This window comes from Cupressus sempervirens, chromosome 10 (genome assembly GCF_028749045.1).
Source record: "Cupressus sempervirens isolate cs-2001-9-10 chromosome 10, ASM2874904v1, whole genome shotgun sequence".
Lineage (NCBI taxonomy): Eukaryota > Viridiplantae > Streptophyta > Pinopsida > Cupressales > Cupressaceae > Cupressus > Cupressus sempervirens.
In genome coordinates this window covers 624,329,347-624,401,435 of record NC_143127.1, presented here as the reverse complement: position 1 = coordinate 624,401,435, position 72,089 = coordinate 624,329,347, and the positions used below count along the sequence as shown (strand labels likewise).

General features: G+C 33.0%; 2 pseudogenes; both read left to right on the top strand.

Annotated features, from left to right (window-relative positions):
* Positions 1–44,450: 44,450 nt before the first annotated feature.
* Positions 44,451–58,133, top strand: LOC149535392 (exportin-2 pseudogene; annotated as a pseudogene).
* Positions 58,134–67,948: 9,815 nt separating this feature from the next.
* LOC149535391 (calmodulin-binding receptor kinase CaMRLK-like) lies at positions 67,949–72,064 on the top strand (annotated as a pseudogene).
* Positions 72,065–72,089: the final 25 nt, after the last annotated feature.

The window sequence follows — 72,089 nt, the reverse complement described above, 5'->3', positions numbered from 1 at the left end:
GACATGATGATTCTTCATTTGAATCATGAAACAATGGGTGAAGATGGGCTCTTCAAAGAGGAGAATGCCATATCCATATACACATATACATTTGCAATTGTACAATGCCTCTTCAAGGCTATCAAATACATCCTCTTCATCACATCAATACACATATACTTCACATAAGACAAATGCCTTTTCAAGGCTATCAAATAGGGCATATGGCTTCCATGGAGCCCATACTCCATGAACACAAAACTCTCTCCAAGAGAAAAATCTCTCAACTTCAATGTTGAGCCCAACTAACCCGTTCAACTAGGGCTTCTCTTCCCTCCCAAGGATGAGTGAAGTGGTCACACCTATGAACAAATTCAACATTCAAAAACAAAACAAAGAGATCAAGGAAGAAAACCAAGACAATACATGAAATTCATTACACATTCACAACACAACACAAAGATTACAATAAAAATCCTTAACTCCATAACAACATTCTATATTTGCAAATTCATTATACAATACTAAAATAAAGTAGTCATTATTGAGCACCAACCTTGGTCCAAGCTAAGGAAATGATAGTTGATGTAGAGCTCCCTTAGCCTCCCTCCATAAAAACCCTAGCTATCTCTAAACTTAGAGAGTGGATGAACAACCAGCTAATTTGACCAAGACTCCATAAAAAGGACTTCTCACTAACTATTTTAGCAAATACACTAAACCTCTTCCTCTTACAAACTTGTCTCCCTCTAAATTTTCTATATTTGACTTAGTGGAAACATGGGAGAAAACACATGTGACAACTCAAATTCCGAATTGATGGAAGGATGCATGGGTAAAGGGCCCCCCTAGGTTGTCTAGTCACTATCATGGTCAAAATTAGGTCCCTAACATGTTATGCTATCATATGGTCAACTCATTTTCACATAAAAGATACTTTGGGACCACCTAATGACTCCTCAAAACCCTAGCCAAGTCCAAATTCGAATTTCCTTTGATTGTGACCCATCTTACCCCTTGTCAAGTGAGTTTTCTTACTCATTCATAAGGTGATTAGTTTTAGGGTAAAATGCCACCATGACCAAAACCCTAGATGACATTTCATTGCACACAAAATCCACTAGTGTCAAATGACACATAAAAGCACATTCCACATCAACATAAGATGTCCCTAATGCATCTTTATGATTAAACATTTCCACATACAAGAAAACTTACATTTACAAAGAAAAATACTTTCACAACAAGGCTTTTGAATATTCCAAAGATTCACTTTGGTTAAACTATCTTCACATTGGTTTAGAACTTGTTCCCTCCCAAAATTTCCATGGTTCCACTTCATGCACATTAAAATTGAGCATCAGTAGTCTAAGGAGGTCAAATAAATATATATCATAAATGCATATAATTTCAAATGTTATGTAAATCCTTATTAACATAATTGATTAAGTTTCCTTTCCTAATCATTTCAAATAAATCATTTAGAATGTTAAAATATCCAAACTCTACATATCAACATTAATATTTAATCAAAGTTTACTTCTTACCATAGCGATAGAATATTGAATATAAACTATTAGATTAGTCAACATGGAAATTAGTTCCAAATACATATTTTAGGTCAAACCATCAAAATGAAAACATCTCTACTATTATCCTTTGATTTTGTTAAATATCATTTGGTTGTTGTCAATATCCCATTATCATTATGAAGTAATTATAAAGTGTATCAATATGTCATGTAGACAAGATGATTGCATAGTCATGTCACGTGGTTTTAGGATCCAATCATAGAATGGATCGATTATATTTTATTGGTTAATAAAGTCTTCCCTTATAAATACCAAGACATCCATCTAATTGACTCATCACATTTCATCATATCAAGTTCTTCCATGTAGACTTTTATCCAAAATTTGATAATGTTTTTATCTTATGACTATTAATATTGTTCCCAAGAGTGGGTGTCGATTCATCTTTCCATACTAGTCATCTAATTTAATTATCCTAATAGACCATCAAATACCAAGAACCCATTGTCATAATTTTCTAATATATGGCACCTCAAGTCTTTATACCATAGGGTCTATTAGAAATACTTTAGAATAACTAAGAGTGGGGGGGGATGAATTAGTTATTCAAGGTCCAAATGTCTTATTCAAACTTTTCACTAAGTATAGTGAGCCCATTGAATCATTCATTCATCCAAGCTTTAACTTTTCTAACTAGCAAGTTACTGTAAATCAACATGCAAGCATAACACATAAGAAATCAACACATAACACAATGATTTACATGGAAATCCAATCTGGAAAAAAACTAGTAACATGGTACTCAATTCTCACTCTTTTGAAGTGATGCCCTATTAAAGGTCTACCCTATAAGAGGCTTACAACAAACTGTTAAATGTGACCTTGTTAGAGGATTTAACCACCCTATTAGAGGTGGTCCTAGTTAGAGGACTTTAGAACATTCACTTGGAATGCCACCCTATTAAAGGATTTACAAATGGTTGTTAGGCCAACCTAAGTCCATAGGATTTTCCCTCTATCTAACTAATATAATTACTAGAGAGTAACAATTAGGGATTTTGACCTCATTGCAGAATACAATGTAACTTATAGATCTTAGATCACTTCTCAGCTCATACCATTGCTTGGCCTTCAATCTCTGCAACTCTGACAGCTTGTTCTCCTTTCAAGCTTAGTCTCCTTAAGTCTCCATGCTCAATGTACTAGTGCAATCATCTCTTCATGACCACTTGTAGAAGAAGAGTCTCTATGCTCTTCCTTCTCCTAGATTTCTTCTCCTCGACACCCTACTAACCACTTTTTAGTTTGGCACTTTAGTAGCAACAATATTAGTAGCATTTGCTTCTTGGTCTATGACTCCTTAAATAGAAGTCTTGGAGTTCATTTTTCACTCAATTCTTCCATTCTTTAATTTCAATTCATATGGATTAGGTAGGATTCATTGCATCTAACCCATATTTTGTTTCTTCTAAAAACTTCTTGAATAATCCTCTTTAATTTACCTAAAAATGGTTTGCATAGAATTTTGTGCCACCAACTCATCATCCTTATCTTCCAACTTGTTTACGAAATTCAAGGTAACCACTTTGTCAACTCAAATTTGGTGAATCTTTGTTATGTAAAATAATGTAGTAGCTCGCCACTATTGAAATACTGGTGCTTGACACATATTGAGTTACTTGGCATCAACTATGTTTTTTCTGATCCTCGGCACCTGAAGATCACTTAGCATCAACTAAGATTTTCTAATGCTCGACACTTGAACTTCACTCAGCACTTGAAAATCACTCGAGACACACTAGAATTTTTTTTTACTCAGGTCCAACTGAGAATTTTCTTGGCTTCAACTAACTTTCTTGGCATCCACTAATGATCTTTCTTTAAGCTTTGTAGTCAACCTTCTTCCTTCAATGTTTCTAAGCGTGACCAACCTTTGTATCCTTAAGTATGTTATCAATACATTATCTAACCATTGTCTTAATTGATACTTGCACTTCACTAAAACATCATAACTCAACCTTTCCCTTAGGTGCTCTTGTTACATCTTGTTGATCAAATCCTCTTCATCAATCAACTAAGTGATAGTACTTGGATCTTATAAGAAAATGTCATTTCTACAAATATTATGTTTAACATCAATGAACAAACAATGATTGAAAGCATTCTTTTAACAAAAATCTTCCTTCTTTGCAACAATCTCCTTCTTTGATCTTCATCAATGAGCTTTTCAATTAGATTTCCAACAATCTCCCTCTTTGGCATTGATGGCAAACCAAACTGATCAACCATCAGACTAAACTATTTAACCAAATGCTAACTAGGTTAGAATAGTAAGTCAAATGTAAAAAAGTAATTGTATTACCATCAGTTTTCACATCTCCTTCTACTATCTTGATTGCTTCATTGATGCTTCTCTCTTTTAGCTGTTGTATCCTTGTTCTATATTTTTCTCCCTCTGTATTGCTCATATTTTGTAGTTCTAATCAACTTCTTCCTCTATCTCCATTTAATCAGTATTCATTCTTCATTGTTTTTTTCTCAAACCGCTGTTGATTATTTTCTCTCAACTTTTCCCTCTTTGACAACAATGCCAAAGATATATTAGCATCTTGATATGCAAGTGTAGCTTTTGCAAGTTCAATTAATTTCTCCCTCTATCACCTTGCTTTTGACTGATTTGGTACTTCAGCATTATTACTACTTTAAGCATGAATTCTAAAGTAAACATCCTCTGTATCAATATGTGAAATCTTTAACAATCAACTCATTTGATGTAAGGCATTCTTACTTTTACCTCAAGTAGCCTTGGCTATGGGTATCACCCCTAACTTACCTCTAAGATATTCAAAAGCATATTTAGGTAGTGCATTTGTGAAGATATCAGCAATCTATTCCTTTGAGCTAACATATTCCATCTTTATTTCTTTGTCTTCCACCAATTCTCTTACATAGTGATACTTGATTGCAATATGCTTGGTTTTAAGATGCATTACAAGGTTCTTTGATATGTTGATAGCACTTCTATTATCACAATAAAGTATCACAGGCTCAGTTACCTCTTCCTTCATACCTTGCAGCAAATGTTTGATCCATACAATATTGGTGCAATTTATAGCAGCTACAAGATATTCAGCTTCAGCAGTGGACTATGAGGTGCAGCTCTACTTTTGCCTAGTCCATGTAATCAGCGTTTTTCCTAAGAAAAGAGCTCCTCCACTGGTGCTTTTTTTATCATCAATATTACCTCCCCAATCTGCATTAGTGTCGGCTCCTAGTTCAAACTTTTCACTCCTCTTGTAGTACAAACCAAAGTCATCAGTTCCTTTTAGGTACCTCATTATTCTCTTTATTTCCATTAAGTGATTTTCTCTTGGATTTGTAGAAAATCTTGCCACTATTCCAATAGCTAATGCAATGTTTGGTCTACTATGTACAACATATTGCGGTTTTCCAATCATTGATCTATATAATGTATGATTTACTTTAGTTGATTCATCATTCTTAGATAGCTTATGTCATGTTGCCATTGGTGTGCTAATTGGTTTTGAGTCTTCTAACCCAAATGTCTTGAGTATCTCCTTAATGTATTTGGATTGGGTCACAAATATGCCATGTTTTAATTGATGCACTTGTAATCCAACAAAGAATTTGATTTATCCAAACATTGACATCTCAAATTCATGCTTCATTTGATCAAAAAAATCTTTGCAAAGAACATCTTTACCTCCAAATATTATATCATCAACAATGATTTCTAATATCAAAATGTCTTTACCTTTTTCAACTTTGATATACAAGTTGTTGTTGTCATCTATTCTCTCAAATCCTATCTTCACAAGATATATGTGCAATCTCTCATACTATGCTCTAGGTGCGTGCTTCAATCCATAAAGTGCTTTGTGTAGTTTGCAAACCATGTCCTTGTTCTTTTTATTAACAAATCCGTCTAGTTGTTCCATGTAGACTTCCTCTTCTAGTATACCATTCAAAAAAGTAGACTTCACATCCATTTGGTACACTTTGAAACATTTGTATGCAACATATGCAAGTAATGTTCTTACTCCTTCCATTCTTGCAATAGGGGCAAATGTTTTCCCATAATCTAGTCCTTCTTTTTGTGCATAGCGTTTGCAAACTAGTCTAGCTTTGTTTCTTGTTATCTCACCATTCTCATCAAGTTTGTTTCTAAACACCTATTTGGTACCAATCACATTCTTATTAGTTGGTCTAGAAACTAGAGTCCATGTTTTGTTCTTCTCAATCTAATCTACATCTTCTTCCATGGCCTTATACCAATCATCATCTTCTAGTCCATCTTTCACTATTTTCGATTCAACCTTGCTTAGCAAACATAATTCATTCCTCAATCTATTTATTGTCATTGGTCTGGCATCTTTGTCACCAATGATTTGATCTGCAGGGTGATGTCTTCTCACATACTTGGCTAAATTTGTTTCTATCCTTCTTTCCATGTTTGATCCTTTAGCTTTAGAGTCATTTTTTTCTTCTTCATCTAGTACTTCATCATTCCTCTCATGTATACTATTTTTAGAACTAGAATGAGCATTTTCTATTCTATAGCTCAGCTTCTAAATGCAGCTCGGCATTGTCTTTAATAGTCATTCTTTTATAGAAGTATACAAAGGAACTATAATCCTCTAATTTATTTGACTCATCAACCTAAACTTTTGCATTCTCATCAAAACTTACATTTGAACTCTCCATAATCTTGTTAGCGTTAATGTTCAAACATTTATATGCCTTACTTCTAGTGGAGTATCCAAAGAATATGCCTTCATCACTTTTTGCATCAAACTTTTCATTTCTATTATCTTTAAGAATATAGCATTTATGACCAAATACTTTGAAATTTTTAATGTTAGGTGAGTGACCATACCATAATTCAAAAGGTATTGCATTTGTACCTTTCTTGACTTGAACTCTATTCAGTGTGTAGACGGCAATACTTAAAACTACTCTCTAGTACTTTAGTGCAACATTTTTCTCCATCATCAAGGTTCTAGCACAATCAATCACTAACCTATTCCTTCTTTCAGCAATATGGTGGAGTTCTTGGTGTTGATGTTTTCCCTTTGATACATTTGTCATTGCAAAATATTTCAAACTCTTTTGATGTAAACTCACCTCCTCTATTTGACCTTAGGCATTTCAAGTTCTTCCATATTTCCTTCTCAACTCTGGCCAAATACCACTTAAACATTTGAAATGCATCATATTTTTTCTTTAAAATCATAGCAATCATCATCTTGGAATAATCATCTACAAATAGCATTATGTATCTATCTCCTCGGTAGCTTTGCACTTCTATTGGACCACATAAGTTTGTATGGACTAATTCTAGTACTTCTTTGGATGTGTATGTTTTGTTTTTGAAACTAGACTTAAGTCATTTTCCCTAGTTGACATTGTTTGCACATTGTGTTTTCAAGCTTCTTCAATTTGGGCAATCCTCTAACCTTTTTCTTCTTGCTGATGCTAATTAGATTATCAAAGTTAACATGACACAACCTTTTATGCCACAACCATACATCATCAAGTCTAACAACAAGACATGTTGCATCCTCCATATCTAGGTAAAATATATTACTCCTAGTTTGTTCACTTTTTCCTATCATATTTCCATCAGTGTCATAGATCTTGGTAGTTTTATTTCCAAACTCTACTTTGCAACCTACATTGCCAAACTATGATACACTCAACAAGTTGTAGGTCAATCCTTCAACATAGTATGTATTATCACATGATATTTTCTCTATGAGATTAATAGAACATTTTCCTTTGATTTGACATGGAACATCATTACCAAATCCAACACTATTTCTATCATATTGAGTAAAGGTAATGAACTTACTTTTATCTCCTATTATATGATGTGAGAATCCATTGTCTACGATCCACTTGTCATTCCTATTCACATAGGTAACCAATGTTGTTGCTTCATATTCATCTTTATTTGATTCATCCTTCATGGGCACATAGACTACTTCATCATCATTTTCATCAAAATATTCTTCAACAATGTAGCATCTCTTGTCTTTTTCTTTGTAATATTTGTTGTCATCTTCTCTCTTGTTTCTGTACTTGTTTCCTTCTTTTTAGTTTTTCTTTTGTGTACATCTTGTAGCAATATGACCTACTTCATTACAATTGAAACATATGATAGGGAGCTTAACTTTGAATTTACCTTTACCTCTATGGAATCTCCTTGCCAGTAGTGCTTCTAACTGTTCCACATCTTCCTTATCTGCACTGCTATCACTGGATGCATGTTTTCCTTTTCTTCTCTTCTTACTTGATCTTTCCTCTTCAGTGTCTTTTATTGTCATCTTGGCCATGAAATAAGATTCAAGGTTCTCAAATCTATAGTTATCAAAATTGGACAATTCAAATGCAACAAGTCTTCCCACTATTCCTTCAAAGGTTAATGTGTTTCCTTATACACACCTTAGCTCTTGAATGGCTGAGACTCTAATAGCATAGATAGGGAGTAGAGTTCTTAAGTATTTACTGATAAAGGTTTCTTCTTCCAATTGACCACCTAGACTTCTTATTACACTTACCACTTCTTTCATTCTTGTAACATTTTGAGCAACATTTTCACCTTCCTCCATTTTCATGTCATCAAACTTTCCTCTTAGGCTTTCTCTCTTTTTTCTCTAGACATTTTGATCTCCTCCATAGATATTATACAAGGCTTTCCACATCTTGAATTTAGTGTCACAATATTTGATATCATCATATTTTTCATAATTGAGTGTAGAGGCAATCTCCAACATTGCTTGGTTGTGCTCCTTTTGCTCAAATCATTTGCAACAAGAGGTCCTGCTAGATTTACATGTTCTATTCCAATTGAGGTTTTTGCATGGTCACCTATTGATCCAAGGTGTGATTTCATCAAACTTTGTCATGTAGCAAAGTTTTCTTTGTTGAGCTTAGGAACTTCTCTCTTGGACATCTTGATCTTCTAGCCTCTAGTACCTTGAAATTAAATTCGCAGATGGCTCTGATAACAATTTTTAGAAATACTTTAGAATAATTGAGAGGGGGGTGAATCAATTATTCAAGGTCCAAATGTCCTATTAAAACTTTTCACTAAGTATAGTGAGCTCATTGAATCATTCATTCATCCAAGCTTTAACTTTTCTAACTAGCAAGTTACTGTAAGCATAACACATAAGAAATCAACACATAATGCAATGATTTATGTGGAAACTCAATTTGGGAAAAACCACCAGTAACATGCTACTCAATTCTCACTCTTTTGAATTGATGCCCTATGAAAGGCCTGCCCTATTAGAGGCTTAAAACACATGGTTAAATGTGACCTTGTTAGAGGATTTAACCACCCTATTAGAAGTGGGCCTAGTTAGAGGAATTTAAAACATTCACTTGGAAAGCCACCATATTAAAGGATTTATAAATGGTTGTTAGGAAAACTTAAGTCCATAGGATTTTCCCTCTATCCTAACTGATACAATTGCTAGAGAGTAATAATTAGGTATTTTGACCTAATTGTAGAATACAACTTAGCTTGTAGATCTTAGATCACTTTGTAGCTCATACCATTGCCTAGCCTTCAATCTCTGCATTTCTGACAACTTGTTCTCCTTTCAAGCTTACTCTCCTTGAGTCTCCATGCTCAATGTACTAGTGCAATCATCTCTTCATGACCACTTGTAGAAGCAAAGCCTCTATGTTCTTCCTTCTCCTAGATGTCTTCTCCTTAACACCCTTCTAATCACTTTGTAGTTTGGTACTTTAGCAACAATAGTATCAATAGAATTTTCTTCTTGGTCTATGACTCCTTAAATAGAAGTCTTGGAGTTCTTTTCCTACTTGATTATTCCTTTCTTTAATTTCAATTCCTATGGATTAGGTAGGATTCATTGCATCTAACCCATATTTTGTTTCCTCTAGAAACTTCTTGAATAATCATCTTTAATTTGCCTAAAAATGGTTTGCATAGAATTCTATGCCACCAGTTCATCATCCTTATCTTCCAACTCATTCACAAAATTCAAGTTAACCACTTTTTTGGCTTAGATTTGGTGAATCTTCATTATTTAAAATAATGTAATAACTCAACACTATTGAAATATAGGTGCTCAGCACATACTGAGTTACTTGGCATCAACTGTGTTTTTCCTAATGTTCGGCACTTGAAGATCACTTAGCACCAACTAAGATTTTTTGATGCTTGGCACTTGAACTTCACTCGGCACCTAAAGATCACTTGGCACACACTAGAATTTTCTATTACTTGGCTCCAATTGAGAATTTTCTTAGCTTCAACTAACATGCTCGGCACCCACTAATGATCTTAGTTTAAGCTTTGTAGTCAACCTTGTTCCTTCAATATTTCTAAGTGTGACCAGCCTTCGTATCATTGAGTATGTTATCAATACATTATTTAACCATTATCTTAACTAATCATTGCACTTCATTACAACATCATAACTCAACCTTTCCCTTAGGTGCTCTTGTTACATCTTGTTGATCAAATCCTCTTCATCAATCAACTAAGTTATAGTACTTAGATTTTATAAGAAAATGTCATTCCTACAAATAGAAAGTTTGACATCAATGACAAAATAATGATTAAAAACATTCTTTTAACAATAGTCTTCCTTCTTTGCAACAATCTCCTTCTTTGATCTTCATTAATGAGCTTTTCAATCAAATTTCCAACAAGGTCTTACCTTATGAACCTAATGTAATTTGAACATGATACTTGGCATAAAAATGACTTCAATATACATTAGTCTCAATAAGCTTTTAGGTTCATTATAAATCAAGGCATACTTAGATTCCAAGACCTTCATACCATCGTTCTATCATAAGGTGTGTGATAATAGTCTATCATTCACAATTGACAACACATACCATCTTATCTCCTTTAGTCCCCCTAAGCCTAACCATATTCTTGTTATTAAGATAACTAAGATACTAGGGAAGTGGCCTTATATTTTCATTGGTCTCTATAACATCCGTTTGAACCTTATCAATTATATACACGAGTTGATCCAAAATTTAATGTTTCTCATTAACATCAAAAAATCTCCAAAATATCTTAATATTATGTAATATGTTATTTTTATTATATTCTCTTCTCAATTGTTCTTTCTTTGTCTTGCGATTCAACAAAGCTTGCATTTCTTTTATCTATTCTAGAGTCATATTTTCAGGTCATACATAGGTAGTTTGATGACCTCATATAAACTCATTGTCTCCTCTAGTTTAACATCTTTTTGTGGCACTATCTATGATTAAGGGGTGCTCTCACTAGGTAGTAATACCTGCAATTATCTTCCCTTTGCACTTGATCTAGGTGTCTTCTCTTATGGATTTGATATTACCTATTGTATAGGTGCTATAGTTAATGTCTCTATTGACATGTGACACTCAAAATTTGTATAAGAGCTTGAATATAATCTTGTTCTTTTGGTTTCTCTGCTAACTCTTTCTCCTCTTCTTGCTCTTTCTCATCCATTTTCTCATCTATAACATGTGTAAATTGTGGAAACATAGTTATTTCCTACCCTATTTCTTGGGACTCGTTACAGAAGTAATTGTAACTAATATAACTTGAATACCATCAATTGGTTCACTTTCAATCCTTGGATAATCTTGTATTTATAACAACACTATATTGTAGCATGGTAGAGAGGGATTTGAGGCATTTGATGTAGCATTTTTCAAATCTTCCTCAGTTAATACATGTTGATTCAATGTTGATGAATAAGGAACATCGTCAATGGTGACATCTTTTTGTACACTCCCTTGTACTGATTTCCTTATTTCTTTTGCTAGTTTTGCAAGTTCTTCTTCATTTTCCTCTTCTATTTCTACTACATCTCTACCTTCTTCCTCTTCTTGTTTTTTAGATGATGGAATAAGCAATCCAAAGGTTTCCTTTTGTAATACCCCAAAATTGGCATATTGGCATTTTGAACCAATTTTAGTGCATTGATCTCACAAAATCAACTTCTTGATCAATTAAGTCCTATTATACTAGACATTTCTAATTCTAATTTTCTTTAATTGACCTAAGTGTCAAATGCCAAAAACCCCTAGTCTATATTAATCACATACTTTATTTAATTCCTAAAGATTGACTTAAATTGGCTAAATTAACCTTCTAGTTAAATTAATTTAATTATAAGTCCTAGCACTTTAATTAAATTGAAATCCACCTCCTTTAGCTAATACACATGAAAATAGAATTAAATATATTGATTTTATTAAATATCCTTATTATAATTGTTGAAATTTTTTATTTGATTCGAATATTAATTAGAATTATAGATTATGGGGTAATTTGAATAAATCAATATTCCTTCCTGGGTATGTGCAGGATCATGGTGTGCCAAAAAGTGGCGATCTGAAAAAATCTATAGTTATGAAATATCTCAAACCATTTCAAAATCTATTCCAACTCTTTTTCCACCCACCTTGATACTAAATGAAAAAAATTAATATCTTTATAAGGTCTACTATATTTTTTGATATCAAACTTATATGGTCAACTTTAAAAACATCCTAAAAATGCATTTTTGACCTATTTTTATGTGATTTTAACTTCAAACATGTAGCTGATGACTTTTTTTTCACCAAAATTTTATGAAATGAAAAGGGTTTCTTAAAAATGTTCTTAGCCTTCCATAAATGTAAGGTTTGTCAAATTATGAGTTTAGTATGTAATTATTACTTATTTTCTAATGGAGTTATGTATAAAGTGTTGACTGACACACTTCTTGAAAAAAAATTATAACTTTGAAATGGTACAACATTTTTTAAATCCAAAAGATGCATCACATTCTATGTTTCTTCTACTACAAGGAAAAAAAATGAAAAATTGAATTTTACAGAGTTTTGAATTAGTTAAGGTGGTCAGACACAAGAGTTTTCTTATTTAAAAAATATTAAACTCAAAAATTAATTATTAATTATTTATTTAGAATAAAAATACTCGAAAATATGTATCACATCCAGGCATGAGTCTACTACTTATATCTAGAATATTATTAAAAAATATTATCATTTGATTTTGATTAGGTGGTCAGACATACGTCTACTTCTTATTTTTTGTTCTGAAGTTTTTGTAATATTGCATTCAAATTCAAAATTTTGACCAATCAATTTTTATTTTTTTGAGATAAGTCCTAGTAGTTTAGAAACTAGATTCAATTTTCTAGAGATTCTTTTCTCTTAACTTTTTGGTATAAAGTTAATAACAAGTAGAAAACTACACATCAAGTTGACATAACCTTAATTTTCTAATATTTTATTGCCACTTAAGGGCATAGTTTGGTTGACCATGATCTTGCACATACCCTCCTAATTCATCTCATTCAACCTCTTAAAAAATGGAAGACTCAATCTCACCTCTAATCTGAACCATTCATGTGTTTTAATCTTGAACATTGATTGGGTCCAAGATTCTATAAAAGAGTCCCTCGACCTCTCTTTTGAAAAAATAAGATGTAATTAAAGAGCATCAAATCATTGTTGGATTGAGTACTCAAGCACTTTGCATTCACAACTCCATTTCTTTCATATGTTTTTCATATACATTATAATGCATCCATTTAGAGTACTTTTCTTATCTTGTTCTTAGATTAATCTACATATCATCTAGACTAATTCATATATTTGCATACAAAATCTCAAAAATATAGATCAATATTGCATTTGTATATATTTAAATCCTTTCTTCTAGTTGGGATGGTTACTGAACTCTTGATTCTTAAAGCACATGGTAAAACCCCATCTAGTTAGAAGGCTACAAATTGCCTTGTGCAAAAATGCTAGATCAAAAATCTCATGTTCATTCTAGGATGTACCTAAAAAAAATGATCATGTTGAAGTGTGGAGTTAATTCAAAGTCTTGTATTCAACATTCACATTTCTAGCACCCACAGTGAAGCCTCATTTATCTTCATTTTCTACATTATGCATTTTGTTCCATAGAATACAACAAAATCTCACACATAAATTTCTTTTCTTTTGCAAGAATTATGATTTCTCGCACCATAATGGGTACTTTCTCATGTGATAATTGTATATGCTCATGGGGTGAAACCACAACAGTGGGTTACACATTTTTTGGAGGAAGAAATTCCTCAAACAATATACAACAACCAATTTTCATCTTCAAACATTTAATAGAAATATTTCTAAGAGTTTTGATAGAAACTAAATTGACCACATAGTTTTGATAGAAACTATCTAGCTAGTTTTGATGGAAACTATCTAGCTAGTTTCTATTGAAAATTTCAAGTCTGAGAGAGGTTTATTAATGCTACTTGCGGTCTACTTAGTTTCGATCAAAACTAATAAAAGTCATTTTAAACTTAAAAGCCCAACATTCAACCCCACATGTCATTTTTAGTATTGGAGTCTATAGTTTCATTTGGAAGTGTGAGGTGGATAGACATCTAACTCATCAAACTTCCAAACAAGTATGGATTTTCATTTTTTACCCTCTCTAATGTTTTTAGTTAAATTATATATATATATATATATATATATATATATATATATATATATATATATATATGTATGTATGTATGTATGTATGTATGTATGTATGTATGTATGTATGTATGTATGTATGTATGTATGTATGTATGTCACATGTGAATATATGCATATATATACATATCATGTGTGTATACATATATGTATATATATACATATACATGTGTATATGCATGTACACATTTATATGTATATATATGTACTTACACACATGTGATATGTAATATTATATATATGTGTATGTATGCATGCATATATATGTATATATCAATGTTTATACATATATACATGTATCATGTGTTATACATATGTATATGTACACACACACACACACATATATATATATATTTGTGTGTGTGTGTGTGTGCATATGCATTGTGTGTGTGTGTGTGTGTGTGATATATACATGTCATGTGTGTATGTATATGTATATATAGACATATATATATACATATACATATATACATGCATATACATATGTACATGTATATACATATATATGTGTATATTCTGATGTATATATATGTATGTATGTATGTTGTAGATATGTACATACTTTTAAATTTTTAATGTACACATGTGAAATTGTAATATATTAATTTTATTCATATATTTATAAGTTTAAATTAACATACAAATTAGTTTTGATTAAGTAAAAATAGGTTTTGAAAGGACTCCAAACCTTTTACAAAGAACCAAGTAGAGAAACAGTAAAAGCCCAAGAGAAACTATGCATCAACACCAAAAAAATAAACAAGCCAAAATAAAAGGCCCTAAAACATCAAGAAGAATAAAAGGACCACACAAATATAGCAAAGAGACAACAACATGACAACTATAAAGTCTTCAACAGGTTAGTTGCTTGATTCACTAAAATATTCATGTTCATAGCAGAGGCCCTTAGCTCATCAATCTCTTTATCATCCATAAACTTTAACATACATATTAGTTTTTAATTTCAATACATTAGATATTATAGATTCTCCTCTCTGGGCTTTAAATGAACATCCTAAACTAGGACCCAAGTTTAAGACATTTTATATTAGGACCCCTTAATTGATTATGATATAGTTTCATATAATCCTATTATGTGTCCTAGTCCACCCATGTGATCTATACTATAGACTTAATCAACAGTTATGATTTTTTCACATGCACATGATATAAATTGACTTAATCAACAATTATGAAGTTCACACACACACACACACAAGGTTAAAAATTAAATCCTCTTAAGATAGATCCTATATTTCATATGTTTGATTTATATTCTCACTAGACAGAAGTTATAATTTTAGATTATCTCTAATTAAGACATCATATTAGCACCCCTTTATGTATGTGCATGTACACATGATATTAGTACATGTTTAGTTTATGTTTGGGGCTTAAGAGTACCTATGTACATATGTATATGACCTATATATGCACATATGACATTCAAATTTGAAGTTTAGGATGTAAAACACACATGTACAATATATGTTCATTTCATGTTTAGGACATATGAGCATGCTGATTTTGGTTGTTCAAAAATAAATTTCATATGTTTTGGGACTTATATATATTAAAAGTAAAATTGATACTTGTGTATGAACACATTTAAACATTTAAAAATAATTTTTATTTATGTGTATGTATTATATGTTCATTTCATGTTTACATGTTTACATACATATATAATTCTATGTTACAATTTCTAGTTTCTTAAATGTCATTGTAATAAAATTCAAGTTTATTAAACGTCATATTTTTATTTTTATTTTAGGTTTACACATTATACACATACTACATACATTGATGCATGGAAGATCATCAGCCTCCTATCCCCCCTAAACAACAACCCATCCCCCTCAAGCAACAACCTATCTCCACAAGCAATAACCTACCCCCCCTCCAAGCATCAGCATATCCACCAAATTAGTAGCTTATCCCACCTCATGAGCTCTATGATCACACTAAGTAGGAGATTTAGAAACTTCACAAATCCCTAGCTAGTGGCACATGCTCTAGTTTATATAGTAATAAATTCCAGAGAATTTTACATAGCCTTACATATATTTGAGATGAGATTCATGGTCCCTCTCCATATCCTGCATAGACTATACATATTAACATTGATAGTAAGAGACAAGAGATATCTTTAGGTCTTTCACTACAACATGTACAAGGCTTAGTACCCAAAGATGTCTTGAAGAGGGAATGTTTCCCACAATATGTTGCACAAAATTTTGTGAAGGGGTATTCTCCCCTTAAGTGTATAGATCCACATATGGCTGCAATGATATAACCATGCTTCCTTATTTCTCATGGTTGTTATCCAAATAATGAACAAATTCCACTCTATTTTTCATTATAACTTTATGTTGAGGTTCACCTGGGCAAATGGTGAACTACACTAATTTACTAGGGTATTTAGGACAGGGCTATGATAGACTAGCTAATAGGATATCAGTTTGTCCACCATGGATGCATAGAACCATTTTTAGAGAGAGGTTGTTTTCTATTACCCCTATATTAGGTCCATCAACTGATGATGCCATGTGTAGCACCCAGTTATGAGGGGTGATTTAGGGAGTTGGAGAGATTGCAACATTTGTCAGATCTATATCGAGTGATGAGGATGGCCAGTAATTGATGTCTCATCAACATTCCAAATCATCATCTAGTGCTTTATCTTCAGTAGACTTGTATAGTGTATTAGACATGCCTTCATTGGCTAGCTTGAAGGGTCTCACTAAAGTGTTGACATGAGATACTATGACTAGTTTGGCTAAAGATCTATTAGATTCATATAGATTCATATCAAAGCATCTTGGCATACCCATATCACATGTTCAATCTCGTGTCCACGGTAGTATTATGACACATCCTCTGCCAGATATATGGTTCATCCCTTTAATTTGAATGTCCTAATTTCATCCCCTTTTAGCCCAATGTTCTAATTTGTTCCACTTAAAACACATGTTCAATTATTAGTTACGAATCACAATTTTAAATTGACAAGTTAAATGAAGGAGTGAAATTTCAATATAATTAGTTACAAGTCCTAATTTTTCATCCCTAGTGCAAGAGCCCCTTAGGGGAAAGGAAAATCCTAATAGTAATATTTGGCTTGTAAATGTTTTAGCCAAACATTGACCAAATAAGAACTAGCTATAAAGTTCCAAGGTGTGTTGAAGAATGTGTTAGAAAGTTGAGAGCAAGAGTTGGTCATGTTGTAGTTGTTAAGACCTAGTTAGTGCCATAAGGTCTTGATAGAGTCAACTATGGTCAAAGTTACAAAATACCTTAGAATTGAGAAGTTATTGTTAAAATAGGGTCCATAGATGTTTTTGGATCAATTTGGATGGACTTGAATCAAACTAGATAGGTTTGAAGGGTTAAAAGGTCATTTTTGAAAAAAAAATGCAAAAGTTGCTCATGACAACTTTTCCTCAAATTTAGGAATTGGCACTAAAGAAGTCTAGGATTCCAAATAAGGGTGAGAAAATTTAGAAACAAGGTGTAGAAGGAAACATCAATAATTTTTGAATGGTTGGAAGTTGTCTTGTACACGTTATTCTTGTGAAAGAAGGAAAGAAATACACAGAAAATATCTTTTTGTCACAAGATCTACTCTTTTGGATTGATCCTCCTACTGTTTTGCATGGATTACTTTCATAATATCATGTAATTGATTTTTGAGTACTTGTTTAAGAATTTTGAGTTCTTTTTAATAGGTTTTGATAATTAGTTTATTTTGTATTTCCTTCTAGTCTGTACATAGTAGTCTGCACTAGAATGGCTATAACTTGAATGTCTATGGTTAAAACCTAATGAACTTTGGGGTTATAGGAATATCCTTTGAAAATTATGTAAAAATGGTTTTTGGAGGTTGGGAGAACAAGTTTTCTAATTTTTCAAGTGAACCCTATACAATTCTAGAGTTGTTTGGCTAGGAACTAAAATAATTGAAAGAAGGATTTAATGTGTTTGATCAATTGGTATGGGAAAATCTTGATTGGGGAAATGAAGTAGGGAGTGTTAAGGGTCCATAGGCTAGAGGAGAAGGGTTGGGAAGAAGAACCACAAAAACCAAGAAGGAATTTATGTCATTTCCCTAGAAACACTTAATATACAGGTTTTTGGAAAAGTACTATACAAACACCATGGGAGTCTAAAACCTAGAAAATCCTTAAGCCTAGATTATTTTGAAACAAAATCTAGAAGAGACCAATAGGGATTGTTAACAATTTTTTAAATTTATTTCAACTTCCTTACTTGTAGGAAGCTTAATTGGGGCTCATAAGGCTACATGGCCTAAAAAGAGAAAATTAGTGATTTTGAAGACTTGGACTTGGAAAGATGGTGCAAAGTGGTTGGTAAATGACTAAGAATATTGAGGGAATGATCAAAAAATGTGTTGACCATATTGGGAGCATGTCTTCTTGGTGAGAACCTAAGTTCTTAGTTGGGGTTTGAAGAGTTAGGAGTGTGATTTGAAATTGATAGGTGAGTTTCTAGGTTGGAGAGGATTAGGAAAATATCATCTAGAGTAGGGTATTAGAATAAACCCTAAGAAGGATAAGAGAAATCCCTAGATAGAGAAAGAAGAATGTAAGTGTGAGAAACTCCCCATCAAAGTGGTATTAGAGACATTGAAAGGCTTGGGAAGTGAATAGTGGATGTTGGTAGAAGGAGAATCCATAGGTGAAAACACCATGGTGACAAATGTAGAATTAGTGAGGGATTTGTTAGAGAAACTAGAGAAGAATAGAGTTCTTGAGGAAACTATTAAAGAAATGAAACATAAATTAAAACAAGGTGAAAGAGTTGTTAAAGGGAGAGAAAGATAAAGACAACAAGAAAGAAGACGAGGAAATAACACCTACACCAATCCCCTTAAGAAAAGTGTTCAAATTTCTTCCCCTCAAGGCACATGTTCTAATTAGTTACATATAAGTTCCTAATTTCTATAATTTTTACAAATCACAATTTGAACTTGAAAAGTTAAATTAAAGAGTAAAAGTTCAATATAATTAGTTACAAGTCATTATTTTTCATCTGCTTAAGACAAGTGTTCAAATTCCATCCCTCAAGGAACATGTCCTAATTAGTTCCATATAAGTTCCTAATTTCTATAATTAGTTACAAATCACAATTTGAGCTTACCAAGTTAAATGAAAGAGTACAAGTTCAATATAATTAGTTACTATTGGCCAATTTCACCCTCTAGCAAAAATGAAGACATTTGAATTTAAACTCATTAACATTCATGTTTGAAAATTCAAATAATAAGGCACAAAAATATTATTTTATGACCTTAGGTTATACCTTATTTCCTAAGTAATGCATGATTTAATATCTTTGTGGGCCCATATTTCATCCATCATCAAATCTTCCAGGATTGATGATGGGTGCTTTTCTACATTATGAAGTTGTAGGTTTTTTAAGCAATGCAAGAAAGCACCTCACTGCCATGTGGCATGTGGGTCCTAATTCCTTGTGGGCCATAGAAAAAGTAAAGGTATCAGGAAAGCTTTTAAAACTCTTAGAAAAAGGAAGTGTTGTCATTGGTCAAGCTCTTACATGGTGGGAAAAAGGTGGCTACATGTTTTATCCACTATTAGATGTAAAAAGATTGATAATTCTTACTTTTTTGCATTTTGAAGATGCAGTAAATTTAGACAATGTGGGAAATCAAGGCCTCTACATGTGGATTTTATGACATCATTTACTTTGTAGAACACAAGGTTGAGATTGTTAGAATAAATCAAAGACACATCAAGGCATGTCAACAATTTATTTTCATTTCATTGGTCAAAGTATTGATGTGGGTAGTAAAGTGGTCACAATTTCCATTCACTGTCAATATTATGGAGATTGATTGTTGGCGCTTCCCCACTTTGTAAAGATACAAGATGTTTAAGGAATGCAAGCAAGCTCCTTGTCACCATGTAAACTAGTGGGTCCATTTTCTCACTGACCCCTAATAGGGTCCATCCTCTAACAATGAACTTATATATCAGTATATTATCTAGTGGGTATCATCCCCACTAGGGTTTTCCCTTGGCCAAGGTTTTCCTAGTTAAAAAAAAATGGTGTTATGAGTTATCTTTGTGCATTATTACTATTATTGTTTAGCATTACTTTATTTATTTTTTATGCATAATTTTAAGTAAGTAATAATATCCAGTTGGTGACTAAAGTTTTTAGATTTTTGATTCACCACCCCCCCTCTCAGTGATCCCTATTTCTAACAATTGGTATTAGAGCATAGTTTCTTTGAAGAGGCTTAATATCTTAAGTAAGATCCCTATGGATATGGAATAGTTGATGAAGAAGCTCGAAGAGGCTCTTGAACAAATTGATCTCCATACTAAAAAAAGATATAAGCTAAAGGACAAATATGAGGACTCCAAAGTATACATTGGTCAATTGAAGGAAAAGATTGAACATCTAAAATCAAAGCTTGAATTTACTAAATCTAGAACTACAAATGAGGACTATTCAAAGTTGAAGACAAACTACAAGATCTTGAAGCATGAGTTGAAGATTACTAATTTGAAGTTGGCTTTAAGAAATGAGCCTAGCAAAGTTGAATCTGAATTGGAGATTAAAAATGTAGATCTAAGAGCAAGTTTGGCAAAGAAAACATTTGATTTTGAAATATTGAAAGAAGATCATGAAGAACTCCATAAGTATAATACTATTGTGAAAGGTGAATTGACATAGTACAAACAACAACTTGATAAGCTTTATTCTAGCATAGAAAAACTTGATGATTCTATGCCTATACAGACCTTCTTATGACAAGACTGGTCTTGGTTATCTAATTAACATGTCTGCAAAGAAACTTAAGATTAGATTAGATCCCAAAAGAAAAAGACAAATTTGATGATAAGATTGAATCTAGTCAATCTTTTGAGAAACCTAAAGAAGTTGACCAAAACAAAGAAGTTGAAATCTTGGATGAAATAAAGCAAGTGGAGACTCCTAGGACAACCAGGTATGAATTTATAGGTAAGTTCTTTTTATGTAATGAAATAGGTCATATGAAAAGAGATTGTATTAATAAGTCATTTAATCATGTTAAGGACTTCTATTGTCATAATTGTCATGGTATGGGCCATAATGCAATTGCTTGTAGGAAACTAAAGTATGATAATGATAGAAGAAATAGTAGAATGTCTAGAAATACTAACCCTATAGATAGAAGAAGATCTAATGAAAGGATATCGAGAGAAAGAAGATCTTATGATGAAAGAAGATAGATCATGTGTTATAAATATAACAACTTAGGATACATTGCTTAGAAGAGTCACGCACTTGATGATCAACAAAATCCTAGAAGTAGATCACATATATATAAGTTATGCAACAACTTTGGACACACAACAAAGTACTATAGAATGGATAGAAACTTGGGAGATAAAAGAAACAATGAAAGAAACTTTGGAAATAGAAGGAATGATAGAAGGCATGAAAGAAACTCTAGAACTAGCAATAAAGAAAAAAGAAACATTGTGAGTGAACTTCAAGAAGAACTTAATGAAACATTCATGAAAGGAACATATATCTCAAAAGAAAACTTAGATGATGATGAGAAAGAAAGATCGAAGTCAGTTGTTGAGTTTGATTCAATCAAGTTTAATTAAGCTTGTTCATAGCATTAGAATTTGAGAACTTTAGTCATAGACTAAATTAGAGATAGAGAAGTTGGGAAAAGGTGTATCCAACTATGTTTAGATGGTACCTAAGCTCGCTTGTGATTTGGAGCTCATCTAAACAAGATATGATAAAATTAAGAGTTACTGGTATTACAATAATGGCTAATTCTATAACAAAAGATGAAAAGTAAATTTTTGCAAAGAATTTAATAATGCAAAGTTTTGAGGATGATTATCATGATGGAAGGAGGCTACAGTAAAACTTGGGTGACATTTAAAGATTAGATAGATGATCTTGTGTAGTTATCCAATTGCTTAATGTAATTGACAACTTTTTCATGTTTGTGAAGTATGCAATAAATGAAAGTTCAAGTTGATGAATAAATGGAGTACAAAATTGAATTTTACTTCATTGTGAACACATTCAAAGTGAAGAGCATTGAGAAGTGACTTGTTATAGTGATTTTGAAGAAAAACCTATTTTTGAATAGAGACGTTTTATCATTTTTCCACAAATATTTTTGGTAAAAGATATTGTTTGATAAAGATCATGAATATGTCAATTGTTCACAGTGTTGAGAATGAGGATAGACCTATTTTTAAGGTAGTTTCCATAAAATCTAATGAAGGAAACCCTAACTCTATGTTGTCTATCACTCTAAACAACATAGTTTACCTTGAAGATGTATAAAATTATTTGAATTGCAAGTTTGAGTTGATTGGTACTAAATATATGAATAAGGATATGGAATTAGTCTTTAACCATGACATGACTATGAATCCCAAATTTGATCACTTAAAGGAATTTGATTTGTTTAAGTATCATTTCCACCATGAACTGGATACAGATGAATGGACTCAAATCATATTGAGTAGGATGCATGATGGAAAATTGTGGATGAAAGATAATGTAGTAGACATATCAACCGACCTTATTCATGAGGTAACTAGTCTTAGCAAACAAGGTAGTGTACCTATAGGTGAGATGATGGTTAAGAAGAAAGTAGAAAGTTACACTAAGTCAGTATACAATGGGAAAGCTATGGTAATCAACTCCATCAAGTAGGATGATGTGAGATTTCTTAGAAGAATTATTACTTATTTACTTTGTGCAAGTTCTAAGATAGATGGACTTTTAGCAAGATTTATTTATGAAGCTTATAAGATATGTTTTGAGAAAGATCAAGTAAATTTGAGTGAAATACTAAGAATGTAATTCTTGAAAAACCTTGAAAAGATTAAGAGGACAAAGAATGGTGTATTTAGATTCCAATCATTGATAAATCATACATTCTTTCATGTATTGAAGAGATTTCCCTACTTATTAGTAATAGATGTAATGAGTAGTGATAGATTCACTATGGAAAAGATATCAAAGGTATGTAGAAGGCACCCTATAGACAAAATATTGGACAATGGAAACCTAATTATGAGGACTTTCCAAAAATGAAATGAAATAGAGATTTAGGATTTTACCAACAATTGTGGATAGATTCAAGGAGGAAATATGTATTCTAGTTGATATAGATCATACCTACATTTAAGCAGTGGAACCTCGTGAAATACTTTTGGATCCCTTGAGCTATGAGTTGAGTGATGATGTTACAATTGGCTACATTGATTTGTTGTTGAATTTAGGAAAGATAAAGATGAATATAGATTTGGCACATTTGATGAGAACAGAGCATGTTCATCAAGCAACCTTGGAGAAAGCATCTCACGAGAAAGTTGACTTAATCATGAAGAAGGCACTATTTGAGGCCATGAGAAAAATAATGAAACAAGGTTTACTAAGAATACAACCCTTATCAGTTTCAGTAGCTAAGACAAGTTTAGGATGGAGCATTCCTTATGTGGTAGTGTTCAATGTTCAGCTTAGTGAACATATTAAAAAATTAGAAAGATTAGTTGAGGCAGTGACTACAAAGGCAAAGAGAGTCAAATAGATGGCCACAAGACTTGGAAAAAGGTAGAAAAGATTGTTGATAATTGAAGTTAGTGATGATGAAGAGGTTGAAGAATAGGAAAATAAACAAGGAAAAAATGTGACTCCACCTAATCAAGCAACAAGAAAAGCTTGACAACCTTGGAAGCTGAAGATTGAGAACATAAACACAATGATTAAAAATGAGGGAAACTTTGTTTAGATGAAAAAAATTTATGATCTTTATAATAACTTTGAGAAGGACCAAATTGATATATCTACTATGAGACACATCATTATAAATGATCTTAGTATGAAGGATATCAAAGGAGTAATGAATTAGAAAGTCTATGAGAGACTCATAGAGAAGAAGACTCCAACAAGAGAAGAAGACCTTGAACTTTGGAAGTCTATGCTTAGGACCATTTGTAGGATTGGTGATGAAGATGAAATTAAGAGATTGCTGAATAACCTTGCACCATACTTAAGGAATAAGTTAAGGTCATTCTTATTTATAGTTGGTGAGAAATATAAGTTATGAAGTAAGATTGTAGCAGTAATAAATTAGATGTTGTTAGAGTCACAGGAAACGTCTCCTCCAACTCCTAGAACCTTGAAAGTATCAGTAAGTGGTGATACTATGAAGATTGATCAAACTAATGTTACTCTTAACATTAATGATACCAATCCATTTGATGGTTTTGAACCAAATGTTCTAGACACCGAGAATGTTGAAGAAAAGTTGAAACAAATTAAGGAAGAGAAGAGGCTAATATAAATTGCAAAGAACAAGATAGAGGAAGTGAAGCATCAATTGCTCGAGGAATATAGAAAAAGAAAGGAAGATGAAGATAAGAGGAGGATTGTAGAAGAAGAAAAGAAAAAGAAAATAGAAGAGGAAGAGAGGAAAACTAAAGAAGTAGCAAAGAAATAGAGGGAGGATGAGACTAAACCATCTAGTTCATCTACTCTGCTCTCTCTTGCTCGTTTGGGTATTGATGATGATGATTAAACTAATTTGATATCATTCTTATCCAAACTTTTATAGAAGAATAAGATAGTGAAGATTTTATAGAGATCATTAATGGAAGTGACTGACCGACTACATAATACATTGTTAGTACAACATACTGAGTTAGCTCCTAAATAGAGAGTACAAGTAGTGCTAAAGTCTTTTGATGAAGAGTTTATAAATTTGTTGAATGTTGTAGAGGTGAAGGCTCAAATTTCCCATGATGCTAATATGTTTAGCACCATCTTCCAGAATATCAAGAACGACTTAGTTAATCTTGATAAATGAATAAAAGAACTTCAAAAATGTTAGAAAGAAGGAAAATATTTGTATGTTAAGTGTACCTTATCATACAAAATGACTAAAGACTTGGATAGTTAGATAGAGATGAAGATGAATGAGCTAGAGGCTTTATCCATCCTAATCCAACACCCATCTATCAAAGTTGATGATATCGAGAGTCAAGTTTCTAATGTTCACAATGAGATCAAGAAATTGGAACTTTGGAAAAAGCAGAATTTGAAGAGAACATCTAATTTTAGAGAATCCATTGCTCTAAAGTTATCATTTGTTGAGAAGTAGCTATAGGAATGTGTCAAGGCCAAGGGCACATATACAATTTTTTTGTATTTTGATATCAATGTAGTTGAGATTGCATCATATGCATTATGTGCAATTCTCACATTAGTAGAGTCTACAAAAGAGACATGGACCAAAGGTATGAATAGCCTAAAGACTATTTTTGATGATTGTATAAAGATAGTTTCACCATAAAGGGAAGACAATAGTTTCAATAGTTTCAACAATTTTGGATTAAATCTTGACATTTTGACCTTTTTCATTGATGTCAAAGGGGGAAAGATTCATGTGAAAACTATATACATGTCATTGTTTGGAAATATAAAAAGGGGAGAGATACATGTGAAGATTGAAAAAGTGTAAATTATATTGTAAGGGGGAGCATATATGTAAAGTTGAACAAGTTGTAATAGATGTAATGGTTATGTGTTATTTTTTAAGTTTTTGTCACTTGGCCATATTTTCCTATTGTCACCATCAATGCCAAAGGGGGAGATTGTTGACAATTGGCTAATAGTGATATGTAATTATTGTCATTAATGGAAACACATGATGTACATGTTGATAGGAAACATTGGAAATAAAAATACTTAATGTTTGGTTATCGAAAAATTGTCCAAGCATAGAATTTGGTTTATAGTAGTGTATTGTTTTGTTTATGACATGTTGTAAGTGAAGTTACATGGAGATAGTATACATATTGGTGATGATGCGTGTAACCTTAGAAGTTTGAATGGACTATACGAAATAGAGTTAATCATGTTTTGATGAATTAGGATAGCAAAATTAAAGGAAATAATTGCTTTGGTTGCAAAAAAGTTACTTTTCCAATTAGGGCTGACATCCTAGATGTTTACACTAACTTGGAAGAGTGAATTTTGGTCTTAGCCAACCCAAAAATATTTTATGTAAAGGCATGATATTTATGCAAAGGAATTCTTGCGATAAGAAGTGTGCAATCTTGTGTGCTATTTTGTGTAACATTGTGTAAGCGAAGTAAGATTACAAAGTAAGAAAAATTTTGTGAAATCGATATATGAAAAGTTTTATTTGGTGATCTAAGATTGAGTTGAAGATCAGAAATCAAACAAGGAAGGAAAATAATAGTAAATTACTTGTTTGAGTAGTGAGCTCTTCTTGTATTTGAAATTGCATGTTTGGGAAGTGGACACTTCTTGCATACATTATACTACAACTCCTAATAGGGTTGGAATCTGCTAATAGGGATTCAAAGTCTCCTAATAGGGACTCCTTATACTAAATTTTCTCATTGACTCCTAACAAGGTCCATCCTCTAACAAGGAACTTATATATCAATATATTATCTAGGGGGTATCATCCCCATTAGGGTTTCCCTAGTTAACAAAATATGGTGTTATGAGTTATCTTTGTGCATTGTTACTATTATTGTTTAGCATTACTTTATTGCTTTGTTATGCATGGTTTAAAGTAAGTAGTAATATCCAGTTGGTAACTAAAGTATCTAGATTCTTGATTCACACCCACCCCCCCCCCCCGCCCCTAGTAATCCCTATTTCTAACAAAATTTTCATCCAAGTAATCCAATAGTGTGACTTGTTGCCTTCTAACGAGAAGGATTTTTCCTTTTCTCTCAAACCAAGAAGTGGGAAATTAGACCTCTAGTATGAAGGATTTATGCAACTATATGAAAGTGCAAATAATCTAGATGAAGTGCAATTTTAAACCAAGAACAAAGAAAAAAAAATTATGCTATATGAGTGAATTTTAATCTAATATGATATTAATAATGCAAGAAAATGTAAAAGCTATGAAATTATGAGCGAGTGAGTGAATATTCTAGCATTAATTTGATGCAATTCAATACCACAAGTCTATAATGAGGAATTTCAATACCACAAGTCTATAATGAGAAATTGGTGGCCTCTTAAATATCATTCCCAAAATCAACCAGTGGTCAAGATCAATTAGAATGAATGGTCAAGATCAAAGATGAGATTCAGTCAAAATAGAAGATTCCCTATATAGGTGAGGTTAACTAACTTAGAGCTTGAGTGTGATGAAGAGTTAACTAAATTTCAACTAAGTGTAAGAACAAGTTGATTAGGTCAATTCTAAATTGAGAGATAGATCACTCAGAATTCCCATACTTGAACTAAAGAGAAGATTTGAAAAGAATATTTAATTTAATAAAATAAGATATAACCTCATAAATGCATATTTTTTAATAATTGAATAATTAAACCCAATAATTAAAATAAGAACATTATTTCATTAAATTAAATATGTTTAATTGCTTCACACATTAGCTAAAGAAGTAATTTAATTTAATTAAAGTATGAACACTTACAATTAAACTAAGTTTGATCAATAGTTTTAATGTAGCTAATTTGAGTTGATACTTAAGAATTAAATAAAGAGTGCAATTAATGTAGATTAGGGTTTTTTGCATCTAAAACTTAGGTCAGGTAGCAATAATTAGAATCAAAATTGCCTAGTAAAATAGAACTTAGGAATAATTGAATAGACTAGAATTGGTTAACATGGCAATGTGCCAATTTGGGGTATTACACTTCCATGCTTTTGCTAAGTTGATTGAGATGCAACTCGACGAGGTCTGAAGATATGTTATTCTTGACAATTTTGTATGTTAGGTCAATAGCTTCATAAGGGACATTATTCAATTTCCTTGAACTAAAGATTTTGTGGGCAATAACATGTATCCCAAATTTGATTTCCATATCAGTGACTCTGTTTAACTTCATACCTCTTCCCTCCCATTCTACAAGAGTTTTCTTTGCAAGTTTGGATCGACCTTGGATTTTGGTAGTTTTCTTCTTGTTGAGCATATGTAATCTTGTGATTCTGTGAATCATCTTCTTCATGATAAGAATGGGTTGATCAAGACATAGGTGCAATTCATGGACTCAGTTGAGAATAAATCTAATCCATTTTCCTTGAAATTCCCTTAACATGTGTAGGATATGGATCAAGCCCTTTGCTTCCAAATGCTTGTGCTCTGGTTTTAAACTTCCATCCACACATAGTTCTTCATATGCCTAGTTTAACTCTAGGGTTCCTAATTTGGAGATTGAACAATGATAAAACTACTAGATGTCATGAATTAGGAATACCTTAGGAGGGATTTGAGATTGAGCTCCAACTAGATCAAGTTCTACTGTAACTATTGGACTCAATTTAAATGTTGGAGCTTTACAAACAACACCTTAGACCAACATTTCTAAACCTTTCTTCACTTTACTATTGGAAGATGTCATTTCACTCAGTGATTCTTCAAATGTAGGAATAAACTTTGACAAATCTTCTTTGAATCACTCGGGGGCTAAAAGATACTCTTCACTCTTTTCTATGAAAATTCATAGTGAAATAATAACCTTCGATTTCTTCCATTTAACCAAATTCTATCTTTAAATTTTCCATTAATGTTTCATACAATAGTTAGCTTAGTGAATGGCTATCCAACTTAGCTAAGTCTTCAACATTAGGAAGATACCTTCAACTTAGTAGAATCTTTAACTCACCATCTACATCCAAAATCAGTTAGGTATGGAACCCGACCTTGCTCGATAATGTATTATAACCCTATCATGCTTTGTAAGGTCTTAAGACATAACTTCAACTGTCATCTTAACTTGGCGATACTAGTGCATCTGAAACACTTATAAAGATTTTCTTCCTTCTTGACTAGAATTGATATGAGATATCTCCTTAGAATCATAGTTCCAATGATCTCCATGTATAAATAGTTTGAAATTTTTGAGTTACCCAACTTATTGAATTGGGTGTCAATATTTATAGGACTTTGATTTGAATTCTTTGGAGATTTCTTTGCCATTTCTACCTCATTTTAGTTCTGATTTTGTCAACCTTTTCTTTCTTCTTATCTTCAACTTTACGTAGGTTCATATAGATTTTAGCTAGATGTCTAAGTTTTGTAAATACAAAGCATCCCTTTGTAGGGTCTCTCTTCCTCATGTGATGCTTTATGCAATTTTTTACAATGTTCCCATACTCATAAAAGTGGTGACATCTGTACCATGTGTTATAATCCCAACCAAAAATAGCTTTAACAATTTATTCTATTGGGTTCTATTTCTTAGTCTTGCATTCTGAAAATTTATACCCTTTTTTGTTGCAATTGAAACACTTTCCTTCAAACTTATATTTCTCTATACATTCACTTACTCTATGCCCTGGCTTGTTACAACTATACAAATTTCCATTGAATCTTATTTTTCCAATTGCTCCAACACTTGTTTAATGTATGCTATATTTTTCCACAATGATTACAAGTATTCTTTTTGTTCTTTTGAGTCCTTGTTGAGATGATTCACCTTCTTCTATGTATCCTAATCCATATTTTTCTTTGTGTCTAAATTGAGTTTACTTTTCTAATTGATTTATTCTTTCTTGAGATTTCATTATCCTCTCACTGGTTTTCTTTTCTATTATGAGGTTATTATAGAATATTTCATTCTTTTTCCTCAAGTTGATAAGCTCTTGATTTGCATCATTGAGTTGATCATTCAGACCTACTTGCTAAAGAGATAGTTGATGAATTTCATTATTCTTTTCTTCTATCTTTTTAGTTAGCATTATTTTCTCTTCTTTGGTTTTGTCCTTTTATTCCATGTCTTCACACATTCTAACTAATTGAATTTCTTTTTCGCTTCAAAGTTTTCTAACTTCTTCATAAAGAGTAAGATTCTTTTCAAGTAGATCTTTGATTTCTACATCAGCTTCATCTGGACTTCTATCAGGAAAATGTCTTCAATTCTTTCTTCAATATAGAGATTGTCATTCATTTATGTTGAAATATATTTTCTTCTTTTCAAAGATTGAGAGAGCCCCTCTATTTTATTGAATTGTTCCATGGCCAATTGCAAATCCAAATTTTCATTTTTAATAGCTTTCTCTAGTCTATATACTTTCATGGTTTCTAATATTTTCTCAAGCTACTAGACTTCTAATGTGAAAACCAAAAGCTTTGATACCTATTGGAAATGTGGTATAGACTAGGTGACTTAGAAGGGGTTGAATCAAGAACCAATAAAACTTATACTTTAATTCAGCAATTAAACCTTCACAATATAATTTGATCTAATTGCATGCATGAAAGACTGAAAGATTTAAAACATTCGTAACACTTGACACAATATTTGGTAACACAAAAACCTTCCAAGCAAAAAGTAAAATTGGTGTGGGGATGATATGCACAAGCTTTAGAATTGTAGCATAAACTTAGCATGTTAAAGCTTACAATTGATCACTTTTGGTGAGCTTCCCTGTTAGGAGCAACAAGAACTATTAGGTCCACCTTATGAAAGAATTGGCAACATACAATTAAGTATACACTCAGTTAGGATATTTGAAAATAACCCTTAAGTCCAACTTATTAAAATATTTAGCTAATGCACTTGTTAGGATGAATCAGTGGTTGATCTTTGACCTACAACTTGGTTTGTTGAATGAGATTCCTTTGAAATACAATAATCACCTTCCTATGATAGATAAGACTCTATTTTTCCTTATAATACTTGTAGCCTTCTTCTAATTCACACTCATTCTTCTTCTTGCTTGTTATTCTTTGATGATACATTTGGATATGATAAGATGTATTACATATATATACAATCCAATAAATTACCTTCTAAAGTCAATGGCAACACCAAATTAATAATCTTCACTAAGTTGGCTCACTATTGGAAATTGGTTTTAGAAGACCACTTGGGTGATATCCTGATACTTAGCAACATTGTCAACCCAACAAGCTCTAGCATTTATTTGACACTCATACTCGATACACATTGATCACTCAGGAGTAGTTCAAACTCAGTTAGCACTTGGTGACTTGGTGAATACTAAAGAAATTGGTAGACACTAAAATGTCTAGTTGACACTATAACTTAGACAACACTACCTTCATTATACTTTATTAATAATACCATATTGGTAGACACTACAGAGCTTGGTTAATAATACTTTCTCCATGATTTTTACTAATGAGCTTGGTAGCCTTTATGAAGCTTAGAAGATACTATTATCTAAGTGTGATTCTCAACGGACTCTATAAAGCTTGGTAGCAACTATAGAGCTTGGTAGAAATGTAGAAAATCAATCTAATTAAGGGTTTAGTCACTAACTGAAAAATGATTTAACCATAAGGTCAACACCCAGATCCATAGATGAGACATTCTTGATGAGAAAAAAGAGAAATTGCTATAGTAAAACATTAAAGAAATATAATAATTGCAAAGAGAGATTGTCATTATAAAGGAGATAAAAACCCTAATAGGTAACTAACCTAGGTTGCATGATAATAATATATTTAAAAGAATTAATTATTATATGCCCAAAGTTTAGCTTAAGTAAACTAGAAATAATAAGTGACTTAATAATTATATCAATATGATTTAATTAATAAGAAAAAAATCTTGATTACTCTAACCCCCCCACCCCTTAAGATAAACTTAGGAAGTAGATAAAAAGCTAGAAACTACTACTAAAAGTAAATTTGGGTCCTAGCAAACAAATCATGATTAGGTACCCAAGCATAACCAAATCTCTAAAAAGAACAGAAATAGAGAAGAGAAATCCACATGAGAAAAACCCTACTCCAAAAAATAAGGAAATAATGATGAAATAACTAGTGAAGGATTGAAGAAGACTCCAAAGTACGGAATATCCTAGAAGATAGGAACAAAAGATGATCATGTTATATACCACTGAATAATGAAGCTGCAAACACCACCAAACTACTGATCTAGAGAACATCCCTATATATAACATGACTAGGTAGAGTAAACTAAGTCTAAAGAGATAATTAATCAAAGATGGAAAGTATCTTCATGGCCTCCAAAAATAGGAATGAAAGAATTTTTGTATAGAAAATGATTCATCTCATTGAAATGCATAGGTATCTAGCCACTGCAATCACCTAGTACATAGCATCAAATACTGAATACATATATCACTCCATAAAACCAAGAAATAAATAGAACCAATATAACCCACTTATAATTCTAAGAGGTAAGACATTAACACTAAAATTGAATGCAATATCTCGTGTAGAAAGAAGAACTAGGAACATCAAGAGCACAAAAGAAATACAAACACCTATAATGACGTATCATTGATACATCATGAGGCTAATGTCATGGAAGGAAAAATCACTTAACAAAGGAAGATGGTTAATATGGACAACATGAAACCCTTCAAGGCCATTTATAATGTAGTATGAGTACAACAAAATACAAAGATGTGCAAGATCCAAAAATGCAATAGAGTGACACTTTATCTCGATGTGTTCACAAAAATACTACAAAAGGATGTCACCAAAGATCAAAGTAGATAAAAGAATAATACAAGAGTTAGTAGAAACAATGAAAAAATCATCTAAAGAAGCAAAATAAATCACCGAACTTGAAAGATCAAAGATACCTACTAGAATACAAAAAGGTAAAAAACTAAATAGAATGTGCCGGGAGCAAAATCTAGAAAAATAACCAACATCAATGGAAAGAGTACACAAAGACCTTTTGACTAATATAAGGAATTCCCAAATCAAAGATTAGATGCTCAAGATATGTCTCCCAGAGTGCAAAATAAAACCCCTCTCTTTGACAGGAAAAATAGGTACCATTTTGGAAAAAATTACGAACAAAACCTACACCAATGCATCTAGCTCGAAATCAATTTTTTTGGCAATATCTTGTTTGCAAAAAATGGAGTCCATATGCCTAAGACATGAGAAAAAATGTGAACATAGTTCCAAACAAAGTCAAAACAACAAGCAGAGGTGAAACTCTTCTGTTTCTATGCCAACATGTCCCAATTTCTATGCCAAAGCTCCTCAATTTTTGTGCTAACATACACACCTTGCCTTGATTTTTGTGCCAAAAATATTAGTTTCTGTGCAAATACATTTTGATTTTTTATTCCAACATGCATAGATCACCTCTATTTCAGTGCCAAAAGTTTCAAATTTTGTACCATGAATCTCAATTTTAGTACTAGAAAAATCTATATTTTCAAGCTAGAAAACCTCAATTTTTTTTCAAAAAACCTTGATTTCTATGCAAGAAATCTTAATTTCTGTGCCAAAATATCACCACCTTGGGAAATGTGCCCAATTTGGAAGCAATTTGTTTTGCCTTAGATTCCAATAATGTCCAAATTGGACATTCCTTATATGAAAATAGAGGTTTTTGGGTGCCACAAGTTAAACATCAAGGTCCATTTGTTTTCTCAAAGTTCACCAAAAATTAGTGACTCCCTAGATTCAATACAAAAATGCTATGAAAAATAAAACCCATTGAAAAAAAGTGCAAATCTGAAAGCCAAGACAAGCCTCTAATAAATATAATAGGTTCATGAGGTTTTGGAGCTTTGATACCATCTTGAAGTTGAAGGAAGATCAACCCCATAGCTCCCAAGAATCACTTGCATGCAAACACTTGTGGAATTCCCAGATCTAGAGTTGAAACATTCTTAATGAGCAAAAAGAGAAATTGCTATAATAAAAAATGAATCAATGTAATAATTACAAAGAGAGATCATCCTTATAAAGGAGAACAAAACCTTAATAGGTAACTAACCTAGGTTGCATGCTAATAATTAATAAAAGAACTAATTATTATATGCCCAAAGTTTATCTTAAGTAAACTAGAGATATAATGTGACTTAATAATTAAATCAATGTGATTTAATTAATAAGAAAAAACTTTATTACTCTAATAGAAAGTGTTGAAGAATCAAGTACAAATAGGCTTGAAGGATAAATATGGAGATGTATGTGACCTAAATATGCATGAAAGGCCTAGAAATCTTCAAATGATAGTATGGTCAGGCTAATGCAGGAATCCCACTTACCAGTGTATAGTAGTATGACTTAGGAAAATTGGTGATGCATACTATTTTCCCAAATGTTGACCTATTTTTGGAATTGGTAGATAGATATGATCCTTTATCACATGAGATTGGGGTTATAAATGAAGGTGCTATATTGAAGATAAATGCTAACTCAATTAAGGAAGCTTTTGGCCTTTTCCTTGATGAAGAGGTGACTAATGTTATAAAGTTTTAGATGTCTAAGAAAGCTTTTGACAAGGCAGAAAAGTATGTGCAACATAATTGAAAGAAGTAGATGGGTTGAAATCATCTCCCTTGGCTATTTCATACACAATAGGAGATTGTGGACACTATAATGATGCTCTAGTCAACATCCACATTTCTCTGTAGCATTTCTTGGGATTGGTGAACAGGAGAAAATTTAGCAAGAAAAAAATGTGGATGTCCTTGGGTATACGTAAGTATAGAGATCCTATGACTTAAGACTTCCCAAGATATTTGGAAAGAAACATTAATGAAGGATTGACAATTTTGAAAAATGAGAGTCTACTAGTTTTAAATGGTATTCATTATTGATCCATATGGTTCTCTTCCATAATAAGGATTATTTTGCAGAGGAGATGGATTTTGAATTTCAAAGAGATGGGGAGAAATTATTTGTCTAGTTATGGTCCACTATTATGTCAATAGATTGGGAGGGCTCAAGTTTTTTATTGTTTAAAAACCTTTTAGGGATCTCCCTAAGGAGAAAAATTCTACATAAGGTTGATAATTTTCACCACTCTTTAAATTTTTTATTAAGATCAATTGACTTTAAATAAGATCCAAAGATGTATCATCGGTGAGGGGACATCTATTATTATCCTTTTACAATAGTCATTAGGGTATATGGTCTTTTAGGAAGGCCTTTTATGCTTCCAAATAATGTTCCATAAAGAATTGTTTTCTTGGAAGTCATGAGAAAAATTTCCATGTTACAAGATACTAACTTCCCACTAGAGAATTATAGGTAAGGGACTTTCTTTCTAGAATTAAAAATCTTTCATCATTTGTTGTCATAAAAAATGGGAGAAATAATTTGATTCAATCACTCAAACCCTACAATATGAATGTGAGTTCAAAGAGGATGAATGACATTAAGGGATTTTATGAGAGATTGATGTGCAAGATAAATAAGGCACCAAAGGGTAAACATGAATTAATCTATCCTAAGGACATTATTAGAAATGAAGATGATCTCATTTTTTAGAAAAGAAAGAAAGCATATTGGTGCATGTATAAAGAGACCTTAGAAGAGATAAGGAAAAAAGACCCCAAATATGATCCACTCTCAGATTGTAAGATTCTAGAATAGAGATTGAGGATACTTTTGGAAAATTTCAAAAGTATACATAACACCTTGAGTGAGACATTAGGGAGGGGAAGAAAAAAAAAAGTAGCTATTGTTGATAATGAAGAAAGTTTGAACATGTTTTTATAGTCCACTAATATAAACCTAAAAGAAAGAAAGGGACAAAAGATTATCAAAAGGGAAACATAAGCCCATGATGTTAAACCAAACAAAGATCTTGAAAATCTAGAGGGTTTGAGGATGTATCAGAGAAGAAGAATGGGATAAAATCTTATTGATCCCAACATATTTGAAATTCCAAATATGGATGTCATAGTACCAGATGATCTAGCAAGAAGATCTCCATCCCCTGAATTTCCCTAACCACATCTTATAGTTTCTCCATATGAAAGGAATCATGAAGATATACATGAAGAAAAGGAGGGAGAGATTGATAAGGGGTATATTTCTATAGAGACAGAGCATACTCAAAAAACATAATAATTTTTCAAATTAAATTTTCCTTATGAGGATGATGATGATGAGGAAGATGAATACATATATATTCTTGAGAAAGATGTTATTGGAGAAGAGCCAAAAGTCCTTAAAGCACCAATTTTAGGCATTAATATTTAGGAGATAAAGGGACTATTTCCAAGAGGTCTTAGAATAGAGTCTTGTAAAGTGAATACCTCAAAAGATGAATTTGTCAAATCAATCTCTTTAAAGAAATTGTTATGGCAATATTTTAAAGAATATTATCATAGGATGATAGGTCAAAAGTGGAGGCCAAATCAAGATGATGATCTTGATGACATTGGCAAAGAATTGGAGTGAGAAATGATTATCAATTTTGATTCCATCAATCCAAAGGAAGGGAGGAGGATAGTGAAGGAATCATGAGTCTAATTTTTGTCAAACCCCAATATTGTAGATACAAATTTATTTTGATTCTATCATGAAGGATATGAGGATGAAGAAAATTAAAAGAGAGGTAGAAATATCCACTTTTGGAATGTACTACAATGAAGAGCTAGTTGTCCTAGCTACTTGGTATATCTCTCCTTCCCATTCAATTCAAGAAACTAGTGAAGATAGTGGAGTTAACAATAATACATGGTCTTACATTGAAAAAACATGAATGATTACAAGAAAAATGCAATCATCTATAATATGATGCATATGAATAGAGGACAAAGGAGAATGTTGATTTACAAGGAAATATAACTTCACTAGAGAAAAGGATAATAGAGTTAGAAGCAACAAGAATATCTAGTGAGGACCAACCACTTGCTTTAGGGGGAGTCACCACATCTAGACAATTAATCATGCACTAGTAGAATTTGGGCAAATAAATGACTAAAACTTTTAGTCATTTTACTAAAAAATTTAGTCACATGACTGAAAATGATCAAATTCTACTATCTATTTATAATTTATGATTATAAACAACTAAATAAATGACTAATTTGGTCATATGCTAAAATTACAAGGTCTAATAAATGAAAAATGACTAAATAAATTACTAAATAATTATTACCCAAAAAATGAAGGAATGAATGATTATTTCATTTTTACAATAATATTTGATAATTTTATGATAAATTGTATATGTTTGCACACAATCAAATCATTTTCATTAGTTTCTCCTACCCTCTTTCCATATTATCTTTCAGATAGTGAAGTAACTAAAGGATCTTATTTTAAAATGATCATTGACTACTATTTTAAGGCATACATTGTCATGTTGATCATCCATTGAATTTTGATTTGCTAAAATTTTCATTAGATTGTCACATGACTATTTTCTATAACATAATTAAAAGTTGATTAGCTATGGTCAATTACATATTGAAACATTTAATTTATATTAGCATGCTAGCATTGCGGATGGGACTTTTTCATGAAGGAATTTGTAACCTCCAAGATCACTTGGTAACCTATTATTAGTAGATCTTTGATAATATTTTGATATCTTACACATGGGGAGATGATTAATTTCTAGTTGGAATATTTTTTATGGTCATGGAAGCTGAGCATCATTGGAAGTAAGTTGCTAAGAAATTATTATAATTTATTAATTGAGATCAATGAGACATTAAAATTTGGTTGCCCAAGATATGCTACAATGAATATACTATCATGACTTAGATATTGAATGAAATTTAATTATATTTTTAATAAAATATTTATTTACTTTAATTTAATAAATATTATTCTAATTGAAAGAATAGTGATTTGATAGGATGGGGTCAAATTTTTAATTCACATGAATAAATGACAAGGTGATCCATTAAAGGACAATAAAAACACATTTATGAATATTTTAACAACTAGTTAACCTATACAAAGTACATTGAAAAAATTGAGACATTCATCATTAACTTATATAAGAGGAGTAAATGAATTTAAACCAATCAAAATATTTTAGTTTTGCATTTGAAAAATGTTGCCCCACTTTTGACCCTATACTCATTTTGCAAAAGTGGAAAATATTTTTGTGTCTTAGTTTGGTTTGGGTATGTCTATGTCTAGTATTTTCTCCTTAGGTGAAAATATTCTCCATCGGATTTCCAATATTTCCCTTGTGTCGCATTTCATGGCTGGGTGGGTTTCTCCTTGATGTCATATGGGTAGCTTAGTACCTAATTCAATGGAGATTCTTGTGTTTCATAAAGATGTTCATAAAGTTATTTTCGAGGATGGACTTGTTCATGGCTTATCATGATTTACACATAAAAAAATGAAGCTTGCAGAGAATCAAACATTGCCTTCTCCTCAGCAAGTATTCAACCCGTGAAGGTGATTTTCCATAGAGGTTAATAAATGTGGTTTGCAAATTAAAACAAGAAGAGAATGAGTTGTTCTATGGATTCTCCTTACTTTCATCATAGTATTCTACATTGGACAAAATCTAGGATTCATCATGGTGCTCAAAATCACTTTAAGCAAAAAACTCTAAAATGACTTCTCCATGGCGGGCTTTCGACCCATGAAGTGAATTTTTCACTAAAGGCATTTGTAAAGTGAAAAAATGAAGAGGTGGGCCCTCTTTTGATCCCTGCAGTCCTTTGGTGGTTTTTCAAACTTAGAGAAAAGACTAACCAAAGAGTTAGAAGGTAAACAAAGCTTGAGTGAAAAACTAAAGATAGCCTTCTCCTCGATGGGCTTTCAACCCATGAAGGTGATTTTTTGCATTCATGAAGAAATCAACTTTATAAGAAAAATGGGTACACAAATTACATGTAAGATACCTTAAGATGATAGTGGAAACAAGCTAATCATAGCTGGAGAAGTGTAGTGAGCAGAATCTAGCTGAGCAAATATTTCCTTATAGAGTACTCCATTCTTAATTCTCTAGAACTAGGTGGAAAATGAGAAGGTGAGTATGTAATAAAGGAAAGTTACAGTTGGGCCAATGGAAATAGTGAAAAGACATGGAAAATTTTATTAAAAATTCTCGCATTTACTAATCGAATAGACTTATCCTTTATATCATTCATGTGGCACAGATCTTGAAGATTAATGGGTGGATTAGGATTTCTATATAGAGAGATAAATAAAATTTTTTCAAATTACCACTTTTTCTTAAACTGTTATGCTGTTGAATTACACAACATTTTCAAATCTTTTATACTTGCGAATTCTATCCTCTACACTTCCTTCAATTTCAAGGTTTTGATCCACTTCTACCTTAGATAAAATGGCAACTAGATTTGTTGGGTTTGACAAACTTAATGGGATCAAATCCACATTGTAGAGTTTCACAGATACCTCACTCCATTTCTATGACATGCATGATTTTCAAAGGAGGCTAAGGTCGAAGCCAATTCACCCTATAACCAAGAAGCTCTAAGGAAGTGGGTTAGTGGAAGTAGTTGGGTTTCCAGTGGCAGGTCAAGATCCTAAGTTAATTGTTGAATGCATAAATCACTACAACCCAGATACCAAATAAATTTTTCTACCTAATCATATAGTTCTAATCTCTATTGATAGGCAAACTATGGTAAATTGCCTTTGAGTTCCATAATAGGAAGAGTTCTAGGAGTTGACAGTAGGAGGGGCAATGTCTGAGTTCTCCTTAAAAAAAATGGTGTGGAGAAAAGAAATTATGAGGTCCTAGTTCCAAAAGTCATGGGGCACTAAGAGTAAGGTTCCTAAGACACTATTCAGCACTGATCTCAAGCCAAAGATCGTAGACATTCTAGTTCTCTTACATAGATTGAAAGGTGAGGTAGAAGCACTTAATTTTGTTGAACAATATTTCTTTCTGATACACAGTATGTTGATTGGGCCTATGAGGTAAGTGAGCATCTGTCTAGAGCCTTTAGCACTGCAAATTTTTACAACACCTTTTACATGTCTTCTTTCCTAATTTATATGCTAGCTTCTCTATAATTGTGGCCAAGCCTTCCTAGAATAGAGAACTTCCCTAATGATGTGAAAAGCTATGAATTCTATCCATGCTTACAATTGCAGAATAGCTATGTAGAATATGTCAAAGTTAATTACGCATTTACAATGAGAATTTGCAAGGAACTCCAAGGATGCCTAGAGAGGATGTTTAGCCTAGAGGCAATGGTTGCCATCAGTCAGTTAGGTAGTTATTTTATCCAATTCTCATCCTTTTCATATTTGTATCTTGTAGCTTTCAATGGATTTCCTTTGAAGCTGCCCAGGTATCTAAGCGATATGATCATGCTAATAGAGATCATGGGGTAGGCGATCCAGGTGAATGTGCTTAGTGCAAGCCTAAAGAAGAAAGGGTATGAATTCCCTATGAAGGTTGGGGCTTACAGTTGCAAGTCTTGCTCTGATGTGAAAAATATGCTCAAAGCATTTGAGACTGTATCAATTAGAAGCATATGAGGTCATAAGACCTATGTCCGACCTAAATGGGTATGCAAGAGATGTGTTGCAGATTGAGAGTGTGAGCAAACATGTTGCTACTATTGAATATTAGTGGGCAAATTGTAGAGATGAGCTCAAAAGCAAAGATTGTGCTTCTGCTAGGCTCATAATGGAGCAAATCAAAACATATAGTATCAACTTTGATATAGAAGGCTTGGAGGGTGATGGGCAAAATATGTATAGAGATACATATTTAACTAAGTTAAGGAGGATTCCTATTAGTTCCAAGTTGTATGTAGATGTTGAGAAGAGTTTTGATATCATGATGGCTAGAATCATCAAGATAATGGGGAAATGGGTTGAATGGACAACCAAGAGGAGTTGGAGTAAAGGTGTAGTTACTCAAGCTTCTCTACTAGCTACAACACCTGCCACTCAAGGGCCAACACAACCATCAGGTGGAGGTGATCAACCTTTAGACAAGAATATCCCCATTACCAAGACCTGTCATGATGGTTCCCTCCCAGTCATTGGAACCCAGACTAGTACTGAAGAAAAGAAGATGGAAGAGCCAAAGGATTGGGTTCCAATGTTTCTCCAATTCACACTAGTTCCATCACCCCATGTTTCACCAATTCCTTCTTCCCACACTACTCCAGTTCCCTCTCCTCATCATAGTCTCATTCTGCCAGCAAGTGCTACACTTCTACAACTAAGTGGGTCTTCAATATAGATAGTAGACTTAGGAGATGGAAAGAGCAATAGTAGTGAGTGTACTGAGTTGGATGAAGAGGTAAAGAAAACTCTAAAAGTGGATAAAGTTCAGAGTTCCTCTAAGCTCATCTCATGAGATCCAAAGAATCCTTTCTCTTTAGTTACCCCAGCTAAGAGGAAGATGTTCAGCATAGAATCACTCAAGATGGCCTCAAAGGTGATAGGTATTGACTCCTAGTTGGAGGATACTCTAGAGAGAAAAAGGAAAAGTAAGGATGAGAGCACTTCTGCTAAAGATACTATATCTCTCGCTATCCATTGTGAATCTACATTGACAAGAGTTAAGAAGCATAAAACCTTGTCCATACTTGGGCAAGCTCCAGAAATAGGTCACCTGATAATGGAGATTGTCAAGCCCAACAAAAGAGGGTGGATTGAGGACATGACGGATGAAGATTTTACTTTGTACTCTATGGATCTTGGAGAAGTAAGACATGACACCAAAGTTGGCTTATGGAAGTCAACCAACAAGGTGATCAAAGGGCAACTCGAAAGTCTAAAGTTTTCTAAGACCAAAATGAAGGCTAAGATAGAAGAGTTAAATAAGTTCATCAGACAACTAGTCACTCCATTAGCAGTCATCTCTGGAGCATCAATCACTAAAAATCCTATTGCTACTAAAGTTCAGGCCCTCATCTCTCAACTCCAAGAAGATAGGCATTTTGGCTAGATCGATAAAGAATGGATTGAGAAGCTCAAATAAAAAGGGGCCGCTATTGTGGAGTAGATTGGTAATGTTATCTTGAGGTTGGAAATAGAAAAAGATAACATTATATCAAATAGCAATACTTTGGTTGGAGAAAGGGTGAAGTGTGATGATTGCATCTCACTCTTGAAGATGATCATCCTGATGAAGGCCAAGGAAGTGGTTGAAGCAAAAATCTTGTCGAAGGGAGATGAACCTCTATTTGAGTGGCTTCAAAGCATGCAATTTAAGATTGCGATGATCCAGTCTGTAGAGAAAGGACTTAGAGAAATAGAGGATAAGGTGAAGAAGACACAAGACAAAGGATTTGAACTTATGAGGAGATTATACATAGATTCACAGACTAGTGGCCAAAGAAAAGTACTCATTGGAATCAATGTCATGAAGGAGAACTTTTCTAAATTTTTGGATTGTTTGTCTGATATGTCTTTCCATAGTCAAGATAGGGTTGCTGAACTAAAATCACTTAGTAGATGCATACACGTGGCCAAAGAGGAACTACCAAATTAATTAAATGTTGTGAAGGAGTTGGCTAGAGAGCATTCTAAATGGCTCTTAAGGTATACCAATATCCATGTGCCTAGGCATGAAGAGCTCATCCTTATCGTAGTTGCTACCAAGGCCTATAGAGCAAAAGCAGAAAAGGGGAAGAAGTCAAAGTGATTCACATTCTACCTTTTCTTTTGTTTTCTTTTGTAAATTATTGAAACATGGCAAAGTGGCACCTTGCCATTTGTCAATCTTGAGAAGATGAACCGATTGAACTTCCATTGTAATGGTCATCTTGAAATTGTATATATTGAAAGATTAATAAAAGGTAGGAAAATTTTCGGTGTGAAGTACTTTTTGTTGCAGAGACAATTGAATGGTATTTTATATTAATTATTTTCTATTCCAATTCTTGTTAGATTTAGTCTTATGTTTTCTCTTTTGTTTGAGTTGAAACGAGGAAAGAACAGAGTTTCACTTCCCCTATTTTGAAGCAATGAATGAAAGTGATAGGTAGTGTTATTTTTCATTCAAAGAGAAATCCCTTCAACATTTTTGATTTATTAATCACATTTCAGATTCAAATTAACTTATTTTAGTACTAGCCATTGTTTGGTTAAGCTTTGTGAATTCATAAGATGTGTGAATGCATAAACTTGTTTTGATATTCAGAAATTTTTATTCACTTGAGTTAGATTCTATTTAAGTCTAGCTTGGTTATACCTCTTATGTTCTCAAGTCAAGTACATACCCCCAAATTAGTTTAGGAGAAAAATGTAATTCATTGCAAATCTATTCTAGGGAGTTGTACCTATCAATTCAGAGAAAAGCCAATTCATCCACAAGCAGCTTTAAAATTGTTTGTAACCAGATATTGTTCCAATTTTGGCCATTCAAGAGTTATAATTTAAAAGAACAAATTTGTTTACCAACAAAAAAGCAATCATAGCTTTAATAAAATTTCAATTTAACTTTTCAAAAAAAAATCAAGTAATAAAATGATTTATTTGAAATATGATTCATCTATACAAATTTGTGTTATTGGACAAGCTTTTCTTGGAGCACTAACTACTTCCATTATTTTAGGGTAAATTTGATTACATTGTAGATTATCATTATATTTACTATCAATAAATTATCAAATATGTCTTTTAAAAATATTTCAAATAAATATAAAATTAAACATATGTTTATAATTTGACACAAATTAAATATTAAAAAATTAAATTGTAATTAATACATACACACAAACACACATTGTATTGCAAATATTAATAGTATTTTTAATTCAAATTACAATATAATATCAAATTAATATTTTGTTTTTTAGGTTTAATTTTTAAATTTGAAATTGTAATTAGTATATTTACACATTGTTTGCATGTTACAAACATCAACAAATTGAACAAATAACAATTTTATTGTTCAAATGTTTACATCACATCCTATCAAACTATATTTTCATTATTTATGTATAACGTATTAAATTAAATTATCAAAATTAAAATAAAGTTGTCCAATATGCTCCTTACTTCTAGTGGCTTTAAATTCAAAAAGTATATCAATATGAGATCCTATAGAATTTCTAGTGTTTGAAATTATATAAATATTTTAAAAGTGTATAAAATATATATAATAGCAACTACCACAAACTTTTAAAAATTTACTAGGAAAAATAAAATGTAATTTTTAAGATATTCAATATTAAATATCACAACAAAATTAGTGGCAATTGTTCTATATTACAGAAGTTTGGCAGTAAAACCTTCACAAAGATGGAAAGCGAAAGGGCAACCCTTGTTTGCAAATTTCATCTTTGCCAAAAATTGAACGACAATTTGTTTTCCAATATTGACGCACAAGCTTTCTCAGATTCTTCTCCTATTATTGTTTTTGCTTCAACTTTTACAAATCAGAGAGGATAATACATAATCGAGGTGTATCCTCTATCGAAGAGATTAGTGTTGGAAACCCTCTGGGAGTAATTTGTTGATCACAGGATGCAATACATGCCATAAATTTTTTTCAATCCCTATCGCAGTGTTTCTTGCAAACCCTAGTGCCCAATTTACAGTTGAGGAGACAGGCAGAGGAGAATCTGAAATAGGCAACCAATCAGCCAGGCTATGGGATTGCAATACTGCACTTGCTGTGGAGGAAATCGTTGTGGACCATCCTAGATCTTCCATCTATTAGAACATTAATCTCGACATGGAGAAGAATGAAGAGAAGTTCCAAGAATATTTCAAGGACTTTTACTCTCTCGTTTGTGGTTTACTCATGAAAGTTTCTACGACGCCCATTCATAACCAATTGGTTGTTACTGTTAAGTGTTTGACAATGGTAAGAAATGATATTTATCATGTATTATTTAGTGGCATCAATGTTCATAGGGACTCTTTTATTAGATGTGTGAGTAAAATAGAAACTAACTGTTGGACAAAATGCCTCAAATTGCTCACGAATAGGGTATTGGTTTAACAACTCTGCAACCTCCCACCTTCTACTGTAAAATTCCAATAGCTTATGTAATTAATATTAATATTCTTCTTTTAAGATTAAATTAATGATTCGATATAGTCTTTGAATTGGTTTTGTATGCTAAGCATCATTATTGTTAACCGTGTAGCTTTTTAACTAAACATATTGATCTATATTTCATAAAAATTAATTCTAGAAAAACCATTTCTCATAAATATCTATCATCATTATTATTGTTATGTATCTATGATGCAAATAGTTTTATATGGATGAAATTCCAGTGACAATTAAAATAGAGAGAAGTCCAGAGAGGCATATCATAGGAATTGATTAATGAATATAATCTAAAGTCTACAGAATACAAATGCTATAGCAATACTTGAATCGCTTGTGAATTGGTGAATGGGCTTGTAACTCATTATAGGGAACAAACGACGGGTATGATCTCAATGCACATACAGAACATGCAAGCAAAGTATGTCGTGAATCCCATTGTAAGCTAGAAGGAGAAGCATTGTGCTATATACTTTGTGGTTCTCTGTCAACTAAATAGGCTGCAAGAGCATTAATAAGAACTGATTCGATCTATTTTGAGCAATTTGTCATGACCATGATATTTCCCGATTTGTAGAGCGAGGATGTGAACTCACAAGCATTATTGAAGGTTGATACTTTTGATTTTATCACAACATTCTCCTAACAAATTCCTAAGGCCAGTGCTCTAAGTTTGATTCCTAATTTAATGAGATTCCTTTGACCTGAATCCAATGTTGTCAATTTCTATGCTGCTCGTTTAATTCAGAAAATATTGATTATTAAGGAAGGAAATCAGTTACGTTATGCTTCAACATACATCAATCAATTTATGTACCCTCTTATGACCATTCTATTTAATGTACCTAAATTTCCAGAGTCCCAAGATAATGAATTGTAATGAATTGGATAATAAGGGTTTGGGAATCACAGACTTTGGTGGAGATTTTGCAATTTCCTACCTTATAGATTTAATGACCATTCTCAATGAAAGTTTCTAAGAATCCTAAAAATCTCATTTTAAATCGTTATTTGTTTGAGTTAGTTGATGGATTGGTAAGACTATCCCATGAAAATGAGCCAAGTTTGATTACAAGTTTTGAAGTGAATTAGTTTCAAGTTTTGCAAACTATTATAGTTAATCATGTGGCTGATTTCATACCATACACGCTTCGACTACTAGCACATCTTATGGAAATAAATTGGCGTGCTCTTCCTCCAACATAAATTCTGATTTTCCAGTTTCTTTTTTCCCTTGACATCTAACAGAAAAAAGCCAATGTTCTTGTTGTTGTAATGCTATTGTAGCCCTATTTAGAAAAGTATCCACAATAAGTGAGTCAAGAGAGGCATCCGAGTCAGTTCCTTTGCATATTTGGTAAGATAATTTCATAAAATAACACAAAAAGTTCAAGGTTTCACGTACTAAAAATTACAATGCAATTTTTAATCTTTGAAGCAATATCTTTTATTTGGAAAATATCTCGAGTGTACACTTTGTTCAACTTCAAGACACGTGATGAGCCTCTAAAAGGCCATTATTTTGAGAACCTTTTATCTTGTTTTTAGACAATTACCTTGCAAGAAACATTTGATGACTCTATGGTTTAAGCAAAAGAACTTATGTTTTTATGAATATATTATCTATATGTTAAGACATGAAGTTTGAAGTATAGATTGTTTAGATATGTTGTGTTTGCTTGAATCTATGGATTTCTATGGTTTAATGAAGGAATATTACACGTTGATAAATATCTCCTAATCTATACTATGTTTGGGTAGGTTCCTTCCTACAGTTGTTGGATTTGAAAGAGTGATAATTTGAACATTATACCTTTTATAACATTGATGATAAAATGAATATGTATGTATGTAGAAGTTGTTGCATTTAATGTTTTGTAGGTGTTTTCCATGCACATTCAAGTCAGCATTTCAATGCTAAGTCAAAGCTGACCAGATTGATGAATCATCACAAAAACAAGAATATGGTGTGATTTCTATTATGGTAGTGCATGAATATAGCTTCCTCAACCTACTATATTCTTGGAGGAGTTAAAATGCAGTTAATGATATTTTTGTTGTGAACTTTATGATCTGTAATTGATCCTCATTGATGGAGTGATAGTAGAAGTAGGAAGTTTTTTTCACTTTCCTTTAAATAATTTCTATTGTAACCTTGAAATGGGATAGTTTTCCTAGTTTTGATCGGAAGGAAGATGGATTGTTCTATTCAACAGTGTGTAATCATGCTTTCAGATATAATCTCTTATTATGAATTAATAGAATATGAAGTTCATGTTTCCACCTTCAAACTTGATTTTTTTTTTGTTCACTCATCCAAGGGGGCCTAGTTGGTGAGTGAACTACTTTGTTAGAATATATTTTATTTCTTTTCTTGTTTCTTTGCCAAGTAAAATTCTGTTGTGCATGCAACCATTGACAATAGAATCATTGAATTGTTCCTACAACATAGGTGCATAAGTAGATTTATTGTTTGCAACATTACCTTAATCTTTAAGATAGAATGTCATTTCAATTCCTAGCTTAGTTTGCTTCAGCATTTCTTTCATGTTTTAGTTATAATGACTTAAAGAGGAATCAAAGCACATAACTTGCAGTCACCCTCTCAAGATTATGCTCCTGGGTTGATAAAATAAAATAAAGTTAGTATGTTATTCTTAAGAAAATATATGATTCTTTCTAATTATAGAGTCAATGTAGAAGGATGTACAATCCTTTGTTACTAAGGCATTTAGCCTACAGACCATTTTTGGCACCATTGCAATGGAAGGTGTCAATCTAATTCAACCCTAAAGTCATTATGTTAGATTAGAATTTGCATTATTTTGCATGCATAGAAGAAGAGAACACTTTGGGAGATTTCTTCCCCATAATATTTAGGAAGACATTTTTAATATTGAACCTGAAGAACTTCACAACGAGAATGAAGAAGAACCTTTTGAAAATCTATTTGTTGCTGCTCAAGAACAAATACCCTCATCCTCTAATGAATCCTTGCATCTGAATGATCTCTTTGCCAAACTTGAATACCAACATAGTCAACTTTCTCTTGTCATCTATCAAGCTCCATTAATAGTACCCCCTCCAGGAATGGCTTAGCCTCAACCAACATTTTCTTTTCCTATCCCTCCTTAGCAAGGTAACCAAAATTTGAAAAAAAATACCTGTTGTTGCACTCCCCAAGTTTTATGGCTTGATCACTAAAGCCCCTGAAACCTTTCTCTTTGAGTTTGACATACTATGTAAAGTTATGACTACACAACTGATGCCCACAAATTGAAATCATTTCCTTCTACCCTCAAAGAAGCTGCTCTGAGATGGTTCTTAGGGTTGGGTGCCAATGTTGTAGCAGATTGGCCTATAATGAGAAATCTATTTCTCACAATGTATAAGGAATACATTAGGGGTCGAGATTTAAAAGGGGGCAAAATTTTCAAAATATCCCAAAAGGATGATGAAACCCAATGAAGATTATGTTTCCTGGTTCATGTTAAACCTGCAGTGTAACACACAACATCAATTGAATGAGGAGTCAAAGAAGCATCTTTTTCTGAGAGGTGTAAATGAAGGAAGCATTAAAGCTCTATACTTTATGGTAGGAGGGGATATCACTCAAAAGACTTGGACTGATATACAGAGTATATGAATGAATTATTCTAGAGCTACTATGAAGAAAGGTAGGGGACTTAGAAACCTACCACATAATTCCAATGGTAGTTCAGGAGTATCCAAGATGGACTTATCTAATTTACTATCAAACTTTAAAAAAGACATCATTAATGATGTAGCCACTCATCTAGACACCATGCAAGCCCAAAGAAAGAAAGATGAAATTGATGCCATGTTGACTGAATACTGTCCACATTGTAGAGAAAGGAAAAAGTACTATAGATGTACGTCTGTTGCAAGTATGGACACACAACCAATGCCAACCAAGTGTAAAACCATTGATGAAAATGGGGACATACTTTATGTCACTCAAAGAAGGCCATGGGAACAAAGATAAGATATGCCACAAGATCCTCTTCAAAGTTATAATAATAAAAATCAATGGAAAATTTTTCAAAATACTAGTTTTAGTGGAAATCATAGTTGGTAACAACCTCACCAGGGTTGGCAACAACCTCAACAAGGTTGGTAACAACCTTAGCAGGATTGGAAACAACCTCAAAATTGGAGTACCCAATTTAGTCAACCAACCCTATTTCCACCAGCTCAACAATAAGCTTTAATGCCTCCTCCTATGGCTACTAATACTCCTTCCAAGAAAATCCAACTACAAGTTCAACCTAATCCTAATTCAAACAATACTAAACATCAGGATCAACAACAAAGCTATGCCATTTCATTGAATGATATTCACTTAAGGTTAGGTGCCACTCTTCCTGCTCCCCAAAAACCTATAATAACTGAAGTTAAGGATCCCCCTATTGAGCATACAAATGATTCAAGTCAGCATACTTCTCCTGTAGCCAAAGAACCTCCATTTCCCCATAGGTTGATAGAACAAGTCCATCCCATGGAGAACCATGCAGTCATTGATTCGCTTAATCAACTAAAAAAAAATGATAGTAAAAATACCATTGTTGGATGCTATTAAGGAAGTCCCTGCCTATACTAAAGCTATTAAGGAAGCATGCATTAAGAAGCTAGGAAGGAAGAAGAAAGATCCAAAAACTATTCATGTCCTAAGAAAGTTGCCTAACTTAATGCTAGAAAAATTAACTGTACCCATATACTCTAACCCTAGGTGTCTTGTAGTTACGATCACTATTCATGGGATCTAAATTCAAAATTCTTTGGTTGACTTAGGAGCATCTATTAATGTCATGACAAAGGAGGTACTATCTCTATTGCATATCATTACCCTTAGAGAGATCCCCACCATCCTTCAACTTGCTGAGAGCTCTACCATTAAACCAGATGGGATGATAGAAGATGTTATAGTCACTTTAAATTTATGAGAATATCCTATTTATTTTGTTGTTCTCTTTCCAAAGGCCACTATGGGAGGATATCCTTTAATCTTAGGGAGACCATAGTTAGCCACTGTAGATGCTTATATAGCTTTCCAATCTAGGAAGATGACAATATCCAATTGTGTTCATACCAAGAAACTAACTTTATACTCCCCTACTCAACCATTGTTACTAGATGACCAAGTAATTTGGCCAGACTTGGGTGATGATGATCTAGAAGCCAATTTCATCTATCAATTGATGATGATAGGTAGAGAATCATTTATAACCACTCGAAAGGAAGATAAAATAATTTCATCCATTATTCTAAATGAATATAGAATAGAATCTCCAATGTGTCCTTGAACTAAATGTACATTAGAAACCATTTTACCATCTTTGAATTCACTACATCATTTAGAAGCTTCACAATTTCTCCATTCATTATTACCTCATGATATTGATTCTTCTCCTGTTACCCAATTATCCATGGTAGATAAGTTTATTAAGATGGAAATTTGTCTAGGCAAGGAGCTGAATGTAAACAATGCTTTATCACCCTACCAACAAGAATCTATGTTGTAGTTACTGTAGGAGAATCAAAGTGCATTTACTTGGGACTAAATGGACATGAAAGGAATAGATCCTATGCTCTGCACTCACAAGATTTACATTAGCCCTAACTTCAAACCTGTCCAACAGCCTTAGAGGAGAGTTAACCATGTCTTAAAAGCTATTTTTAAGAATGAATTACATAAACTATTAAGTGCTGGTTTTATATACCCCATCTCTAATAGTCAATGTGTCTCACCCCTGGTCATAGTACCCAAAAGGGGAGGAAAATGGCAAGTTTGTGTAGATTATAGGGAGCTCAATTCAACCACTAAGAAGGACCATTTCCCATTCCCATTTATAGACCAAGTCCTTGACAACCTAGCTGGAAAAAAGTATTTTTCTTTTTTGGATGGTTTTGGTGGTTACAATTAGATTCAAATAGCCCTAGCAGATCAATAAAAAACAAATTTTACCTACCCATGGCGAACATTTTACTACTCAGTCTTTCTTTTTGACCTGTGCAATACCCTAGCCACATTTGAATGAGTTGTCATCAGTATCTTTTCAGATATTTCTATTGACTATATGGAGATCTATATGGATGATTTTACTATTTATGGTGCTAATTTTGCAGAAGCAAAATAAAATTTGGAAACAGTGCTTAAAAGATGTTAGGACTATAACCTTTCCTTAAATAGTGAGAAATGTTTTATGATGATGGAGGAAGGGGTATTCCTAGGCCATTTCATTTCATATAAGGGAATCCAAGTAGATCTAGCAAATATTGAAGTCATTAGTATCTTGCCTACATTGGAGAAGCAAAAGGACATGCATAGTTTTTTGGGACATGTTTGCTATTGCAGAAGATTTATTAAAAAATTCAGTCAACTTTCAACACCTCTCTACAACTTGCTCAAAAAGGATTTTGAATTTTTTTGGGACTCTGACCATGTAGCATCCTTCTTGTAGGTTAAGGAAGTACTTACCACAGTGCGTATTTTGAGAGGACCTAACTGGGGCTTGCCTTTCACATTCATACAAATGACTCAAATTATTCTATTGGTGCTATGTTGGACCAAAATGTAGACTCTGTTGAACATTATTTATTTCATCAGTAAGAATTTGCAAGGTGCAAAATTTAATTACACAGTCATTGAAAAGGAATTACTTATAGGCATCTATGCCCTCAATAAGTTTAGGCATTACATTACTGGATATGAGATATGTTTTCACATTGACCATTATGCTATAAAGTATTTGGTGAACAAACCTAAAATTTTAGGAAGATTGGCTCGATGGTTATTGCTCATGTAAGAATTCAACATCACCATAGTTGATAAACCTGGTAAAGCCAATGTGGTAGCCAAATTTCTTTCTCAGTTGCATGTCCCTAATGATCCTGCAACCATTAAGATAGTTTTCCAAATGAGCACCTTTTTCTAGTGGTTGCACAAAACCCATGGTATCTAGATATTGCTAACTACCTCACCATAGGAAAAATACAAGTATACTTCTCTGCCCAAGCAAAAAAGTTACTAGTAGAGAAGAACTTTAATTATTCATGGATTGATGGATTCATGTTCTATATTGGCCTTGATCAATTCATGTGTAGATTTCTAAGACAAGATGAAACATATGATGTCTTGAAGGCTTATCATGATAAGCCCTATGGAGATCACTTTGCAACCAAAAGAATAGCCTTCAAAATCTTGACAACTAGGTATTATTGGCCAAGTTTGCACAAGGATGCAGCTAGATCTACAAAGAAATGTGATAAGTGCCAATGAATGGGAAGACCCACTAAATCAAATGAAATGCTCCTATAGCCTCAAGTAGTTGTCACACCCTTTAACAAATGGGGGATTGACTTTATAGGACCCATTAAAACTACTTCCCAAGGCAAATCCTACATTCTAGTGTGCATTGACTACATAACCAAATGGGAAGAGGCTAAACCCATGAAACACCCTAGGGATGTCAACGTGGAATTTTTTTTTTATGAATCTATCTTTACATGGTTTGGCATTCCTAGGAAATTGACATCTGATCAAGGGACTCATTTTACATCAAACTTGATAACTTCCCTAATTAAGGAGTATACTATCACACATGGTAAATCATCCCCTTATCATACTCAAGCTAAAGGTCAAGTAGAAGTTACTAATAGGGAGTTGGAATCTATTCTCACCAAGACTGTAGCACTTCATAGGAAGGATTGGGCCACATTCCTTCTTAAAGCTCTTTGGGCTTATAGAACCACCTAGAAGTCCACAATTGGTTTTACTCCCTTCAAAATTGTTTATGGAAAGTTAGTAGTAATGCCTATAGAATTCAAATATAAAACCTTGAAGATTTCCTTAGAGCTTGAGATAGAACTCAATATTTCCCAATAGGACCAAGTCCTAACTCTAAATGATCTTGATGAATGGAGGAAATCTGCATTGAACAATACTAAGCTCATTCAACACCAAAGAAAATAGTGGCATGACCAGTTTATTAAAAAAAAAATGTTTGTTGTAGGATATTGGGCACTCCTTTATGACTCAAAGTACCAACATAATCTAGGGAAGTTCCAAACACACTACTTAGGACCCTATGAGATTGTTTTTGTATTTCCAAATGGCACAGTTTAGTTATCTATCATTGATCCTATTTGCTTTAAGATAATTATCAATGGGAATCATCTCAAGCTTTACCATAAACCAATTAGTCATGATGAGTTCCTATAGAAATTCCAACACACAATGAGGATATTGTCATTCCTATAGCCAATGCGTTTGGGTCTCCTACCCTGACTCCTAATGCTTCTTGACTCCAATCAAGGCATTCATAATAAACACTTTCTTTTGGGAAGTACCTTCTTCACACCCATTCCACTTGACCTTCTCTCTCTCTTCCATTTTACCATTCCATCCTATCACTCTATCAATTCCAGTGATATTTCTAGAACATCTTTCCTCCAACAGTTTCTAGGTGCTTCTTGCATAACTTTGCATGCATTTTATTCTATTTTATTTATGCTTTTTTGTGATTTGGTATTATTTATAATTCTTCACTCTTGCCTATCTTGGCCTGGTAGAACCTATGCCTTTCTTTAGTTGGGGGGAGGGAAATATTTAAATGTTTTCTTTTTAAAATTTCAAATCACATGTACCTTCAAAGTGCATAGAAATGACTAGAAATAAGTGCATATTTAATATCACATCTTGGTGACATGTCCTTCTGTTATTGCATCATTATGAAATTAAGAACATTAAAAGTAGTTACTTAACGTTTAATGATGGTTTGCAATTTGTTCGGGTGACAATCTTGTACACATGTGAAAATTATGAAATTTGATGCAAGAAGGATATTATGAGATATGGTATATTAAACTCCCCAAGTACATGTTTTTTTTGGAACACCAGGGCTAGTGATGTAAAACTTGATTTGCTAAGCTTCAGAACATCAAGTTTTTTCCACAATTCACCTATAATTAAACATGGGTGGAGGTATATAGAGGAATGAGCTCATTGATCATTGAGTTCTTTTGGGAGATGCAGTTAGCTATGAAATGTTTAGGAGAAGGGGATAGTTGGATTATATTCTTAGTTTGAATGGATTCGATGAAGAGGTAGCTCTTCAATTCATGACCACCTTAAGGGATGGCATTCTAGTGGTTAAAGGTCTAAGAATTGAGTTCTCAAAGGAGGTAATCACTGAGGTCATTGGATTTCCCCAAGAACGCAAAAAATAGGAGAAAGAGTTTAACTTGAGGATAGCTAGGGCACAATTCAATATACACCAGGACCCACCATTGGACATTGATAAGAAACAAGGTACTTTGAGGCTATCCTTGCTAGTGGAGTTTATTCAACCCACTGCATTTATCATCTAGTATTTAATGTGTGAGGGATGTTACAAATACTTGCATGCTCTACATTTCAAAATATTGGCCCACCTATGGCATAATTATTGACAAGGAAACCTTCCAAATTTCCTATTTAACATTATTAAGAAGCAAGCTTATCTAGTGCAATCAAGAAGGTATCACTCTATCTCTCACCATGGTCTAATAAAATTAATTGTACAAAGATAATTCAATAAGAAAGAAATTGGATCATAGGAGGAGTTCTTATAGTTAAAAGAGGTAGAGCCTAGGTTGGTTAGCCTTAGAGGCTAGGGTGTAGGATGAAGGGAAAGAACACCCACAAGTTTTTGTAAAATTATCCCGAGAACTAAAAATGCTCCTGAAGCCTCTCCCTCTAGTCTTAGACCAAATAAGAAGAGGATTTACAAGGCTAAACCCTCCATTGTAAGCAAAAAAGTGGAAGTTTTTAGTGCTCCTAAGGCCTCATCATCTGTCAAGAATAGGTCTTCCGCTAAGAAAGAAAAAGGTAAAATTTTGGAACCTGAAGTAGAAAGGATAGAACAATTGCATGTTGAGAGTAACCTTAATGAACCCTTGCACTCTTATGAGGGGGAAGATCTAGAAAAACCTCTTGAAGTGCTTGTGGTAGAAACACCTATAAGTAAGAGGGAATGAAAGAATCCTCCATGCTTGTCAACACCACCCACAAGGCAAAGTGCTAGACTCTCCAAGAGTAGGGTTCCACAAGCCTCTGTTCCCATAGTTACCCTTGAAGTATCTGAAAGTGAAAAGGAGTCCTCTCCTAAGGAAAAAGAGCAACAAACTAAAGCTAGTGAAACTCAGTGCAAAACCTAGAATCTACAACTAGAAGCTGAGTGTAGTGTTGATTATGTGCTTATCGATAGTGATAAGGAATCTAGTGAGCTTGAAATGTCTGAGGAATTTGAAGAAAACCCTACTATGTAAGACATTAGTGAAAATTCTGCAAAACTCCATTCAAAAAATTATCTAGAATTTCAACCTAAAATTGTTAAAGAAGTATTAGAAAAACTAGATCAAGAAGAGTTAGATACAATAGCTGTAGTAGCCATAGAATCTAATAAGGAAGAAAACGAGGAAAAAACTATTGTCATAAGAAAAAGAGGGTGCTCCACACTGCAGAATGTCAAAAAAACTCACCATTTGGCACCTGAATGGATAGACCTCTTTAATCATGAGTCATTGCCACCACCAGACCTATCTAAACCTTTGTCTATAGGAATTAATTTGTTTCAATAACTGTTATGAGAAAGATCTCAATAGAAATTAGAGAAAGAAAAATTAAAGCATGTTATGGATGAGCAGAATTTCCAGTTGAAACAAAGTTTAGATCATAATGAAGTTCTTAAAAGAAGAATTGAGCAGATTACATGATTGATTCCTGAATTAATGGAATGTAGGTTTCCATCGCTCATATATACTTTGTTTCTTAAAGAATAATTTGAAAATTATAAATTGACTCAAATTGTGGAAGGTCTTAACCCCTCTATCTCTACCCCACATGATTTTTATGATGTATTTTGATCTATTCTATGGCTTTGAAAATTTTACTATGTGAATTGTATCTCACAATCTAATAGTTCCTAATGACACTAAATGGAACCCAGTCTTGTATGTAGGCGATGTATAGTTAAGGGGATAATGTCATGTATATAAAATGAAATAATCAGAGAACATCAAGCTGCACCCTACATGGAGAATGAGATAACAACACCCTTGTTCATGAGACCAAAAGTTCAACATTCTAGACGGACATATTTGGATTGGATCTCTATTTTGGGCAATCTTGGAGGACTTGGTAAGGTGAGTATAGTTAGAGAATAGGCCTTTATAGACTAGGAACAACACTTATCTTAGGATTTTGAGATAGTAGTTGTTGTCTTAAGGTAGTGATGGGTTGGAGTGCCACATGATTTAAAAATAAGAGAATCGCATTCTCCACAAAACTTGACTCTTGCTACAACTAAGATTCCTTGGTATATTGACTTGGGGAGAAATTAGTGTAAACATTGGTTACCATTAAGATATCAGCCCTTAGTTCTCCTCCAGCCACTACTAGCAACAAATGACAATGCAGAAGATCATTACATGACTATTGAAGTTCAATACTAGAAGAGGCTCAAGAAAAATTATGGATACTTAGATTATGTGAAGAATGAACCAAGTGAAAGGGCACCTAGTGACTAGTGAGTATGGATCTAGATCCAAAACTTCATGATTGTTGGAGACTAGCAATAGATCAATTGGGGGGAATGATGAGCCTCTAAAAGGCCATTATTTTGAGAACCTTTTATCTTATTTTTAGACAATTATCTTGCAAGAAACATTTGATGACTCTATGATTTAAGGAAAAGAGCTTATGTTTTTATGAATATATTATCTATATGTTAAGACATGAAGATTGAAGTATAGATTTTTTAGATATGTTGTGTTTTCTTGAATCTATGGATTTCTATGGTCTAATAAAGGAATATTTCATGCTCATAAATATCTTCTCATCTATGCTATGTTTGGGTAGCTTCCTTCTTATAGTCGTAGGATTTGCAAGAGTGATAATTTGAACATTATACCTTTTCTAACATTGATGATGAAATATATATATAGAAGTTGTTGGGTTTAGTGTTTTGTAGGTGTTTTTCATGCACATTCAAGTTAGCATTTCAATGCTAAGTCAAAGCTGACCAGATTGATGAATCACCACAACAAACAGAATATGGTGTGATTTCTATTATGGTAGCGCATGAATATAGCTTCCTCAACCTGCTATATTCCTGGAGGTGTTAAACCATAGTTAATGATATTTTTGTTGTGGACTTTGTGGTATGTAGTTGATCTTCATTGATGGAGTGATCGTAGAAGTAGGAAGTTGTTGTTGCTTTCCTTTAAATAATTTCTATTGTAACCTTGAAAAGGGATATTTTTCCTAGTTTTGACTAGAAGGAAGATAGATTTTTCTGTTTAGTAGTGTGTAATCTTGTTTTCTGATGTAATCTCTTATTATGAGTGAATAGAATATAGTGTTTGAGTTTCCACCTTCAGACTTGATTGTTTTTCTGTTCACTCATCCAAGGGGGCCCACTTGGTGAGTGAACTACTTTGTTTGAATAGATTTTATTTATTTTTTTGTTTCTTTGCAAATTAGAATTCTATTATTCCTGCAGCCATTGATGACAAAATCATTGAACTATTCTTGCAACATAGGTGCATAAGTAGATTTATTGTTTGCAGCATTACCTTAAACTTTAAGACAAAATATCATTTCAGTTCCTAGCTTAGTTTCCTTTAACATTTCTTTCCTATTTTAGTTGTAATGACTTAAGGAGGAATTAGAGCATATACTTTGCAGTCACTCTCTCAAGCTTACACTCTTAGGTTGACAAAATAAAATGAAGTTAGTATTTTATTCTTAGGAAAATACATGATTATGTGTAATCATAGAGTCAATGTAGAAGGATGTCCAATCCTTTATTACTAAGGTATTTAGCTGACCGGCCAACACACATATTGTTAAATTTGATAAAGTAGTTATAGTTTTCATACCTCTCTTTTTTGTTGATAATAGCCATATAGCTCTTACACTCTATCAATGTAGTTCATCCGAACATTTTTTGTAATTTTGGAGCAATTTTGGGTGTCTACACTCAAATTGTTGTGGGATTTCATGAGAAAAAAGTTGTGCTTGGTTTCATCGACAAGGATTTTATGTGAATCTCTAGTATTCTTGAATGATTGACACATTCATCTTTGGCAGAAAAGTAGTGATCTAGCATTATGAGTTTTCTTGTTAGGCAAGGAGGAGAGAGAGTGCTAGAGGAGGTAGAAATTCTAGACCTAGAAGACAGTGTGGGAAAGGCTCCAACATTTTCTCAACTTTACAATGCTAGAAAGAAAGAGGAGGATCTAGTTAAGGGTGTTAAAGATACAAAAATTGTAAGTCAAAGGTCATTAACTTTGTAAACTTTTCTTTGTCAAATTTTCTCCTTTTTCCAAGGAAAATGCATACCAATAGATTGTTACTATTACACACCTACAACAACAAAACATAAAGAAGAAATACACACAAAAAAATAGCAAAATATGTTCTATTTTAGAACAGGGGAAGCTCTATTTTTTAATAAAGGAAAAATATAATTTTATTGCCGCATACCTTAGTAAAAAACATTACACTACTTTTATTTTGGAGACCACCTTGCATATAAAAGGAACCTACGATGACTACAGGTTTTGTTAACTGCTTGTAACAACAGATTACAAATGTTTCATTTTTCCAATTAAAATGCATAAACTACGGTGACTGATCTTGCATAGATGGAGGAAGTTTCAAATAACTCATCCTTATTGAAAATGAAGTAATTAAACTACGTTGCAAATCCAATTGGAGAGGTGGAGCTGTAGTTTATTAATCATGCAATTTTTTTAATGAAACAATGAAGCTGGAAATAATTTGCATGATTTACTCAAATGCAAACTAGAGAGAAACGGTGGAACTAGAAGTTTGAACTGAGCATCAATCTTCATAGACTTATCAAAATGATTTACACAGAAATCTGAGACTTTCTCAATAGGTAAAATAACACATTCCATGGAATATAAAATGAATTAAGGAAGACCGATGTAATGACTGCCCCTGCAAAATGAATGCCACATCAACAATCTTCGTAATATCAAAAAAATCAACGAGAGTCAAAGTCTTTTGAATATTGACTAGTCAACATTAGTCGGTTAACTATCATTAACTTTACATATATGCTCAAATTTAAAAGAAACTATAAATTTGTTACCAGATTACTAATACCAGATACCAGATACCAAGAAGTATAACCATGGCGACCAAGTTGAAAAGAGCTCCAGAACCTATCTAAGAACACAAGGGCGAGAATATTGTAGGAGTGCTTTAACACCCTACCATGAAGCTGTTAAACTTCCCCTAAATATTTCCTGACATGAAAGATACCCAGCCCGACAACGAGATAGTCTAATCAAGTAAAACCAAGAGAAGTAATGGAATTGTGCTACACAAATAGTGTCAAGAACATTAATCGGTCAACAAGATAACCAAACAACATTTTCTTAGTTGTCACTTCAGTACCATTATTTATAATAAGTAGAACATAACAAGGTTTATCCATCATTGAGTACCATACTTCCATCCACATACAAGGATAAAACCATAAAGTTCTTTAATCATGGATCAATCAATTACAACATTTTAGTGCATCTCTAGCAAGAATTTTAATCCAAATTCAATGTATTACCACCAATTCTCTTTTGACACATGTTAGACATACAAATAGGTTAAGCCAATCACATAGCTATCAATGAAAACCTTCATAGATCAATTAGTAACCATAGTATGTTATCCTACCTTAAATTTCCTCTCATAAAACATGAAGACACAACAAGCACGACACCATTACTTTCCACTATGCACTATCAACATATAGGTATACAAGTACAACAACAATGCTAAGAAATGCGTACCCTTGATGCTTACATTCAGTCTAAGCCATTACACATGGTGTTCAATCTTTGAGTAGTCATCAAAATTTAAAACACATTTTATATCCTGGAAAAAGTGTACTCCATTTTACACCAATATACCCCTCTTTTCCTCCATCTTGAGTGTTACAAGATCAATAGTGGTTTGATTTTTGTGATCTAGTAATGAATTTAATTCTAAAAATTAAAAGTATTATTAATATAGGACACAACTTAGCTGTTTACTTTATGTTGTAAGGATATTTCCATAACCTTTGATGAATAGTTATGAGCCTCGAATCCCAAGCAGCTCTACAGACACATTGTGGTTTAGGTAAATGTTAAATCTCACAGTTACATCTTATAAAATCTACAATGACCTATTAATATGTCACCATCACAAGGAGCCTCACTAAACACAATGCATACCTAATGCATTGTGCAGTCCTGCCCGAATGCAAAATAAATTTGAAATAATTAGAAGGAACCCTGTTGACCAACATGGGGTAAAGTCTAGCAAAATAAGGAGGATGGTTAACTTTGATCTATAACTCCCAATCTTCACAACTCTTAGCGAATCCAGGAAGATAAACTGATAGAATACTACCTACCCAGTTTTCTATTGAAGTATTATCAAGACATGTCTTTCCGTAGTTAAAGTCTACTGAGTATAAAAAGTTAAATCTTTTAAATGACCGACACAAAATTTTAATCTACGCCCTTAATAGAGAACAGTACTTTGAAAAGATGTTTCCCTCATTTAAAACAACCATAAGGGGTCCATTCTACTGACTTTATCTTGATAATCCAAGACTTTTCAGACAAGCATGCACATAGATGGATGGTTTATCTAGCAGTTGTAGACCAAAATGAACTTCATAGAGCTTAAAAAGTATTGATCATTTGGATTAAATCAAATAAAGAAACCTATGAATTGAAGCTTGTTTGGTGTCTTGCCTTCCATGTGTCCCTCTCGTCCTTCCAAGCCTCTCCTCTGCATCCATGGTGATCTCGGTAACATCCAACAACCAACTTCTCCAACTACGAAGCTGAACATACTGATAAGCCCAAAACCAATAGATAAGTAGTCTCTTAATCCACAACACACTCCCTCAGATGTTTCTTCACCCATCCCATGCACTGCCTTCTAGATGCACAATCATATTTCTCCATTGATACCTTGTTCTTTCTGATTTCAGATCATAAAACATAAAGGTTTGGGAATAATCCTTCTGTAGAGACAATCTATAAAGATAAAGAAACAAATCAAAGAGAACAACAAAATGGGTCCAATACTCTTCAATTTTTGCACAATTCCTTCCATGCCATTATAGTTCTCCTACTTTCTATTGTACGTCACCATTCTTTCACTCATTTTAAATGAGGTGACCCCGTATGGAATAAAGTCGTAAAGATTTTTGATTCTCGTCTCTGTTACATCTGTCCACCATAGCCTCAATGTCGACATGCCTAGGATTACACATCTTATAAGCTTTTTGTAATAACATCAACCACAACGGGATAGACTCTTTAACAAAGATAGTTTAATGTCGCTTCAACACTAACTATAGCCATCTTCATATAGTAGGTCAAGAACACATTTATTAAAAAGAAGATTGGAAGGATTCCCCCCCAGGTTTTTCCTCGATGCTCCTCAAGAAGAGTCCCCTACACAATGATAAGTAGGCGGTTACAAAATTTCTGATTCATAATAAAAAAAACCGTTAAGGTGAGACGAGGTAAGTTATTTTTCATTTATCTAAAAGAAAACAGTTTCCAGAACTAGTATCCCTGATCCACGTGGCAATGAGAGCCAATTTATTCGGGTAGGGGAGAGTGGGTTGTGACATCCTCCTCCCCTTAGGAAATGCATCGTCCTCGATGCTGATATACATAAATCACAATCATACCCAATTATATATCTACAAGGAAATGAATGTACAAGATCAAGATCTAACTTCCATTATAAAAATGCACACATCGTTATTCAATTCTATCAACAAAACTATCTTTCATTCACTCAAATAAAGTCAAAATTTTGTTTCCTTAAATGAAAGCTACGTTTCATTAATATATTAACACATTAACTCTGATGGAGCTATCTTTTGAAAGATCTATTATCATATAATTGAAGTAATAAATTAAGAGAAGATAACACAAATGTTATGTAAGCATATGCATAAGTAATCATTTCAAGAAAAATTTCTATGTGTGAGTGTGTGAATTCCATTACCATCCTATAGTTTTACAATGTTAGGCTACCTCTCTCTGACAATATTCCCCCTTTCTGATAATGTGTCATTCCCTCTGTTGCATTACAGGAACAACACCCAATTTCAATCCATCATATATTATAAATCAATTGACTTTCCAATGAAATATAAAATCATATACTTCCTTATCTCAAGAAGTCTCAAAATTTGTAACATTATTGACTTAAAATCACATGATTTCACACACATACCTGTGCACTTACCATACCCTAGCATCACCTGTGGATTTTTTTTTTTCCTTGCTAGTAGGTACTTCTTATCCACATCCTGCCATACTAATTAGTATCTCAAGGAGATCAACTCAAATATTAGTAGTCAAAATTTTTGTTCAACTTTATGACTTCTTAACTCATCTTATAATCACAAGCCATATGTACCATACATACCATCTAACATGTGCTCGCTATGTGAGTAATTGTCCACATATATAGACCAGTGTCCACAAAACATAATCAAGTAATGAAATCTCATTACATCTAAGTCATCCTCATTAGATCATCAGGAAAAATAATGACATGCACATATAAAATCATTAATGTAATCATAAACATTTAATCATCATTATGCATCTAAATTCTTGCATAGTTGACATCCATATGTATTTACATCTTAATGTGTCATATAGCTCCAATTAACAACATAGAATTAACCAATATCATCGATAGATCAAGGATAGAAAGTCACACAATCAAATATGTCAAGAAACATTAACCCAAGTTCTACATCAATAGATAGTTCAACGAAATTCAAAACACACATGTCGACCAAAGGGTCTAAGTTGGGTGCATAATAGCTAAGTCTATGTCGAACACCATATCGACTAGGAGTCAAATAGATAACTCAAGATTATCAAATTGTTGATTGTCATTCATTGACTAAATAAAATAATTCAACTTTCTATAAGTAGAATTCACATGCATGGTGGATCATCACATATACCAATGCAAAAATTATTATTAAAATAGACAAAAGATGGATCTATACATACCTGGCTGTGTCCTCATAGGAAGACCATATTTTCATACACTTTCCACATAGGCTCAAAAAGTCAAATCAGGTTAGTCAAAAGTCATCTAAGTAGATACAATATCTTCCAATTAAGTTTGCAACTTCATTCTACTTCCCAACTTACATGTCAAAAATGATAGGTGCAAATAAAGTTATGTTTCATAACCAATTATCGACCAAGTTGTCGAACACAACATCTCATCACATGACTATGCCATAAATGAAAATATTAGAAGAAGTTGACCATGTCTTGTTAAGTATACATTATCATTTGCAAGGTTCACATAAATAAGTAAACTATAGCTTGATGAGTTAACACTTGTTTCACTGCCATAATCAAGGATTAACAATAATTATCCATTTACAAGTGTAACACATGACATTATCCAAGGAATCCATCCATCAAAAGCATGATTTACTAAATATACGAAGTATAATGTAAAGCATCATACCTCAACGGGCATCATAGAAAATGTCGACCTACACGTCGAACATGGAACAATAAGCACATCATGAAGGCGCAATGTCATCTATCATATGTTTAGCACCATTAAGTATATCATCTAGGTATACTCGCCAATCACCTGCAAGGATTAGTAATCCAATTTTTATCAAGTGAGTGACCTTAGGCCCTCACGCCCATTTTGTCACCATAGTGTGCTTAACCAACATATAAGCACATGCTGTGATGTATGACCTTTATGCCATTAAATCATCACATAATGATGTAATTAAGTACATCTCAAATGACGAGCAAGAAAATCAAACTGAGACGACATTTTCGTTGTGGTCTTCAATCTCCAAAGCTGTAGGACGTCTCCCACTTGCTTCCTGAGACAGAAGTATGGCCTAGGCACTTTAACCTTGCCAACCACAGAGTGGATACTTTCCTCGGGATTCTTCCTAACTCAAAGAATACCCCGACCCCAACACAAGAAGCCTAGCTTCTCAGAACAAGATGGATCGGATGGATCTGGTGCGACCATGTAACATTTCTACATTGCAACCATGTGCCTAGTAGTCTAAACACAGAATGTAGTTGGGAAATAAATAACTACATATCTACACATATGTAGTAAAAGAAAAAGAATTCCAAATAGGTATAACCATGTGTCACATATACAGTACTTGGAAAAATTAAAATGGCTTGGCCAAGCACTTTCAAAATCCAGAATTACCTGTAGAAGAAACAAGAACAGACATGTATCCATTCTACAGAACTGGCAGATAGGGAAACTAAACATGAAGATATCCACCTATCTGTCCCATAATTGCTACATTACACCCTTCCATGAAGGAAAATACACAACATCTAACCTTCCCTGTTTGTCCACATTCGGTAAACACACTAGAAGGTAAGCTTTCCAAAATAATAAAAATAACATAAGATAAATGGAAAAGGAAGAATGGCATGTTCTTCACAATCTACTCCCTTATATATCCTATCAATGTGCCATAATGAACACCATAGATGACATCACTTCCAAATCATAGGACTAGCATCATCAAAATATGCAAACACACCCTAGCCACCTCAAAATCAAAGAAATCTTAAAACAAGATTCATAATTCTTAAGTAAAAGTCCAAAAAGGAGATACAACCAAAATAAAAGTGAACAAGAGTCAAGTAAATAGCTCACATAAGAAATTGGTGGCTTGGTGGTCACAAAAAATAAAAAGCTAGTCCTTCATCACATCCAAATCATGAGAACCGAACATAACAATGAAAACCAAATTCACTTAAAGCACAATGACTCTCACTAGTCACCAAGAGGGAGTAGATGTTTAGCGACACCTTGCATCCAAGGGTCGCTAAGAACATAACCAAACTTCTCATGCATCACATGAAATTTATCTTGTTAGTCACATATTTCTAAATGCATAATGGAACATGCAATAGTTTGCAAATAAAATCCATGTTCTTCCTTCTTAGCATATTAGGTTACTCAATCAACCTCATGAATCTGGTATAAAAGAGAAAATAAATTCTTGCACCACATTTGCATCCCATATCATTTACATAAATAAAAGACATTTTTCATTGCTATCAGAAGTCAAATCTTCATTTGGTAGGCTGTCATAACCTAGTGCAAACAAAGCAACCATCCTTGAAAACCTCAATAGTTAAATTTTAATACGCAATGCACATATTATACCATCATGAGCTATGCAATTTACCAGTCATTCCATATAACTTTCCATATCAATCATAACGGAGAGACGCAACATGCAACCCATCTCATCAACTCATATAACATAGAGTAAACAAGTTTGACTTGCAGTTCTATGTCTAGCATAGTGAACTCAAGGCCCAAGTCTGGAACCAAGAGCTCTAATACCATATGTAACGACTGCCCCTGCAAAATGAATGCCACATCAGCAATCTCCATAATATGTGGAAAAATCAATGAGAGTCAAAGTCTTTTGAATATTGACTAGTCAACATTAGTCGGTTAACTATCATTAACTTTACATATATGCTCAAATTTAAAAGAAACTGTAAATTCGTTACTAGATTACTAATACTAGATACCAGATACCAGGAAGTATAACCATGGCGACCAAGTTGAAAAGAGCTCCAGAACCTATCTAAGAACACAAGGGCAAGAATATTGTAGGAGTGCTTTACCACCCTACCATGAAGCTATTAAACTTCCCCGGAATCTTTCCTGACATGAAAGATACCCAGCCCGGCAATGAGATAGTCTAATAAGTAAAACCAAGAGAAGTAATGGAATTGTGCTACACAAATAGTGTCAAGAACATTAATTGGTCAACAAGATAACCAAACAACATTTTCTTAGTTGTCACTTCAGTACCATTATTTATAATAAGTAGAACATAACAAGGTTTATCCATCATTGAGTACCATACTTCCATCCATATACAAAGATAAAACCATAAAGTTCTTTAATCATGGATCAATCAATTACAATATTTTAGTGCATCTCTAGCAAGAATTTTAATCCAACTTCCATTTATTACCACCAATTCACTTTTGATGCATGTTATACATACACATAGGTTAAGCCAATCACATAGCTATCAATGAAAACCTTCATAGATCAATTAGTAACCATAGTATGTTATCCTACCTTAAATTTCCTCTCATAAAACATGAAGACACAACAAGCATGACACCATTACTTTCCACTATGCACTATCAACATATAGGTATACAAGTACAACAACAATGCTAAGAAATGCGTACCCTTGATGCTTACATTCAGTCTAATCCATTACACATGGTGTTCAATCTTTGAGTAGTCATCAAAATTTAAAACACATTTTATATCCTGGAAAAAGTGTACTCCATTTTACACAAATATACCCCTCTTTTCCTCCATCTTGAGTGTAACAAGATCAATAGTGGTTTGATTTTTGTGATCTAGTAATGAATTTAATTCTAAAAATTAAAAATATTATTAATACAGGACACAACATAGTTGTTTACTTTATGTTGTAAGGATATTTCCATAACCTTTGATGAATAGTTATGAGCCTCGAATCCCAAGCAGCTCTACAGACACATTGTGGTTTAGGTAAATGTTAAATCTCGCAATTACATCTTATAAAATCCACAATGACCTATTAATATTTCACCATCACAAGGAGCCTCACTAAACACAATGCATACCTAAATGCATTGTGCAATCCTTCCCGACTGCAAAATACGTTTGAAATAATTAGAAGGAACCCTATTGACCAACATGGGGTAAAGTCTAGCAAAATAAGGAGGATGGTTAACTCTGATCTATAACTCCCAATCTTCACAACTCTTAACGAATCCAAGAAGATAAATTGATAGAATGCTACCCACCCAGTTTTCTATTGAAGTATTATCAAGACATGTCTTTCCGTAGTTAAAGTCTATTGAGTATAAAAAGTTAAATCTTTTAAATGACCGACACAAAATTTTAATCTACGCCCTTAATAGAGAACAGTACTTTTAAAAGATGTTTCCCTCATTTAAAACAACCATAAGGGGTCCATTCTACTGACTTTATCCTGATAATCCAAGATTTTTCAGACAAGCATGCACATAGATGGATGGTTTATCTAGCAGTTGTAGACCAAAATGAACTTCACAGAGCTTAAAAAGTATTGATCATTTGGATTAAATCAAATAAAGAAACCTGTGAATTGAAGCTTGTTTGGTGTCTTGCCTTCCATGTGTCCCTCTCGTCCTTCCAAGCCTCTCCTCTGCATCCATGGTGATCTCGGTAACATCCAACAACCAACTTCTCCAACTACGAAGCTGAACATACTGATGAGCCCAAAACCAACAGATAAGTAGTCTCTTAATCCACAACACACTCCCTCAGATGTTTCTTCGCCCATCCCATGCACTGCCTTCCAGATGCACAATCATATTTCTCCATTGATACCTTGTTCTTTCTGATTTCAGATCATAAAACCTAAAGGTTTGGGAATAATCCTTCTGTAGAGACAATCTATAAAGATAAAGAAACGAATCAAAGAGAACAGCAAAATGGGTCCAATACTCTTCAATTTTTGCACAATTCCTTCCATGCCATTACAGTTCTACTTTCTGTTGTACGTGACCATTCTTTCACTCATTTTAAATGAGGTGACCCCGTATGAAATAAAGTCGTAAAGATTTTGGATTCTCGTCTCTGTTACATCGGTCCACCATAGCCTCAATGTCGACATGCCTAGGATTACACATCTTATAAGCTTTTTGTAATAACATCAACCACAACGGGATAGACTCTTTAACACAGATAGTTTTACGTCGCTTCAACACTAACTGTAGCCCCCCTTCATATAGTAGGTCAAGAACACATTTATTATAAAGCAGATTGGAATGATTCCCCCCCAGGTTTTTCCTCGATGCTCCTCAAGAAGAGTCCCCTACGCAATGATAAGTAGGCGGTTACAAAATTTCTAATTCATAATAAAAAAAACCGTTAAGGTGAGACGAGGTAAGTTATTTTTCATTTATCTAAAAGAAAACAGTTTCCAGAACTGGTATCCCTGATCCACGTGGCAATGAGAGCCAATTTATTCGGGTAGGGGAGAGTGGGTTGTGACAGCCGATCTTACCAATTCAATAGTTTTTGATTTCACTATATCATAATTATATATAGAGGATGGAAAAAGAAGTTAATATAGCACTGCCATAAAATTCAAAGCAATCAGCATGAAGGAAATGAGATCTGAAATACCTTGATACATTTAGGCATTAGTAGAAAATAAGTGACAACTCCATCAATGAATCCTTACAGCCAGCCAACTACCGAACATGTTAAAAACCAAGATTTAGGTTGTATTGTATGCCACCAAAAATAAATGCAATAAATCATATTTTAATTGCAAATGAAAATAAAGTGAATGGTTCTTTAATTCTTACAAATAAAACTGTATGTAGCTCTTTCATTTTCTGTTGTGAATGGGAAACACCAATATTGACTTAAGCACAAACTTAGCAATATTTTTTAGTTATGATTTATAATTACTTTTTCATGCAAGCAATGACTAAACTAGTTAAATCCATTTTTTGAATGAGTACACATTTTATTTCCCTCGTGGATCTGGTATTTAGGATTAAAAAAAGTCAACACAGCCTGCACATATCGAATATACCATAATCAGAATGAACAGAAATAAATCTTTGGGCGGAAATAGTATCTCATTTCTCTGTACCACACAAAAACATAGACGGGCAGATTTTAGTAACTAATATTTATAATATTCTGCTCAAGGTTACAGTTCTGATTATAGTATACTTTTTTCTTGAATTCTATCCCATGCAAATTTATTGGGGAAGAAGTATAGTACTATAGAGAAGCTTGACCTTACAAATTTTTCATGAATTAGTTCTTCATCGATAAAATAATAAGTACGGTAAAGCAAAAATAAGGTACTGATTGTTAGTCCTCTAGTGATCCTCTGAGAGGAAAAGTCCACTTGACAAAATCTTATCACCGTGCCTACAATCTAATAAGTAGCATAGAATCCCACAAAATGCCACAGCAACTGATCATGCCCTAGCCATCCAAAGGCATTAGATGGACAGTGAGTTCATCAAATAATTTGGTATCAATGGTAGATGAATAAATTTGGAAGAAAGCACAATGCAAGAAAGGGCTAAGGTTCTTAATTATAAATGAGCCCTGATTATTACTTAAATAGAAAGGCCCAGGTCTGATTACTTTATTCATTGATGATAAACATATGTTAGAGACATTGTCTACTTACATGGCTTGGTATCTATATTTTCAAAAAAAAAATCTGGCATAGGTGCTTATTAGTTAGCTGAAGGATGCCATAATAGTAATGGAAGCATCAATATCAAATTTCCTCGAAGAAGTTAAGCTATGGCTAGTGCTTCAATAGTGATACAACAACCATCGTTAGTGTCTGCTTGCAGATCTCAAACAGTGAGATATTTTTATAATTGCCTCCAGTTGGAGCTCGAGATGATTCTATTATAGACTTTAAAAGAATGATGTGTTTTCCTTTTTTTTTCTTGTAAGATTATTGTTTTTTTTTAACAAAAGGCGTAAGCCTATATATCTATTTAATTGGGGTAAAAATATACAGAGTGTGCCAAAAGTCAGAAGAGAATAACAAAGAATAGAATTAGAAGAACCACACAAAGAAATATCCACTCAGATCTAAGAGTTGGAATGATCTTTGGTCAATGTATTTTTAATGATTTGGGAATCCTCCAAAGCTTGCAATGTCTCATTGACTGCTAAGTTGATCCCGTCACATGTTAGGTTGGCAAACACATTGGCTAGCGAGTTGCCCTCGTGATATGTCTAGACAATATAAGTATTTTCAAACTTTGGTAATATCTTCGACACCTGCATCACAATATAGTGAAGTCTCCAATTTATGGATTTCCTGGTCTTCATTGCTTGGATGATGATCACTGAATCTCCTTCAATGACTACCTTCAATATGCCATGGGATAAAACTACTTGAAAACCATATAACATGGCAAGTGCTTCTATTGTATTGTTTGTCATGGGATGAAGAGGAATCGAAGAACCCTAAATTAGCAAGCCATTGTGATCCCTTATTGCAAATCATGCCCTTGACACTCCTGGATTGCCACGTGATGCACCATTGTAAGATTACTGTTATTGCATATTGTTCATTGATGATCCTTTCTCTAAATATTGCATCAACTTTGTTTGGAAATGATCACTTTTTGTAGTTTATTGATATAAAGCCTTTCCTTTGGCTACATTTTCATGAATGAACATTGAACACACAAGCTTGTCATTTGATCAATGCACATTGTTGTGAGGCACCTTATCCCTTTACTATAAGTAATTGCTAGAATGACTAATCTCTTTTTACTAATAACATGATATTTAGATATTGTACATTAGATCAAAAGATAGCTTCTCTTATAAAACCATTGATAATTTTTTCCTAAACATTTTGTGTATTCTATTTATGATGGAACCTAAATCATCTCATTTTGGGAAAAACCAAATCATGATTTTTTTAGATTTTACATCATTTTTCTAGAAAATGGGATGTAAAAAAGACTATTCTAGTTTTTTGAACATGTTGTATATGTTTGGAAATTCATCTATTTTGATGTTAAAACTTTCAACATGAATATCTTTCTTTATGTTGTGATTTTTAATTAGATAAAACTCTACTATTAATCTTGCAATTTCGTCTAGTCTTTCCTTTTTTTCTTTGAAACTCAAAAATTGAGGATGGAGTTTTGATATATCTCTTTGTTTGTTGTTCATATGACATTTAATGTTTTTATGCTTAATCCGATGATGTAGCTTATTTTGTTATTAGAATAATTGTGTCCTTTGCATATTTTTCATTGTATATTCTTTTGAACCTTAGATAGAAGATAAAGAATATAGTTGTTTCAATCTGTTCTAAATTTAAGGAAATAATTTATGTATGTGATTTCATGTCACTTGTTGCAATGTAAGATTAGCTCAATTGAGCCAAGTCAACACCATGGACCTCTCCTACAATTCTCTCTATAAGCCCATAATAGTTTATCTTTTCACAATCTAGAGCTTGCAAATATTGGATGTGGCTATGAACTAATTGCAAGGAAATATTATGTTTCATTGGAGTAAGGTTTGGCATCAATTTTCCCATTTGTAGAGACTCAATCTCTCCTTTAATTGGCTCAAGATAGATGATAATGGGTTCAATATCTCTAGATTTGAAACTCTTAAGGAGGTGGACATGTCACACAAAAAAATCTCTGGTACTAGTGGAATGTTTTTCATTACAAAATATTAAAAAAAATTCTCTTGCTAGTAATAACATAGATTTAATACTTGAACTTGCTGGATCAAGTCCCTATACCATCTTCAACATCTAGATCTCTCTAATAACAATCTCAAAGGACACATTTCATCTTTGGCTCAAGTGCACTCATTACAATATTTGGATCTTCCTAACAATTTAACTAGGTTATTCCAAAATGATTTCTCGTGACTTTATATACCTAAATATTTTTGGCAATAATTTTAGAAGTAACCTTAGTGCAAAGCATGTGCAAAATTTTTGGAGGTGAGCCTTCACCGATTCTAAAATGTGTAGTAAATCCTTGCAAGCTCTCTACAATAAATGCACACGTAAAAATTCCCCTTATCTTGCCCCTACATCTTCTTATGGGGTCATGACTCCCAGTTCCATCTCTTGCAAACCATCAAAAGAATCATCACCATCACCATCAATATAGCACAAATTGAAAAAACCTACAATTGTGTAGGTATTATGGTGATATTTCCTATTTTTAATCTTAGAAGAGAAAAGAGTGTTCAGATTTTGTCCAAGAAATGGTTTGTGTTTAGGTCTTCATTCCCCTATAAAATAGAGATTCCCATGTTTGAACATGAGGTAGGACCATTTTCCTTTGAGACAGATTCAAGTACATGGGTTGTAGACATCAAGGATTCTACTTTTTCTCATGTAATAATTTTTGAAAAACCTTTGTTGAACGTCACCTTCATAGATCTTTTAGCCCTCATTGGCCACTTCAAAAAAGATTCACAAATGGCAGAAGGAGAAAGTGAACCTATTTTCAATGTCATGATGTTAAGGGATCTACATGTGACAATTAATGTCCTAGAGTAGGCTAAGGATATGGATGTGGACACTTGATCCTAACTTATCCTTGACACAAACC